We start from the raw sequence: 70787 nt of genomic DNA on the forward strand, positions 1-70787 counted from the left end.
AAAAAAAAAAAGACATTTTGTATGGGTACTGTCTTAAAACAGCACAGAAAATTAATAGAAGCAACTTTAGAGGAACAACAACAAAAAAAATTAGAGTGTTTCTATATGCTGTAAGGCAGTATGCTATATACTGTCTCCAACTGCACAAGAAATCTATAAAATATTGTGTTATACTCACTTTAAGGAAATTGAGCTTAAGAAATGAAGCCAGGGGCCTCCCTGATGGCGCAAGGGTTTAGGAAGCAACCTATGAAGCTGTCCGCAGCCACTGCAGCACGAGTTAGATCCCCGGCCGGCCAGGGAGCTACCCACAAGGCACAGCAGACCTCTCCTGACTTGCCCACTGCTCCCCTCAGTAGTGTACTTCAATCAATCCGCCTGTTCAGTTCCCCACTCTGTCTCTGAAGAATCCTCTCACCCTGCCACACCTCTGGCCTGTACCCCATTTCTTATATGCATAAATAAATAAATCTTAAAAAAAAAAAAAGATACGAAGCCACCTGCCTAAAATAACATAAATGGTGAAAATGCTGGGAGTTGGAATCTGTACAATTCATGCAAGCAACAACACACTTAAGACTTTTTTTAACCTCCATTTACCAAAGGATGCTATATGTTATACACTCAAATTTTACCGCAGTTATTTTATCTACCTTGGGGACAGCAATAAACAATGTTTTGGGTTTTTTTGTTTGTTTTTTTCATTTTTATTTTAGTGGCACAGAGCAGCCCATTAGTGAGTATATTAGAATTCATTTAGTAAATACCCTATTGAACAATTAGTTTGTTCCCACTCTCTTGCTACGAATATGAAGATTGCTGCAAAGAAAATTCTGCCTATTTCAGGTTATTTATGTGTGCACGAATATAGCTCTAATATTAATTTCTAAAAGTGCAATTACTGGATTGAGGGACTCAGATTTGTTTTCATAGAAATTATCTTTTTTTTGAAAGAAACTTTCTTTCTTTAAAATTGTCTTTGAAAAAATTGTTTTACATTTACATCACCAGGAGGGTTAGAAGTCCCTGTTTCTCTACAACCAGGTCTTTGCTAACCTAGCAGATAAAAACCGGTAACTTAGTTTTCATTTGCATCTCTTACATAGTTCCATAATCAAAGAGTAATTAGAATTTGAGATTTAAAAATACTCATCATCAAACTAAAACAAAATAGAATTTGTGCCATTTCAGGAGGAGGCCTTCCTAAAGGAGCAGAGTAACAGAAAAGGACTCTCTTCATGAGGGACTCAAAATTGTAAATGGGGCCGCCCTGTTGGCACAAAGGCTTAATAAGCACAGCACTAAAAAGCTATCTGCAGTCACTAGAGCTCTGAGTTCCATCCCCAGGCAGGGAGGTGACCCACATGGTGCAGCAGACCTCTCCTGACTTGCCTGCTGCTCCCCTCAGCAGTATATTTCAGTCAATGTGCCTGTTCTGTTCCCCATTCTGTCTCTGGTGAATCTTCTCACCACCCCCACACACCTCTGGCCTGTACCCCAGCTCTTGTATGCATAAATAAATAAATTAATCTTAAAAAAAAAATCAAAGCACTGTGTAACATAAGTTGGGTTTTGTTAAGTGAGAGAATCCCAAATGTTCTCATAAGTAATCACTCTTTCTGAGCTAGGCAAAAGCAGTGTGTGTGACTGAGGAAAAAATCAATTTTTCCATGTGGAAATGTTTGTGAAATATAAATTTTCCTGCTTAATATGTTCTTAAAGCACACTGAAAATATTAAAGGTCTGAATATTAAAGAAAAAGAAGGGCCAAGACTTGAGGAAAATAGTAAGGAAAGAAAATTTGTAATTGCTCTCAACTGAAAAGTGATTAATATAACTGATTCTTAAACATAATTATTGATATATTCTCTTACAGCTTACTGAGTACACATCTTCAAACGTAACTTCAAAACGACAGCAATGAAATTTATTATGAAAAACCTATCGTTATAAACCTGACCCACATTGTCAGATTAACTACAGTAAAGGCAAAGTTTAAAAAAAAAAAAACAAAAAACAGAAAACAGGGAACCACAAGTAACTTCTGAAGCCCCCACAGACATACAGCCAACTACTTTTCATTCTTGGTGGCTATCTTAGGAATTCAATCTGTAACCTTGGTGCCCTGCACCAAATCCACTTTCCACTTCCTCTGTAACAGGCCACCCATTAGGATCCCTGGAATTCATTTTGCACAAAGCTCGTTCAATCCGGATTCCAGTTCTCCTTTCGTCTTGCTGAATAAAGAAATTTATATTGTGAAAAGATCAGTCTAGACCTTCACGGCCTATATTCCAGGAGCCATTAATCGTCAAAACTTGGTTAAAACAAAAAAAAATGTTATTCCCATTTCTACCTCCTGTCTGAGATAACGAGTCTAAGATTGCCTCGTTCTTTCTCCACGTGTCAAAGTGTTATAGGGCAGGGAGAGGGGCACGAACCTCCCCCTTTCCTGGGGACCACCCTGTTACAAAAGGACCCGCAATGCACTTAAACTTCGCAAAGCCTTTGCAATAACTAAGACTGCCCCCGGTTCGCAAATGGTGAAACTGAGGTTCTGAGTTGGAAAAAGGCAGCCCAAGTGTTATAGAGCAGCCCCAATACAAAACGGGAAACGGGGTACCTGACTGTGGGTCCTCACCCGCGCGCTTAAAAGGACTTATCAATGCTCTACTGCAGACACACGCGAAAGGTTAATAAAAGGTTTATTTACAAGGGAAGGGGAAATGAGGAAATGTACAGCTCAGAGAGAAAAGTGGGAGACAAAGTTTTAATTGCGCCCTACCCGATCCACCGATCTGGAATCCCAAATGGCACTCTGAGAGCTGGCTGCCAGCCAGGAGCCTAAAGCCAGGAGGTCAGCGACAGCGAGCCACCCCAAGGCCCACGTGTTTGGTTTTTATACCCAACCTGGCTGCTTAACTCCACCCTCAGGTCCCAGCCACCTTCCCTTTGGTGGTGATGGGATTTGTCTTTCCCAGTGTCTTGATGGCTTTAGTCTGGAGTGGGGGTGGAGTCCACAAAGCCGGTATGGGATTAGCTCGGGACATCATTTCCCCCTAACACAAGCACCAAAATACTAATTCACAACTGGGTCTTGGCTCCCAAGACTGTTTCCGTTATGTGCCCTGTTCGCACACGCTCGGCCTCCGCACCTTCCCTCCCGGTGTTGTCTACTCTCTTCAGCGAGAAACGTCGCTCCCGCCCCTGCCCACATTTCCCCCGGGTCCCAAGCGGCCCCAAATTAAAAAAAAAAAAAAGACAATGCCCGAAAGACTTATTTCGAGTCAGACCTCGTTCTGAACCAAAAGACGGAAGCCGTTTTCGCGTCCGAAGCCTTCCTCATCGCGTCCCTACCCCAGAACTCTCGGGCCTCAACTACCACAGAGACCCCGACCAAAGGCTAGGCCCACCCTCCCACATGGCTGCTCTGCGCCGCCCTGGACCCGAGGAAGTCGAAAAGCCATTTCTTTACCCTGTAGCGAGGAGGATGGTGGCGATACCCAACGGATGCTGACTTTCCTCAAGGTCTAAATCACAGCCAACGCCAACTCGCCGGCGCCCGCCATTAGCTCTCAAGGCAGGGACCTTTCAGTTGGCGCGCAGCGGAAAAAGGTCCCCTGCCGGCGCCTGAAGAATGTGTACGTATAATTGTTTAAATGTTTCTGTATTTTGTCCATGCCTCATTGAAATGTAGCCCAACACAGTTTACGACAAGCGTATTTTCCAGGGGTATAGAAAATGAATAAGTTTTTTAAATAGACTTTTGAAAAATATTTATCAGGCACTTCTGTGGACAACCACACTACCCGACACGCCAGCGAGGAGGGGGCCTTAAGGAGCCGGAAGCTCGGATTGGGGACCAAGATGGCGGACTTCGAATCCCCTTCGAAGCTCTTAGGGGTCCTCCCGCAGCCTGATGGGGTGGGAGGAGGTCGCTGCTCGGAGATATCCACTGAGCTCATTCGCTCCCTGACGGAGCTGCAGGAGCTGGAAGCTGTGTACGAACGGCTCTGCGGCGAGGAGGTGGGGGGGCTGAGATTTTTTTTCTTGGAGGATCCGGGCAGTGGGCGTAGGAGCCGTCAATCTTGGGAAATTTGGGGTATGGGACTCTCCTTACCAAGGGAAACAAACAAACAAAATCACCTATTCGGGAAGCACAAGTGTACTTGGAGGTTATATGTAGGGAGGATTGCCGTCTCCGTTTTCTTGGCGAGAATCTCAACGTTGTTTTCCATGTTACCAGAGGATCTGATCTCTAGGTTATTCCGCCAGACTGAAGTTTGAGTATCGGCCAATTTGTTTGGTTCTCAGAAGACCAGTAAAGACTGTCTTGCTTTGGGTTTGCAGCTTTAAAATTACGAGACGATTTCGCTTTTAACTCATTTAAGCAGGATGTAACTGCAAATAAACTTGAAGGATTTTAAGACTTCCCCTTGTGGGGAATGATTTGAGGATTTAAGCTTGAGATTTTACCTCTCAGGCACAAATGTCTAATTTTTGACAAGTCACTTTATCTCTGGTACCCCAGACTTTTTAATCAAACGAGGGGTATATTCGCCTTAATTCCGTTTAGGTCATACCGCTCCTTTCTGCTTCCTTCACATTTCTGCCTAATGCTGTCAGTATATTTTGGAATGTCAGTTGAGTCCTTGCCAGTATAAAGAAAGAGATCTAAGCTCTGATCTAAAAGTTTGGTAGATGTTCTTTAAACCGAACTTTTAAGTAAAGTTGCGCACACAGCAGTTCCAACCTAGGGGAGGATGGATCATTTGATAACTTTGATTTTCAATTATTACCTTGCACCAACTCTAGCAGTTTCTGATACTTTTTTTTCCCCCCCGCAAGATGGGTCTTTAAAAAAAAAAAATTTGGTACTCTAACATACCTGAGTTTGCATTCATTGAGTTTAACTTTTTGGAGGGGAGATAAGGAAATTGTGTGATATTAGACCAGAACAATATTAATCCTGTATTTGTACTTGATGATTATCAAGGAGACGTTTACCTCTAGATCCTATCGGACCACTTTGTTGTCTTGTTGATGACACAGAACATTCTTATGGGATGTGTATTAGCCTGCTTTACAGGTGAAACATAAGAAGGCTACATTAATTGAGGTAATACAGTAAATGACTTGGCTGAGATGGAATGATATTTATCCCCTCTGGGCACTAACTGCACTATAAAGAGACTTTTTGTAACTAACTTAGGACATTTCATTTGTTTAGCCATTATATTTTGAATGCCTTCCTGGGTTAGGCTCTATGCTAATGACATTGCATGAAGGTTTATACACTTTGTGGTATTCATCTGCTAGATGAAATGAAACGAAACATACTTAAAATTATAATCATTATGTAAAGTAAAAAGTACAGAAATAAATTATAGTTTGTTAGAACAATAATTCTAAGAAATAGAATAGAATAATAGAACAATTATTCTAAGGAAGCATGGTAGAAGGAAAGAAAATATTTGAAATGGGACTCACTCTTCAGCTAAGTGATTGGGTTAAATATCTCTTAAGGCCTTCCTCACCATTCTGATGACAGGATGTTTCTCTGTGTTTCAGAAAGTGGTGGAAAGAGAGCTGGATGCTCTTTTGGAACAGCAAAACACCATTGAAAATAAAATGGTCACTCTCCACCGAATGGGGTGAGTCTGTTCCTCTCAACAAGAGCTATTATGAATTCCAACACAGACAACTGGGAAAACTATGTTTCCTAACTATCATAAAATGTCAGGAGAGTTTGAAATGAAGTGAATACCTACAGGTGTAGCAAAATGGTTCTTAAAGTGTCCCTCAAACAGCAGCATCAACATCATTTGAAAACACATTAGAATTGCAAATGCTGGCCCTGAGTCCCAGTGAACCAGAAACTATGGGGGTGGGGCCCAGGAATCTATATTTTAAAGACATACCAAATGGTTCTGGTGCATTCAAGTTTGAGGAAGTTTTTACAGACTTTATGCATTTGCTAGTCATAAAACATATTCTTTGATCTCATCAGCCTTTCGGTTGATTAGTGCATGTTATACTCACTTAGCAATTGGGAAAATCTGGTGACTAATTCTAAGGATATTGAGTTCAGTCCCTAGCTGGAAGCTAACCCACATGCGGCACGGCAGATCTTTCCTGTCTTGCCTGCTGCTCCCGTTAGCAGTGTATTTCAGTAAATACACCTGTTCTATCCCCCAATCTGTCTCTGGTGAATCCTCTCACACACACCCCCCGCCACCACACCTCTGGCCTACACCCCACACACAGTTTTATACACACACACACACACTGATAATTTTTCCATCTTTTATCTTCTACACATTTGGATATATGTGTGTTGACAATGTGTGTCTCCAGTCCCAACCTGCAGTTGATTGAAGGAGATGCAAAGCAGCTAGCTGGAATGATCACCTTTACCTGCAATCTAGCCGAGAATGTGTCTAGCAAAGTCCGTCAGCTTGACCTGGCCAAGGTAAGCCCATTGAACTTGTGAGCTTTTGATGTTTGAATTAATAAAGAGCAGGGCCTCCCCGGTGGCGCAGCGGTTGAGCGCTGGGTTGCGAAACTGCGCACCGGAGGAGGGTCCCACATGGCGCGCAGACCTCTCCTGCCGCCCGCTGCTCCCCTCAGCACTGTACTTTGGTCCTTCTGCCTGCTCTGCTCCCCGCTCTGGCTCTGGTGAATTCTCTCACCCTCCCTACCGCACTTCTGACTGTACCCAGTGCATGTATAAACAAAACAAACAAACAAACCAGCAAACAAATAAATAAAGCATGCCTCTATTAAAAAAAAAAAAAAGAATAACTAAAGAGCATTAAAAAAGCTATCACTTTAGGGCCTCTCCAGTGGCGCAGCGGTTGAGCGCCAGGTTGCAAAGCTGCTGTTCAATCCCCTGCTGCTCCCTTGCCACCGGAGGAGGGTCCCACATGGTGCGCAGACTTCTCCTGCCGCCCGCTGCTCCCCTCAGCAGTGTACTTCGGTCCTTCTGCCTGCTATGCTCCCTGCTCTGGCTCTGGTGAATTCTCTTACCCTCCTGTGCTTCTGACTGTACCCAGTGCTTGTATAAATAAATAAACAAACAAATAAATAATTCTTTAAAAAAAAAAAAGCTACCACTTTAGAGTTTAGAGCAGCACCATCCAATAGAAATCTAATGCAATATACAAAACCAGACAAAGATATCATAAGAAAACTTTAGACCAGTAGGTCTTCTGAATATAGACATAAAAATCCTCAACAAAAGCAGCAAACCAGTATCAGCAACATATAAAAAGGACTGGCAACAAGAAAACAGGATTTATCCAAGGATGACAGGTTTGTGTAACATCTAAAATTCAATTAATGTAATATACCGTATCAATAGAATGAAGGGCGAAACCACACAATCATAGATTAAAAAAAAGCATATGGTGCTCGCTTCAACAGCACATGTACTAAAACTGGAATAATACAGACATTAGCATGGCCCCTACTCAGGATGACATTCGAATTCTTGGAGAAGTCCATAGTTTTAAGAGCACAAAGGACTATGATGATGGCTCATGGGTAAAATGGTGGTGGGAGAGCTATGGGACTACACCTGAGGAGAGAAACCAACTACTGTGCAAAAATAAATGATATAAAAAAATAAATTTTTAAAATTTTCACCCCTGGGGAAAAAAATTATTTGACAAAATTCAATACTTCTTATGATGATTCACTAATCAAACTTGGATTAGAAGTTAACTTTCTCGGCCTCCCTGATGGCTCAAGGAGTTGAGCACCGCTCTGTGAAGCAATCCACACCTCTGCAGTGCAGGTTCGATCCCCGGCCAGCCAGGGAGAAACCACATGGCGCAGCAGACCTCTCCTGTCTCGCCCGCTGCTCCCCTCAGCAGTGTATTTCGGTCAGTCTGCCTGTTCTGTTCCCCACTCTGTCTCTGGTGGGTCCTCTCACCCCCCACATCTCTGACCTGTACCCCAGCTCTTGTATGCATAAATAAATCTTTTTTTTTTAATTTTTTATTTTGTTTATACAAGAACCGGGGTACAGTCAGAAGCGGGGGAGGGTGAGAGAATTCACCAGAGCCAGAGCAGGGAATAGAACAGGCAGACTAATGAAATGCACTGCTGAGGGGAGCAGCGGGCACAGCAGGAGAGGTCTGCTGTGCCATGTGGGACCCTCATCGGCAGCCGGGGATTGAACCAGTGCTGCAGAGGCTGTGGACAGCTTTGCAGCCCAGCGCTCAACCACTGTGCCACCAGGGGAGGCCCATAAATGAATAAATCTTTAAAGAAAAAAAGAAGTTAACTTCCTCAACATGGTAAAAGCCATCTAAGAAAAAACCCACAGCTAACATCCTACTTACTGGTGAAAGGCTGGGTACTTTCCCCCTGAGATCATTATCAGAACAAAGTTCTCAGCTCTTGATCCCTCTCTTCAGCATTATAAGGAAGGTTCTAGCCAAGGCAGTCAGGCAAGAATTTAAAAGCTGTATAAAATGAGGAAAAAGAAATCTAATATGAACCACATAATACTCAATTCTCTAGTAGCCTTTTTTTTAAAAAATAAAACTGAAGGGAAAATACTTTTCATAATGTTTTATTTAGTCCATTATATCCAAAATACATTTAAATATGTAATTACTATACAAAGACATTAATGAAATATTTAACCATTTTTATTTTTGTACTAGCTCTTTGAAACCAAGTATGTATTTTAAGCACACGCATCTTAATTGGGACCAGCCGTTTTTCAAGAGCTCAATAGCCACAAATGGTTGTTGCAACTCTATTGAATAGCACAAGGTTTAGACTCTTGCACAATTCAATCCCAGGCTCCATTTGCCCTGTGAAATAGAATAACCCTTCCTAATCTATTTGTTTAGATTCTGCAAAAATAATTTACCACAGAACATGATAGCCACACATATTAAAGTTTTTTAAAACATTCTTGTTTAGGGCCTCCCCAGTGGCGCAGTGGTTGAGCGCTGGGTTGCGAAGCTGCCCGCAGCCTCTGCGGCACCGGTTCGATCCCCGGCTGCTCCCCGGCCACCGGAGGAGGGTCCCACATGGTGCGCAGACCTCTCCTGCCACCCGCTGCTCCCCTCAGCAGTGTACTTCGGTCCTTCTGCCTGCTCTGCTCCCCGCTCTGGCTCTGGTGAATTCTCTCACCCTCCTGCGCTTCTGACTGTACCCAGTGCATGTACAAACAAACAAACAAATAAATAAATAAATAAAAATACATGCCTCTTTAAAAAATATATATATATTAAAAAAAAACATTCTTGTTTATTCTAAAAGTAAAATATTTTCCGTCTAATTTCTTCTTGTTTTAACAATGTCTTCTAAAATGTCAAGTACATTCTGTGATTCTATAATTATTTTAACAACATATGCCAAAAATAAAGAGCTTATCCCTGTACCTACTTCAATGAAAAGAAATGCTCTGGTCACATAAATAAAACTGTGATATCTATCAGTGGTCTTCATCATCATCAATAACAATTTTGTGCAGTATAGTGGTAGTGTTTTTGAGTTCAGTAGAGAAAATTCAAAGGACCTAGGCTTAAACAGATTCAGCCCTTGAATCTCCCTATCTTCTGGAGAGGTGTTTTTTTTGTTGTTGTTGTTTTTAAAGACTTATTTATTTATTTATGCATACAAGAGCTGGGGTATAGGCCAGAGATGCAGGAGGTGAGAGGATTCACCAGAGACAGTGGGGAGCAGAACAGATGGATCTACTGAAATACACTGCTGAGGAGAACAACAGGCAAGACAGGAAAGATCTGCTTCGCCATGTGGGTTAGCTCGCTGGCCAGGATTCAAACTCGTGCTGGAGTGGCTGTGGATAGCTTCATAGTGCTGAGACTTAACCCCTGTGTCACCAGGAAGGCCCTGGAGATGTGTTTATGAAGAAGACATTGTTTTTAAGCAGTAAGTCTTTGTGTGTGTGTGTGTGCGTGCGTAGGGGTTGTAGGCCAGAGGTATCGGGGCTGGGGAGGATGAGAGGACTCACCAGAGACAGGCAGGGAGCAGAACAGCAGATCTACTGAAATACACTGCTGAGGGAAGCAGCAGGCAAGACAGGAGAGGTCTGCTGCACCACATGTAGGTTCCCTCCCTGGCTGGGGATCAAACTCAGGCCATGACAGTGATAATGCTGAGACTTAACACCTAGGCCACCATGGAGGCCCTAAGCACCAAGTCTTTTTGCAGAACCGCCTATATCAAGCCATTCAGAGAGCTGATGACATCTTAGATCTGAAGTTTTGCATGGATGGAGTTCAGACCGCTCTGAGGAATGAAGATTATGAGCAGGCTGCAGCCCACATTCATCGCTATTTGTGTCTGGACAAGTCAGTCATTGAGCTCAGCCGACAAGGAAAAGAAGGTCAGTATCCCCAACTGTGGTAATTAGTTTAGTTACAAGCCTCTGTAGTTAAGAAATTCCCTAGTGTGGTTCTAGATCTGATCTAGGTCCCACACCATCCCAGGGCACTATTGTTCCTATTTTACAGAAAAGGAAACTGATTCTACATCTATTTTTTCTCTGGCCAGTGGCTGCTTTTTATTTGACCATGTTGTCTGCTCATTACATTTTTTTTTAAAGATTTATTTTTATTTATTTATACAAGCACTGGGTACAGTCAGAAGCACGGGAGGGCGAGAGAATTCACCAGAGCCAGGGCGGGGAGCAGAGCAGGCAGAAGGACCGAAGTACACTGCTGAGGGGAGCAGCGGGCGGCAGGAGAAGTCTGCGCGCCATGTGGGACCCCCCTCGGGTGGCCGGGGAGTAGCCGGCGAATGAACCGGCGTTGCCAAGGCTGTGGGCAGCTTCGCAACCCAGGGCTCAACCGCTGCACCATCGGGGAGGCCCCTGCTCATTATATTTTTTAAAAAATATTTATTTATGCATACAAGAACCGGGGTACAGGCCAGATGGTGCAGGAGGGTGAGAGGATTCACCAGAGACAGAGTGGGAAACAGAACAGGCAGACTGAAACACACTGCTGAGGGGAGCTGACAGGAGAGGTCTGCTGCACCATGTGGCTTGTTCTGCAGCCGGCGGGGATTGAACCGGCACTGCAGAGGCTGCGGACAGCTTCACAGTGCTGCGCTCAACAGCCTGCGCCACCAGGGAGGCCCCTCATTACATTTTTAAAAATAAATTCTTGGCCTGGTATTCTGTGTTCTCAACACACTCTGTATTTCTAGCCTTGTTTCATGCTATTCACTCAGGCATCTATTCACTGTCACATATTTATTGTCCTGTCTGTACACCAGCAACAAATCTTTTCATGTTTCTGCTTTCATTCCTTTCCTTATTTTATTCCCATTGCCCTGGAATGTGTGTTCATATTTAGGTATCAAAATCCTGCCCATCTTTCAGAGATGGACTGTCACCTTCACTACAAAGCTTTTTCTTATTACTACAACCAGAAATCTGACTCGTGGGCACCTTTCTTATGATGCTGTTGATTCCGTGAATTTTATATAGTTATTTGAGCACAATATTTATCTTTCATTTAATTTTAACTTCTGGGGCAGGTTCATGACTGATTCATTTCTAAATCCATATTGCTAGTATATTTTGTACACAATAAATGCCTAATCCATGTATTTTGAACAAATATTGGTGCACAGACTCAGAGACGTAGCCTGAGATAGTACCATTCTTTAATTCTCATTTTCTCCCCATTGCTTAGGGAGTATGATTGATGCCAACCTGAAATTGCTGCAAGAAGCTGAGCAACGTCTCAAAGCCATTGTAACAGAGAAGTTTGCTAGCGCCACTGAGGAAGACAATCTACCCCAGGTCGAGCGCTTCTTCAAGATCTTCCCGCTGCTGGGTTTGCATGAGGAGGGATTAAGCAGGTTCTCAGAATACCTTTGCAAGCAGGTATGGCTCCTCATTGCTTGGCAGGATAATGGTATGAATGGTGTGAGCCTCTGAATACAAATTAGGGCACTGAATGGATCCTGTTTCTGTGGGTAACAGGATCTTGCCTCCAAATTTGACTCTACTTTTCTGCCCTTGATCTAGCCTGGCAGGACTGGATGTATGCATTCATTCAGCAGTTATTTGTTGCCAATCTGCTGTGGGCCTGGCATGGCCTAGACATCTGCTGATGCATATTTATTTCCAAGAAACCAAGTGAAAGTAAGGAAAGTTAAAATGCAAATTCTCTGACAAGCTGTTGGCCAGGGTCTGGCTGCTTTTAAGAGCATTTGGAGCTCTTTGTTAGTGGTTTTAACTGGTTAACCAGGCTTAAGTCTCAAAATAAGCTACCACAGATGAAACAGGTAAAGTCCCTTTAGGTTAAATCCTGAGAAATAATCAGGTCTCTGTTAGTCTCAACCCTTTCCCCCCCATCGGTAGAGATGGAAATGGAGAATAGCAGACCCCATTAGGCATTTGTGCAAAAGGGTGGTGGTTCTTTTTTTTTTTTCCCCAAGATTTATTTATTAATGCATACAATAACTGGGATATAAGCCAGAGGCATGGGGGGCTAGAGAACCCACCAGAGAGAGTAGGGAGCAGAACAGGCAGATCTACTGAAATACACTGCTGAGGGGAGCAGCGGGTGAGACAGGAGAGGTCTGCTGCACCATGTGGGTCAGCTCCCTGGCCGGTTGGGGATTGAACTCATGCAGCAGTGGCTGCCATTAGATTCATAGTGCTGAGACTTTAACCCCTTGCGCCACCAGGGAGGCCCTAAGAGTACACATTTTCAAAGTAAAGGAAATAAAGGAAAGCATTGTTTATACCTCTGAATGGTAAAGAGCCACCACTCCTTTAAGTTCCTTGTGCTTGTTTCATTTCCTTGTCCTTGTTTAAGTTCCTTGTCCTCCCCGAAGCCCAGAGAAGTCCTGCATTCACTTTGAAACATCAACAGAGAATGAGAAAAAGAGAGCCAGTGGAGCTCCCTTTGGAAAACAGACTGGTCTCTGGTCTGGGAAATACATGTGGATTTTCTACTTTTTCAGGTGGCCGGTAAAGCTGAGGAAAATCTGTTGTTGGTTCTAGGGACAGACATGAGTGACCGAAGAGCTGCAGTCATCTTTGCAGATACACTCACTCTCCTGTTTGAAGGCAAGCCTCTTCTCTACTCTGTGGAGCCTTAAGACACTTCTATATAGCACCTGCATCCTAGCTTTTCTTCTCCCATCTAGCTTGATGCCTCCAATTTTATTGTTTACTGTGTCTTGATTCATTGGAGAATTAACTTTCAATTAATTCAGTATCTGATTTACAAAGATTAGTCAGAGTCTCTCAGGTGTTTTGAGATTCCTTAACCCTCAAGACCCATGCTCTGAGTAAATTTAACCCTAAAATAAGTTACTGGGAAGGGGGTGAGGCTGATAGCAAAGATGGTTGCTTTTGTAGAAACAGTACTAATAGAATTTATTTACATTGGTATCTATCAGCTTATCAAGTCACTGCTAATACACCAAGTGCTGTGCATATTTAACAAACAAATTTGCCTGGCAACTTCTGGCACAGATAAGAAACATTTGAATTCATTTCAGAAAGTGAAGCAGCCAGAAAGGGTGGATTGGACCCTGGGTTCATCCTAGGTGGAAGAAAGTAGTTTATTTGGAATGTTTGAATTCCAACCCTCTCTCTGCTTTATAGGGATTGCCCGCATTGTGGAGACCCACCAACCCATAGTAGAGACCTATTATGGGCCAGGAAGACTTTATACCCTGATAAAATACCTGCAAGTGGAATGCGACAGACAGGTGGAAAAGGTGGTGGACAAGTTCATCAAGCAGAGGGACTACCACCAGCAGGTGAGCTTAGGATGCTTGGGTGGTTTATAAGCAGCCAGTGAATTGGGGGGAAGGGAGTGAAAAAAAATTTTAAGATAGTAGAAACAAATGCGAAATGCAGGCTCGCCAGCATCTTGCCCATCACCAGCTTACTTTGGACTTGAGATGTTGTCAAGATGATGGTGACCTCAGTATAACATTGAGAGGAAATAGAAAGGGCTTCCTGAAAGGATCACAAGAAGCTTTAAACCAGTTGTCTATCACGGTACCTTCTGGTGAGATAATGAGAATTTTTTTTCCTAAGGTCCTGGTAAGCATGAAGTATTTTGTCTCAAGTTTTCTATAGTTCCACTAGTGCTGAAGGTAACATTTGCCTTTTCTGAACTATTTTCTGTTGTTTTTTGGATGGCAACAGAAAAAGTACAACTTAAAAATGGGAGTAGCCCCAAGCAGATATATTTATAGGCCTTGAGGCTAGACGAGTCTAGATAGCATTAGCATCACTTTAAGTACAGTACTAGAGGTGAGCATTAGCATTAGCACCTAAATCAAAAACAAATTTGGCTCATCATCCTGAAAGCCACCCTTTGGCTTGCCTGTTAAACAGACTAAACCTAAGCAATCTGTGTATGGGAAGTTTGGCATGACCAGCAAGTGGCAGAGAGAAAGAGGGTAGGGGCGAGCATTCTCATTTCTGTGGTGTCTTGCAGTTCCGGCATGTCCAGAACAACTTGATGAGAAATTCTGCAACAGAAAAAATTGAACCCCGGTGAGATAACCTTTCTCTTTTCTTCACCCCATAGGAGTTTGAATTCGTAGTCATATCGGGCCTCCCCGGTGGCGCAGCGGTTGAGCGCTGGGTTGCGAAACTGCGCACGGCCTCTGCGGCGCCGGTTCGATCCCCGGCTGCTCCCCGGCCACCGGAGGAGGGTCCCACATGGCGCGCAGCCCTCTCCTGCCGCCCGCTGCTCCCCTCAGCAGTGTACTTCGGTCCTTCTGCCTGCTCTGCTCCCCGCTCTGGCTCTGGTGAATTCTCTCACCCTCCCGCGCTTCTGACTGTACCCAGTGCATGTATAAACAAAACAAACAAACCAGCAAACAAATAAATAAAGCATGCCTCTATTAAAAAAAAAAAAGAAAAAAAAAATGAATTCGTAGTCATATCATTCAGAGTCTATTCTGTTAAAATGTGGTCTGTGGTTTTAAAATATTTTATTATGACTTATTTTTTAAAAGAATATCTCATACAAGCAAAAGCATCTCTGTGATTTGTAAAGAATTACCAACATATTTGAAACCCCAGAAGTTACTACTCTCCTAGAATTTTTCAATTTTTACTTCATCTAGTGAAAATTACATAGACTTATTAAAAGAAAACCTAAACATTCATAAAAATGTATTCATTCAGTCAGCCAGTTTTTACTGAGTACTCTTGGCCAGACACTGGTCCTTTGATATGGGGATATGGCATCCACCACAGGGAGTGAAACAATCGCCCTTTCTTCGTAGTGTCTATTTTCTGTGAAGTAGTCAGATATAGTAATAGTACACACACGGGGCTTCTCTTATGGTGCAGGAGTTAAGTCTCAGCACTATCAAGCTATTGCTGGCCACTGCAGTGTGAATTTCATCCCCAGCCAGGGAGGTGACCCGCATGGCACAGCAGACCTCTCGTCTTGCCTACTGCTCCTCTCAGCAGTGTATTTCAGTAGATCTGCCTGTTCTGCTCCCCACTCTCTCTCTGGTAAATCCTGTTACCCCCCTGCACCTTTGGCCTATACCCCAGTTCTTGTATGCATAAATAAATAAAAATAAATCTTAAAAAAAAAAAAAAAAAAGAGGGCCTCCCTGGTGGCGCAGGCAGTTGAGTGTAGCACTGTGAAGGTGTCTGCAGCCTCTGCAGTGCCGGTTCGATCCCTGCCCGCCATGGAGCAACCCACAAGGCAAGGCAGACCTCTACTGTCTCGCCCGCTGCTCCCCTCAGCAGTCTATTTCAGTCTGCCTGCCTGTTCAGTTCCCCACTCTGTCTCTGATGAATCCTCTCCCCCTCCTGCACATCTGGTCTGTAATCTGGTTCTTGTATGAATAAATAAATCTTTGAAAAAAAAAAATGTGGTTGACAGCTGTCTCTATTGTAATGGGGCTGAAGGAGCCAGGGTGACCATCCAGCAGAGCTGACCTTTTCCAGTCAGTGCCCAGTGGGGAGGGGGAGTTAGGGACTGTTACTGCCGTCTAACTCTTGTATCTAAGGGAATCCAGTATTTTCTGGCTCATTCCTTCTGTTCTGTGGATCTCAGGGAACTGGACCCCATCCTGACCGAGGTTACCCTGATGAATGCCCGTAGCGAGCTGTACTTACGCTTCCTCAGGAAGAGGATCAGCTGTGACTTTGAAGTGGGAGACGCCATGGCCTCAGAAGAAGTAAAGCAAGGTAAGAGTCTCTTCCCATAGACCTGAGGGGGCTAGAGTACAATTGACACGGTTTTGTAATAGATAAGCCACAGATCTCTTGCAAAGAAATAACTGAAACTCCTTAGCTTCTAGGGGTCTATGGGGCCCCTGGGAATCCCAGGAGGAAAGAAATCTAGACTTCTCCAGACTTTAGACTTCAACTGGACCTTTGTCCATCTAATCATCCTGCAGACAAGGAAAGCTAATGCCTGGAATGGTTAAATGATTTTCCTCTGCTCTTCTCCCCCACCGTACTTCCTCACAGCTATGGCTTAGGGGTTGGTATTTACGTATGTGATACATGCACCTGGCAGGTAGATAAATAAAACAAAAAGATATCCATAGCTGCATGAGGGAGTTTTTGGGAGTGAGAGGAATACTCTAAAACTAGACTGTGACTATGCTGCAAAACTCTATAAAGTCATGAAAAAAATCATTAAATTGTAGTGATACAATTACACCCAATACATTGGGTGAATTTTATGTTATATACCTCAATATGCTTTTGAGTTATAATATTGAAATATATGGTAGAGTGAAAACAAAGTATACAAAAAGGGTATAGACTAACAAGAAATCCTTTCGCCCCTCCCTCAATTATCCAGTTCCCCAATTACAATTTTTGAAGGTATCAATACTTGGGGGGAAAAAAAGGTGTGCCTAGTCCTCTTTCATTACACATTGCCTATAGGATTTTTTTTTTTTTAAAGATTTATTTATTTATTTATACAAGCACTGGGTACAGTCAGAAGCGCGGGAAGGTGAGAGAATTCACCAGAGCCAGAGCAGGGAACAGAACGGGCAGACTGACGAAATGCACTGCTGAGGGGAGCAGCGGGTGTGGCAGGAGAGGTCTGTCACGCCATGTGGGACCCTCGCTGGTGGGCAGGGATCGAACCAGTGCTGCAGAGGCTGTGGGCAGCTTCGCAACCCAGCGCTCTACCACTGTGCCACCAGGGGAGGCCCGCTTATAGGATTTTAAGAAGACAATTTTGTTCTGCTGGGCAAGTCCATACAGGATTCCCTAAACTGGAAACTTGAAACAGACACTTTGCATGGTTTATGCCCATCATACTGGCATGGAGAGAATTGGAGAGGATTTATGTGAGCCAGGGGTGTTGCCTGGAATTGTGTTTGACAGAGGATGTGTGCTCATTGGGAGTTTGGTGCTAGTTGCTATTAATAATGACCGTCGGTGTTCAGAGCTATGCTGTCCACTACAGAAGCTGTCAGCCACATGTGACTTTAAATTTAATTAAAATTGAAAAAAATATTTCAGCTCCTCAGTTACATTAGTCATGTTGCAAGTGCTCGGTAGTAGCTAACTTATACAACACAGGTATGAAACAGTTCCTTCATCACAGAAGATTCTCTTGGACAGCATTGGTTTGGAAAATGAAATGCTCTGTACCTAACATATTTCAGTCTTTACTCAGGAAACTTAAATCTAGTGATTAATCTACTAATTAATTCTAAGGCAATAATGGAAATGAAGTGGAAAGTTATTGACAAAAAATGTTCACTGTGAAGTCCAATGATCAGGACTTCCAATTTTCTCTAATAATGACAAAACATTTGGAAGTCATCCAGGTGTCCAAATATAGGAGAATAGTTTAAGAAAATACAGGCTATCAGGCCTTCCCGGTGACGCAGTGGTTGAGCACTGGGTTGCGAAGCTGCCCACAGCCTCTGCAGCGCCGGTTCGATGCCTGGTCATCGGCGAGGGTCCTACATGGCGTGCAGACCTCTCCTGCCGCCCGCTGCTCCCCTCAGCAGTGTACTTTGGTCCTTCTGCCTGCTCTGCTCCCCGCTCTGGCTCTGGTGAATTCTCTCACCCTCCCATGCTTCTGACTGTACCCAGTGCTTGTATAAATAAATAAATAAATCTTTTTAAAAAAGAAAAAAAAAAGAAAAACTTGATTTATAAAAAAGAAAAGAGGGCCTCCCCGGTGGCGCAGCGGTTGAGCGCTGGGTTGCGAAGCTGCCCGCAGCCTCTGCGGCGCCGGTTCGATCCCCGGCTGCTCCCCGGCCACCAGAGGAGGGTCCCACATGGTGTGCAGACCTCTCCTGCCGCCCGCTGCTCCCCTCAGCAGTGTACTTTGGTCCTTCTGCCTGCTCTGCTCCCCGCTCTGGCTCTGGTGAATTCTCTCACCCTCCCGCGCTTCTGACTGTACCCAGTGCTTGTCTAAATAAATAAATAAATAAATCTTAAAAAAAAAAAAAATTTAAAAAAAAAAAAACCCTACTTATAAAAAAGAAAAGAAAATACAGGCTATCTACCTGATAAGCTATCACATAAGCATTAAAAATAAGCAAGCTTTTATTTTTAAAAGCTCCCTAGTGGCGCAAGTTGTTCAGCACCACACCATGAAGCAATCCACAGCCTCTGCAGCACGAGTTCGATCCCTGCCCGGCCACAGAGCAACCCCCATGGTGAAGCAGCCCTGTCCTGTCTTGCCCACTGCTCCCCTCAGCAGTGTATTTCAGTCAGTCTGCCTGTTCTGTTCCCTGCTCTGTCTCTGGTGGGTCCTCTCACCCCCCCATATCTCTGACCTGTACCCCAGCTCTTGTATGCATAAATAAGTAAATCTTAAAAATTAAGTAAGCTTTAGAGCCTCCCTGGTGGCCTAGGGGTTAAGTCTCAACATTATCACCACCATGGCCTGAGTTCAATCCCAGGCCAGGGTGCTAACCCACATATGACACAGAAGACCTCTCCTGTCTGCCCACTGTTACCCTCAGCAGTATATTTCAGTCAGTCTGACTGTTCTACTCCCCACTTTGTCTCTTCTCAACACCCCCTCTGTTTTTTTGGCCTACATCCTAGTTCATCTACATACACACACACACACTCAGTAGGCTTTAAAAAAAGGAAAAGTAATGTAGAAATTTAAATTATTTCTGAAATAATTTTTTAAAGCAGAACTGTATCTGTACTACATTGTAACCATGTAAATTATATACAGATTTGAAACAAAGACTAAAAAAGGAACCTGAGAGATTGAAAGGAGTTGCTCTATTTCCCTTGAGGAGGAAAAGTGAGTATCCTTTCTTGGCTGTCCCCTAGAGCACCAGAAGTGTCTAGACAAGCTCCTCAATAACTGCCTGCTGAGCTGCACCATGCAGGAGCTCATTGGCTTCTACATTACCATGGAAGAGTACTTTATGAGAGAGACTGTCAACAAGGTAGGAAGGGGGGCACATCCCTTGGGAGGGGCTTCCCGTCCAAGACACCAGACTGAAGGAAATGGCCTGGGTGCATTGTACCTCTCTGCCCAGCTTGCGTGAGACTGCCTAGCACCACTTTCTGTGGCTCCAGGGCATGTTGGGAATGCTGTTCGTAGAATCGGTGGGCTTACTTGTTCCATGCCTCTCTAGCAGTATGTGGGCAACGAACCCAAAGTTGAAGGGCCCCTTCTGATACCTTACATTCCAGGTAATGGATGTCCCCAAGGCAAAAGTCCCAAATACTTAATTTCCTAACATGATGATCAATAGTGAAATAAGCTGTTACAGTAAGAAGGATCCCCACCAAGGTGTAATCAGAAAAGCCTGGACAAGGCATAGAAAAGGGAGCAGAGCCAGGGCTCATTGCAGAACTATCTAGAATAGAAATATACAAAACCAGGGCCCTCACTGGGTGCTTTGCCTGTTCGGTAGGCTGTGGCTCTGGACACCTGTGAGAAGGGCCAGTTGACCTCAAGCATGGTGGATGATGTCTTCTACATTGTTAAGAAGTGCATTGGGCGGGCTCTGTCCAGCTCCAGCATCGACTGTCTCTGTGCCATGATCAACCTTGCCACCACAGAGTTGGAATCTGACTTCAGGTATATTGCTTCTCTTTCTCTTTTCAAAAAGGCAGATAGGTCCTAGCTGTGACAGATTCCTGAGACCCATTTTCTTCTTGTTTTTTTCCCTTATGATTCTCGTTCAGTTCCATACAAATATACATTTCTATTCACAACATCCTTGGTTGCAGGTAGCTCAAAAGGAGCCAGAAATCTTAGGGACCAAATCTGTGTTCCCTCAACTCTTACACTGAACTATTTTTCAAACTGTGTCACCTCCTCTTGATTTTGTGGGACTCAGTAGTGATAACTGAAAGCCTCAGAGGAAGTAAAGAATTAGCTAGTCTCCTCTTTGTGTTCTTGTCACATCTGTGCCCTTGTGGGGGAGGCTGGGCAGGGGGGGTTGCTCACTCTCTTACCCTAGCTCCTCAGATCTCAAGAAGTGGTATCCCCCAAAACAGCAACTCCTGCTGCTGGATCGGTGTAGTGGGTCCCTGGTCCTGGAGGCCAAGTTGAGTTGCTTTTCTGCCCCCAGGGACGTCCTGTGTAACAAGCTGCGGATGGGCTTCCCAGCCACCACCTTGCAGGATATCCAGCGTGGAGTGACAAGTGCGGTGAACATCATGCACAGCAGCCTCCAGCAGGGCAAATTTGACACGAAAGGCATCGAGAGCACTGATGAGGCCAAGCTGTCCTTCCTGGTAGGTAGCCACAACTACTGGTTGGAAACTGGGTGGGTTTATCTCAATGTTAAACTATGACCTCTAAGCCACGGTATAATCAGCCTTCAACTGGAGGCTTTTCCTCCAGTTTCTATATGGAAGCCGCACTCTGCCTTTAAGGTTGTGAAACTTTCTTACCCAGGGACCTGTCCTGAGCAGCCCAAAGCAGAACATACACTGTTCCCTGCCTGGCAGACTGGGTACCATGAGCAATGCCCAGCTGTTCAGGGACTGCACTGAGTGTCGAGCTTGGCTCTTTGCATCTGTGCCAGGCCTCCAGCTGCTTCTCTGAAGCCAGTCCCCAGCGAGGATCTACCAGGGCCGCTTCTATAGCACACTTAGGCTTTCAGTTTCCTGAGAAAGCTTGCTTATTAAAACCCTTAGCTACATAGAGTAACCATGTAAGCTGAAGCAGTGAGTCTGACCAGATGTGTGACAACTGGGGAAGGAGAAGCATGGAAGAACAAAGAATTTATACAAGGTAACAGCCAGTTTGTAATGAGTCAAAAAGAATAAGTGAGTCCTGAGCTCATGACCAGACCTCTGTGGCACATGCCACCAGAGCGTGAGTGGGAACAGCACTATCATTCTACTCCAGCCCCACCTTGGCCGGACTCAGTAGTCTTGGCTCCTGCGATTCAGAGGCTAAAGTAAAGAAGCATCCAGTAGACGAATTCTTAATCAGTAGTCCACTAATGATGTCTCTGAACACCCTGAGATTGGATCCAAAAATGTGTATGTGGTTTTTTTCTGGAAGCAGGGTCCTTCCCTGTTACCAGATTCATAAAGACCCCAAAGACTTAAGAGCTGCTACTTTCAGAGTCAGGAGTCTAAACATTCTACTCTCTACCCTGTCCCTGCAGGAGAACCCACAAGAAATTATCACCTCTAAATATGGTAGCTTTGAAGATCTTTGCCAAAATGTCTGGCAACCAACTTCACAGGATCGTAGGCGCTGACTTGAGTTTTTCATTTCATTTACAATTCTCTTTCATAAGTTGCCTTCATTCTTTCACTAATCTGCTCAGAAAGCTTCATTGACTCCTTGCTCCCTGCCACTCAAGGAAAGCAAGTGCCTGGTCATCTGTTGATGGCCCCTTGAATCTGCCCCATCCTGCCTGTCTGGTCTGTTTTCCACCACTTGGCTACATGAGTTCCCATTAGGCCGGCCACTGTGCATTCATTCACCCATTCCCTGCTCCCATGCAGACCAAGAAAGGACGCTGAGTGCTTGGTGACAGGTACTTAACGTGTCATCACACCCACTGCAGCTCATGTTTCTTATGTCACCTTGATTTCTTTGGCTGTCAGGAGAATTCCCCAGCCATGCTGACATGTCATTCACCATGAGCTGGGGATAAGCACAGTGAATCCAGGCTTTCAAGAACTGTCAGTACACAGAAACTTTGAAATCAATGCCACTTGAACCCAAATCCATTTTCCCCTCATGACAGATTTCTCTTGGTGCCCTTTAAAGCCTTGGAAATTTGGTCATCTTCTTCGTCGTGACTGCAGTTACTTCTCTGGAAGCTTGTGATGGTAGCAAGCTGTGTGGCAGGTCATCCATCCACAGTGGAAGTGGCCTTGTTCTTTCTGTATTGAATACAGGAAACTTCTGAGGGCAACACTCTTAGGAAGAAAAGAGGAACATCCTAATCTCATTCCCTGGGACTCTTCCTTTACCCTGGTATTCTGATACTCCTGACTCATCTCTTGACTCTCTGGCGCCTGTTTACCTCACCCCTGCTTCCCTGGCCATCCTCTCAACATACCAGTTCAAAGGGAGTGTGATGCTCTTCAGCACTCTTAATTCCGCTACACATATTCTATATTAGCTATTCCCAAACCACCTGCTCGTGTGGAATTCACCTCACTGCCACCCCTTTCTCCAGGGGACGAGAACTGTACTCACCTTCATGACTGTCAGAATTCTCTTCCAGCTTTTGTTTTATTTTGTTTAACGTATAACGAACACAACATGTTCACTTCAGGTGTACCATATAACCATTCATATTTGCATACATGATGAAATCATCTCAAATCTAGTTAACATCCATTGCCATACATAGATACAAATCCTTATGATGAGAACTTTTAAAATCCACTCTCTTAGAAACTTTCAGATATGCAATATGCTATTCTTATTGTCATGTGTTCCAGCCATTTAATCAACCTCAGTTACCAACCCTGCCATACAGCTTTTCTCAAGTGCCTCAGATCAAAACATTTTCTTTCCTCTAAATGGCCATAGCAGTTTGTGCCCTGCCACTTTGGTCACATGCTGCTTTTTTATGATTGGTATTTCTGCAAGGGTTTAAAAGGTAATTGAGTTATGGAAGAAGGAGTGAAGAGATCTGACTTCTAAACCTGGCTCTAGCTCTGTGGCCTGTTTCTAGAATTATTTCCCCCCACTTAATTTTTCTCATGGTTTTTATCACTATCTGACATTATATATCTATTTATTATCTGACTTCCTTTCTGGAATGTAAGCTCTCTGAGAAGTCTGATTTTGATTTCTAATTGCTTCCTCCCCAGTGCCTACAACAATGCCTGGCTCAGTGGATGCTCAGTAAATATTTGCTGAGTTAATGGTTGACTGATATTGGTGAATCAATTCACCTAATGAGGAGTCTTGTTCCCGCCTATTGGCTGACTTGATATTACTTGTTTTGCAGAGTGTATCAGGCAGAGCCAGGGAGATAGTAGATGAGAAAACACCTCAGAGGTGGCAGGCTCTCAGGAATCAATTCCTTTACGTCAGTATCACTAATCTGGATTTGGAGATTTGGATCCTCAGGATTTCCTGTGGCCTAAAACAAACAGCAAAAGACCTGCCAGTCTTGCCTCACTACTCTGTGGTTGGATGATTTTACTGCCTTGGTGTCCAATCAGGAGAAAGGGCAGGTCTGGTTCACCATTCTACCTAATTGGAGGCCTGAGCAACCTGCCTGAGGGCAGTGCTATGGGTGTTCCTTAGCTCTCCTCTGAGCCTCAGAAGTAGCTAACAGCAGCAGCAGCAGGGAGTCACATGTCCTATCCTCATTTCACAGGTGACTCTGAACAATGTGGAAGTCTGCAGTGAAAACATCTCCACTCTGAAGAAGACGCTGGAGGTACAGGGGAAATTGCCTGTCAGCTTTCAGACCATACTTTGAGAGAGAGTCCTGTACACTGATCCTGGCAGGGGGTGGTGGCACTCCCTGGCATTGAGCCAGCTCTTCTTCAGAGCATTTGAGGGATTCACTCATGATTGTCATGGTCACAAAGCATTTCTAAACCAGTGAGAAGAGATCTGAGCCACATGCAGGAAGATCAGAATTCAAATGAGATCCTCCCGCACATTCTTGGCACATGACCTTAGACAATTCCCTTAACTCTCTGAGCTTCACTTCTCTCATCGAGGAAGAAGCCCTCCAGACTGCTCTACTTTAGGCTTCTTGGGTGGCCCAGTAAAAAGAAAGTGTTAAAAGCACTTTATAAAAATGATAATACCCTTGATGACGTTTATTAGTTGAAGTGAGATAGGGGTCACCAAACACTATGAAGCCAGTTCCACATAGAATAGTGGGAATTACCTTATCAGTCAGATATCCCTGAGTTCAAATCTCCACTTGGCCACTGACTAGTGAGGCAAGTTCTCTATAACCTCATGAGCCTCAGTTTCCTCACTTGTAATACAGGGAGAACAATCTATGTCCCAAAGGGTGTTTGTGAGAACTGAACAAGATAGCATAAAGCACTTAGTCGATGGAAGGCAGGCAGTGTTAATCAACTATTGAATCAATAGTTAAAATAATAGCATGGAGCAACCACTTTGTTAACTATTAGGAAATGAAGGACCCTACCCCTAAATTCTGCCTCTGGGAGTGGGGGTAGGGCAGGGTCCTGTCTCTCCTGCAGCCTCTGACTGAGGAGGAGACTTGACTGCAGTGGCACACGGCTCAGTGCCCAGGCTGGTGCCAGTGCTGGCTGCAGGCTGAGCAGGCTGAGGGGGCTGGGGCCAGCACACAGGGAAGAGGACCAAGCGGGTGATGGGTTCCCTGAAGGAGTTCACTGTTAACTGGAATTTACCCCACGAAGGGCTTAAAATGGAATGAGTGATACTCCCAAAGGCAAATAGCATAATGTCCGACATGTCGTGTATATTCAACAAAGTGGCTGGCATCATTGTGTTTAAACCTTGGCACCTTAGATTCTTTTCTTGACTTCATCCTTAACATTAATATGTTGTGTTTTGAATTAAAACTTTGGGAAATGTTAGAAATTCAAAACTGAGCTGCTAGAATTGGCCAAGTGAAAGAAAACAAGGATAGCAAAGAGCTAAAGAGAAATAAACAAAAGCCAAGTCCCATAAATCCCACCCCTCCTTAGATGTACATTTCTCATCTCTTTGTTCACCCCATTTGCAGCCCTTTGAGAGAGGTGGCTTGATGTCTGTTGTACAGCAGAGATGAAAGGCTGCTTAAAGGTAGTAAGTGCTGGAGCAGCCATAGGGCTGAGGGCCTCTGCTGCCAGATCACTGCAGTAGCCAAAGCAGTACAAACTCTAAGGAGGCTGCAAGAAATGTGGGCAGCTCCTGGCAACCCCAACCCTGGTGAGCTTCTATCAGCGACCCTATGGCATTCTCACCACCTGGGCTGTCGTGTGACAAATAGGAACAGCTGCTCTGGAGCCAATTCTCAGCTTGAATCCTAGCTCCACAATGTATTGCTGTGTGACTTTAGCCAAGTCACTAACTTCTCTGTACCTCAATTTCCTGTCTGTACAATAGAGATAATTGTAGTACCTACCTCATAAGATAGGTACTTTAACAAATAAAAAAGGCTTAGAGCAAGGCCTGGCACACAAGTAAGCACTTAAATTCTAGCTAGAATCCAGACAATCTCCCTTAGGCAGCCAGAGCAGAATATTTAAGCAGAAACTATTAACAGCAGTAGCTACATCTCCTTCCTGCCTCCTGTGCACCAGGCCCTGGGCTAAGCACTGTGTGTGTTGTCTCATCCACCTCATAAACGCCATGGGAATTTGGGTTCCCATTTTATACTCAGATTGAAGCTCAGAACCTTTAAGTCACTAGAGAAAGGTCACTCATCTGATACATGGCTGAGCCACGACTTCAACCTAAGAACACCTGTTAAAGAGAAGAAAAAAAAATTTGGTATGTGTTTCTTCTTATTCACATTCCCTGATACCAGTACCCCCATATTACAAAGGTGGGAGTCAAGTCAGGATAGAATGGCTGTCAGGATAGAATGCCGGTTTTCTGAATCCCATCTAGGGCTTCTTGCCTAGGATGAGTCATAGCTGCTCCCAGAGAAATCATTTTCCAGAAGAAAAAAATGACTGGTTGCATATTGTCATCCTCTACTACCCGTCTCCCCCCATATGCTCCCTTGATCCAGGCCTAGAGAAGCCTAAAAGCTTGGTGTTCTTCCTAGAGTGACTGCACCAAGCTATTCAACCAGGGCATTGGAGGGGAGCAGGCCCAAGCCAAGTTTGACAGCTGCCTTTCTGATTTGGCTGCCGTGTCCAGCAAATTCCGAGACCTCTTGCAGGTAAGCTCCAGGTTTAACTGCTGACTGAGGCCTGCCTGTGCCCAAGGAGATGTTTCTGGCTTATTATGGGCACCATGTGCACAAGAAAACAGGAAGAGGGGCAAGGGATAAGCACACATGACCCTAAAGTTATTTGAGTCCTTTGAGACCAGAATCTCAGCCATGTGGCCATTACATAAACAAGCTAGCATTCTGGTCCTCTAGAACCTCCACTTGGCCTGCATGGAGCCAGAGCCCTCAGAAAGGTGCTTTGAGGAAACAGAACCACATGGTGACCCAAACCTGCTGCTTGACCTTAGCCTCAGGTGTGCCTCTGCCAGGCACTCACAAATCTTATGAGTTTACCAGCCAACCTCAGAGCCCTGTCTCTGGTCTGGACCAGAATCAGCACATCTGCAAAGGAACAAGTTGCCTGGCCTTTTTATTAGGGTTGTCCCTGTTATACTTCAGACAGGGCCTGCAGAAAAGCATCAGAGCTGGAAGAATGCCCTGGTGGTCAGGGATGGATGAGCAGGGGGAGGGGGTGCTTGCTGCGTCTGATGCCACTCTGCCTTGTCCTGCAGGAAGGGCTGACAGAGCTGAACAGCACAGCCATCAAGCCACAGGTGCAGCCTTGGATCAACACCTTTCTCTCCGTCTCCCACAACATCGAGGAGGTGAGCTGACCGGAATCACCCCTCCTCCCCAGCTATCAGCTGCAGGGCAGTGGGCTGTCTGAACAAACTAGACCCTGTATGCTTCTCAGGCCCGCTGCCCTTGCCCTCAGAGACTGGGTTCCTCCCAGGAAACAGTTTGCACTACAGAGGGGCCTGAGAGAGATGTGACCTGACACATCCTCTTTCTTTGAGGCTCTCTTTGCCCCCCTTTCATAGGCTTCAAAGCTTTTTTTCCCCTAGCTTGATTTCACTTCTAGAAAACATGAGACACAAGAGGGAGTGAAATGCCAGGAGCTCCACCATATCCTGGCCGTGGCTACAGTGAGGGCCTTTGCTGGTCAGAAATGTGATGTAGCAGGTCCTGCCAGCCTGGGCATCCAGCTGCTATAAGCTGGATGAGTCAGAAGCTTCAGGAGAGGAAATATCTCTTCCCTCCTGTCTTAAAGGAGTGGAAGGGGGCCAGGGGAAATGGTACCACCTGAGGAGGCCCCCGGTGACCCCCTCCTCTCTGACAATAGGAAGAATTCAACGACTATGAGGCCAACGACCCTTGGGTACAGCAGTTCATCCTTAACCTGGAGCAGCAAATGGCAGAGTTCAAGGTAAGCAGGGGCTCTAGGGACCAGCTTGTAGAACTCCTACCTCTACCCAAACCAGCGGCCTGCTACTTCTCAGCACACGCCTGCTGGGAACCCCGAAAACCCTTCCAAGCACTGGGCTATAGAAATAGTCTCAGTGGCCTCGTGTAACTCTCCGTACCCCAAAGACTCCTGTGGAAGCAGAGGGATTAGGTGGGACTTCCGCTGATGTCTGGCCTCTGTGTGCAGGCTGGCCTGTCCCCAGTCATCTACGACAGCCTGACCGGCCTCATGACCAGCCTTGTTGCAGTCGAGCTGGAAAAAGTGGTGTTGAAATCCACCTTCAACCGGGTAAGGTCAAGGGAGCACAGGTCTGAGGAAGACAAATCCTGCACCCCAGGCCCTGCCTGTGTGGGCCCAGTCCTGCCCTGGCTTCTGAGGCTGTGAAGCCTACTGAAGTACACGTGAGGCCCAGTTGGCCTTGCAGCCCAGCACTGAGGGGAAGTGGGGCTGTTTCTGCTTGGCCAAAGGCTAGGCATTGAACTCCGGGCTTGTTTTGCCATGCAGCTGGGCGGTCTGCAGTTTGACAAGGAGCTGAGGTCACTTATCGCCTACCTTACTACGGTTACCACCTGGACCATCCGAGACAAGTTTGCCCGGCTCTCCCAGATGGCCACAATCCTTAATCTGGAGCGGGTACGTGGGGTTCCCTGGCAAAATTTGGATTCCTTCACTCCCTCAAAATCATGTTTCCAGGGCCTCCTGGTGGCCTGGTGGCTTAAGGGGTAAGTGTCAGCGCTATCACCACTACAGCCTGAGTTCAATCCCAGGTCAGGGAGCTAACCCACATATGGTGCAGCAGACCTCTCCTGTCTCACCCACTGCTCCCCTTATCAGTGTTTTAGCAGTTCTGTTCTGCTCCCCATCCTGTCTCTAGTGAATCCTCTTACCCCCTGCACCTCTGGCCTACACCCCAGATCTTCTATGCAAAAAAAAGAAAAAAGAAAAGAAAAAAGTCATGTTTCCACCAAAAGCTCAGCGCAGCCCTGCATGGTACCCTCTCCTTCCTGGGCAACCCTCTCTGCCTCTGGTAGAGCCCCAGGCTTTCTCTCAGGAGAGTCCTCTCCTTGATGACTTGTCTGTGTTCTTCCCCCACAGGTGACTGAAATCCTAGACTACTGGGGTGCCAACTCTGGCCCATTGACATGGCGCCTCACCCCTGCTGAAGTACGCCAGGTGCTGGCTTTGCGCATGGACTTCCGCAGCGAGGACATCAAGAGGCTGCGCCTGTAGCTGCCACCATCCTCTCACACTTTGGGGCCCCTCACATGGCCTCAGCAGAGAAACTGAGCAAGGCTGACTGGTACTGGAGAGCTCAGACAGCCCAGACTGCTCCACTGCTGGACTCACTCTACTCTCTGCCCTCAGACCTAGCTAGATTGTGCTTTGGGGGCAGCTTTGCCTCAGCCAGCATGCCCCTGGGCTCTTGATCAGGTGGAAAATTAAGGCAGGCCCTGTGTGGGTATCATTCTCGTGCTTGGACACTGCAGCAAACAGGCAGCTCCCTGCCAGCCTAGAAAAACAGGTGCATCTGGGAACTAGGGAGTTAAGTTTAACTCCAAAGAGAGGATGTGGTATTTGTCATCCCCCTAAATAAAGACACTCCTTAGAGACAAGCCAGCATGACATTCCCAGGGAAGGCTGGGTGCTCCAGGGCTAGACAGGGACCAGTTGCACCAAAATGTGACGGCAGAAGCCACAGCCTGCGCCGTCTCCCACACCAGGGAGGCACAGGCTACCGCCCACATGAGAGTCAGTACCTCATCCAGTCCTGCACCCTCACCCCTCTTCTTGGACCCTCAGCACCAGAAGCTGGCTCATCCCAGAGGCAGTTTCCTACAATGCCAGGGTAAATGGGAAGTGCTCTTGGCAAAAACAAAAAAAGAGCTTTATATAATATACAGACAAACTTAAAGAGCAGAGTGGTTTATTCAAAGAAGGCTACAGTCCTGAGAAGCCACTGTCCTCAGGTACTGGGTCACTGGGCACAGTCTGTCGTGTTGCTGGTTAAGACCGGGTTGGCAGCAAGCTGCTGCAGGAACTTACTGGCTCACTGCCTCCGACGTGGATATGAACCCCCCCCCCCCATGCTGCTCCTCTCCCCCAAGTCAGCCTGGGAGGGAGTGTAGAGCATGAAGTCTCCACACTGACCTCAAAGGAAGGCCATAGGAAATGCCTCGGGACTCTTCAGGGTCAGCCTTACGAAGGGACCCCTGCCATCTGCTAAAGCTGGTTGGCACTCCTTTTATCCAGGGCCTCATGGAGTGTAAGAGGCCAAGGAGCAAGCTGGGCCATGGGCTGCATGGGACACAGCCTGAGACTTCCTGTGTCCAGATGAAGCAGAGGCCAAGCCTAGACCACTGTCAACCAGGAGGTCATGCTTCTATTTCCAAGCACTGTCTCTGTGTCGCCGAGCTCCAGAAAGCTCTGGGCCCAAACTCAGGTCATCTTCCTTGGGGAGCATATTCACAGAAGTGGGCAGGGAGTAGGAGGCTGAAAGTTCCCATGGGGAAAAGAAAAGGTGCAACTGTCACTCTGGGTTTTCTCCTCTTGCAGCAAAGAGACATGCCTCTTAAACGGGCATCAGGTTGAGGTCTCACTCCCCAGCAGCTGCAGGCTCAGTCCCTGAGTGTCCACTTCCACCAGATGGATGCTGTAGTTCCCAAGGCCCTAGGACCGAAGGACAGAAGGTATGGAGAGGGGGCACTGGGCTGCAGGGCCAGGGGATTTGCAGCTAGAGCCCCTGGTCAGCTGTGGGCCACAGTGAAGGCTCCTGCCTCCCCACACCTATTACCAGACCCCATCACTTTCAGGTACCTGAGTCTTGGCCAGCACAGCCTGCAGAGCCTCCTTTTGCCGTGGCTCCTTGGTCAACAGATAGAGAAAGCCCCCGCCGCCTGCCCCTGCCAGGCTCTGGCCGTGCACGTGAGGGGCCAGGGCATCCATGATACGCCGCACAGCCAAGGGCTCAGAGCCTGGGGCCATGAGTTTCTTCTGTTCCCAGTACAAGGTCAGGCACTGGCCCAGTAGAGGTAGGTTTCCTGGGGTAAGCAAAGAGGGAAGGGATGTCCCTGAGCCAGGATATTCACTCGCTGCCCACTTACAGGCTGACATAGTGCCAGGGGCACAACTTGAGTCATGTAAACCTGGGTGTGATGCTGGCTGGAAAGCGGGTGGTAGTGCCCACCTCATGGGGTTGTTTGAGGTTGTATACTGATGTACATAGCATAGCTGGCACAGTTCCCAGCTCTGTTCAATGAAGTGTGGCCACAGCTCTGACTCCCCAACGCCTAGCTATGTGGCCAAGGCTCCTCTCCCATCTGCTTCCTGTAGGTCAGGCAAGAGGATGCATGTGTTGTCCTGAGAGATGGCTCCCACCTGAGTGGGACACCCTGGGGAGGACAGACACTAGGCTTCACTCAGGTGCCCTGACCTCTATGGGACAAGCACCTCACCTTGGCGAAAGGCCTCAGCACATTCATCTGTGTGCCGCACCAGGCTGTGGGCATTCTGCACAACAGCAGGCAGTCGGGCATACCAGTTCCTCAGCACATCCTGCAAGAGGGATGCAATGAGATGGGTCCAGCTGAGCCATCTACCTTCCTTCCTGCCCCTCCTGGGCAGAGCCCACCTGCAGCAGATTCCGTGCCAGGCGGGTCTTGCCAGTGTACACCAGGAGCAGGTGGTCATTGAGCGTCTGGAGGAAGCCCTCAGGCACAGCGATGTCTTCTACCTCCACCTTCAGTGGCAGCTGAGCCCGGGAGTGCCCCACCTTGATGCCAGGCCTCAGGCCACCCACTTGATCCTGCCAGCCACCTCCTGCAAACCCACAGCCCTGTTACTGTTGGAGCCTATACAGCCCAACCTCTCTCCCAGCCCAGACTCAGTACTCCAAAGACAGTTGTCAAGACACTCAAAAGGAGAGACGTTCCCCTTGTCTGCCCCCTTTACTAATGACTACCTATCATGGGATGTGACTCCATACTCAGGAAGGTGCAGGCTACGGAGTGACCAGGAAGATGCCATAGTCAGGCACTTGCCTTCCCAGAGTCTTGCTGCAGATGAGGCCTGGCATCCCAAAGTGGGCAGGGCACCCTGGGATCTGGGGCCAAACATCAGGCTGCCCACATGCCTGGGATCCTGGAGAGGACAGCTCCAACAGTGTCATAGTCACATGTGCTGGGCCCTCACTGCCCCCGCATGCGGCCGTGAGGGTGGGGGGAACAAATGACCAAGGAAAGGGCCAGGTGGCCAGAAGAGCCAAGGTTCCCTGCTCCTGTCCCCTTCTCCAAACTAGCTCTGCCCCGCCCAACCCTGAGGGACACCCTGGGTGGGGGTCAGTCCTGAGGAACAGCACCTGGTTAACTAGGTAGCTCACACAAAAGAAGGGGGCAGCACTTAGTAGTTGCTTTCTAAACATCAGCTCCTTTGAAACAGAAACATGTCAAGCCAAAACCCATGGGAGGGAGGAGTAGAGTGACAAGGATTCTGTAAGCATTTGGAGGAGCAGCACGGGAGCCCCTTGAGTAAGTGCCCTCCCTCCCACTCCAGGGCAGTCCCCTACCTGTGGTGAGCACCTGCTCCAGGTGCAGCACAGCATGGATCAGGGCCTCCGTGCCCACTACCCGGCCCGCAGCCCGCTGCAGGGCTGCCAGGGCAGCTCCTGCCAGGATGCTGCTGGTGCCTGCAGGGTGTGGAAGAGGGCACCAGGGCATGAAACAGCTCTGCCAGATTCAGTCCTGCCCCACCCACTCCTTGTGGGCAGAGCCCCAGGGAGGAGATCCGAAGTGACTAGAGGGTTGGGATGGATCTGGTGGGCAGCAAGGGGACAGGACCAACTCACCGAGGCCAGAGCCATGGGGCAGCTCAGACCAGGTGTGCAGCTCGAAGCCACCCCTGAAAGTGCGCATCAGCTGCTCACTCAGGGAGAGCTTGGAGTCGACACTCACGATCCCCGCACAGATGAAGGCTGCCTTCAGCAGGGCCCCTGCAGAGGGACCACAAGGAATTTGGTCTCCAAGAGCTGAAGCAGACACCCCTCCACCCCCGACCTCCACTTTTGCCCAGCCCAGTGTTGGACTCATTTGGTGGACAAAAGTCCAGCAGCCATGCAGGCCCCATCCCCAAGCCATTCCTGGGCCCTCAACACAGGAAAATGGCTGTCTCTACCTCCTACACCCCAAGCAGGGTGACTTTAGGGCTCTTCCACCAGACTGGTCCTCAGGCCAGCCCCGGTGGTCTGCAGGGCCTCCAGGGTTCAGCCCCACCCCCAGCTGGCTATGTATGCCATCTCCCCACAGATGTCAACACCCTGACCTGGAGCATGGGGCTGACAGTAATCCCGCAGGTCATCCAGGCTCCGGCACGTGATTTTCAAGGCCATCTTGTCCTGCCCAGGTCCCACCGCCAGCCACAGCTCGGGTTCTGGTATGCGGCGCGCCCTAGCTCCGATGGGTCTGCGGCCATCCACCTGCACGGCCAGGCCCAACACTGCCCCACCAAGCTCATAGGCCAGGGGTGGTGTGTCGCTCCAGCCCCCTGCAACAGTTAGACGGAATCAAGCTGGTCACAGGGCTGCCAGCCAGGTCTAGAGTGGCTATCCTTCCCCTCCCACCCCTCACAAGGGACTCACCAGAGAAGTCCACACGGGCTGGGCACTCAGCCACCACCCACTGCCCCAGTGCTGGCAGCTCTACAGGCTCCGTGGAGACAAAGCACTGGGCTGACATCACAGCTTGACGGATCAGGATCTGCACAGCCCCCTCGTAGTGGCGGGCAGCTCGAACCAGCAAAGCTGGCCTGAAAGGAGGAGAGTGACAGATGGTAGCATGGAGCCCCAAAGTAGGGGTAGATGGCCTAGGTTTGAGAACCTGACTGCCTGGGTGACCCGAGGGCACCCCGCCTCTCCCTGGGCCTCTCCGGGCTTCTGAATTCCAGTAGCACCCACCTGCTCAGCCACTTGTCTCTCTCCCGTGCCAGCGCCTTCACGCCAGCCGCCAGGTCCCCAAACTCCAGGTAGGAGAAGGGCTGTAGCCACCCAGGGTTGGCAGCCGGCCCGCTCCGTAAGCCTCCACGGCCCTCTGCCATGCAGCCCAGTACATCTGCCACACAGGCCAGTGCCCGAGCTGCCACATCAGGGTTTTCAGCTGCAACTGAGGCCCAAGTGTCAGGTGGGTGGGGAGCGGGCCCTACCCTCAACCACCTTTGTCCCCAGAGACTGTCCCCTAACACTCCAGATCCCTCATATCTCTTTTCTTTCACCCAGTATGTATCCCTGCCTATGAATGCACACCCATTCTCCCCAGCAAAGTTCTCCCCCTGCCAGCCCAACAGAGGTGCACTTCATCACCCCATCAGGACACCCAGAGTGGTCAAATCAGGCTCAGGAGTCAGACCACTTGGGTTCAAGTTCCAGTCCCACCATCAAAGCCACACCATCAGGGGTATGGCTTACATGGGGGTCATTTCCCACAGTCACTGGCACTGTTAATAGGGTGCTGCCTATGAAGTGAAGATTGAGCCCCCATCCACTCTCCCAGGCCCTCAGGCAGAGCCGCCACATCCCTCTGGGCTCTGCTGGAGCTCTCCACCCACATCCTGGCCCCCACTTCAGAAAATGTGGGTTTTTCTGATGCTCATAGGACACAAAGGTTCAGCCCCAGACCTCAGCCTTGCCCCTGACAGGATGAAACTTCCCAGAAACCTGAAAGTAAACTGCTCTCTCTCTCCCCTGCTTCACAGTCTCGCGGCTCCTAGTATGCTCAGGTTGATGAAGTGGGAGGCAGAGGACACAGTGGCACTGGTCTGGCGGCCTAGACCCCGGCCCAGCACACTCACCCTGGTCCAGCGTGGCCAGCAGGGGCCCAGGATAGCCCTCTCGGACAGCGGCCCTGATCAGTGGGCGCAGGCTGAGGTCCTGCCGGGTCTCCAGCACTTGCTGAGCCTTATGCAGGGCCTGACGAAAGAAGAGGTCCTGGCGGGAGGCCAGGGTGGCAGCCCGGTCCAGGAAGGGCTGTAGCTGCTCCCAAGACAGTCGCCAGGAGGCTCGCCAGGCCCGCAGGGCCTCACCCCGATCCTCCTGGGGGTCCAGCATCCACAGCATGTCCCGGGGCCCAAGGGCCCTCAAGGGGTGAAGCACGGGAAAGAGGTGGGCATTGAGAAGGCAGCGCTCTGCGGGAGGCGTGTCTGGGTCCCACAGGTCCCAGTCTCTGATGTGGGGAGAAGGCACATGAGGGAGGGAAACATGCCCAGTCACCACATCTGGCTGCTTGTCAACTGGCTAATAAAGGGGGACCGGGACAAACTCCTCTGGGGACAGTACGGGCAGGCAATTCAGGGAGGGAGGCCCCACTTTGTTTCCCTGCCCACTATGGAGGTGCTGGGGAGGGTCAGTCGGGCTCCCCAAAACTACCCCAGGTCCTGGGGTCTGGAGGTGGCAGGGCAGGTATTGCTCTGGGGCAGAGGCAGAATGAATCTAGAAGTGGCCACACAGACCCAGTTGTCTAGGCCCACAGACGCCCATCAGGGCCATCAGCCTTACCGAATGCCTGTCTTCTGGAAAAATTCACTCCAGGACATGTTGAGATACGTGCCTTCTCCCTGTCTCTAGGGGAAAAGGAGAAGCATTCAGGGCTGGAGGGGGGATCGGAAGGGGGACACTAAGCCAGAGGGCCAGGACGTGCACGAGAGAAGATAGGGCACATACTCGAGCACGTTCTGAGACACTCTGTCAAGGCCTGGAGTCTTCAAAGCCCCTTTCCAGGTGCCTAGAACTTGGGGCAGAATCATGTTTTAGTCCCGATTCAACATAACTGGCTCTACAGCCCAAGGCAGGTCACCTCCCTCTCTGAACCTCAGTCACTGGCCTGTGAAATGAGGATGAAAATCCCCACCCATGGCCTCCCCAGTGGCGCAGCAGTTGAGCGCTGGGTTGTGAAACTGCCAGCAGCTTCTGCAGCGCCAGTGCGATCCCCAGCTGCTCCCTGGCTGCTCCCGGTCACCAGAGGAGGGTCCCACATGGCGCGCAGACCTCTCCTGCCGCCCACTGCTCCCCTCAGCAGTGTACTTCGGTCCTTCTGCCTGCTCTGCTCCCCGCTCTGGCTCTGGTGAATTCTCTCACCCTCCCGCGCTTCTGACTGTACCCAGTGCTTGTATAAATAAATAAAAATAAATCTTTAAAAAAAAAAAAAATCCCCACCCAGTTACATCTCAGCACTATCCCCACTATGGCTTGAGTTTGATCCCTGGCCAGGCAAGGTGCTACCCACATGGCCCAGGAGACCTCTCCTGTCTCGCCCGCTGCTCCCCTCAGCAGTGCTTTCGGTCCATCTCTCTGTTCTGCTCTCCACTCTGTTGCTGGTGAATCCTCTCACCCTCCCGCACCTCTGGCCTGCACCCCAGCTCTTCTACACAAAATTAAAAAAAGAAAGAAAGAAAGAAAATCCCCACCCAGCGGGCTTCACAGCAGATGAAAGGGAGGTAAGGGCCTCATAACCTATCCTTCAAGGGAGGTGGGCTGGGAGCCCTGAAAATAGGGGTGAGGGAGATAGGAGGGCACCTACTTCCCAGCTATCCAGACGGCCAACGAGGGTAAAGACACAGCTGAGGGTGTCATGCAACCGCACATGGTGTCCCTGAAGGATGAGGTCCTGCAGCTCCAAGCCACGCAGCACCTCCGACTGGGCCTTGTCTAGGCCACTCACCAGGCAGCCAGCACCGATGTGAATGGGGCCCTGGTGGTGGAGAGGGCAGCCATCCTGAGTGGGCAGCAGAGGCCCAGGCATCCCACAACACTCTCAGGTCTTCCCCTACAGCCCCTGCCCTCCCTGTGCCCAGGCCTTGGGCCTCACCCTCAGGTGGCAGTGCTGCAGGACGCTCCCAGGACCCAGGTGGACAGGACCCTCCAGCAGACAGCTGACCACAGAGCTCCCAGCCCCCAAGAGCTGCAGCCTCTGTGAAGCCAGAGAGAGAAAGCGTTTTGAGGGTCAAGGCCAGGGGCTGCCCCTATCTTCCAGCACAGCCAAGGCCCCAACTAGCATTCCTGCCACTCCCTCCCAAATCCCGATCTGCTCCCATCCTGGCCCCAGCCTCAGGCCAACTCCATGCTGCTTGTTCATGCTGCTCCCCTGGGGCACGCACTCCCTGCATTCTCCTCCAGAGCAAATCTCAACGCAATAGTGGCACTCCCACCAGAGGACAGCTACCCCCAAAAATCCTTTCCTACCTGTCCAGCCCCTTCCTTCCTTCACCCTGATGGTCACCTCTGAATTCTATCTGCCTCCTTCCTCCACACCATGGCACCAAGCCACGCCCATCATCTCAAATGTGCCCATCTCCCCAGCGGACCCCAAAGGGTGGGGGGAGTCTTCTCTAGCTTCTCATTCAGGCAGACCTGGATGTAGAAGCTTGATGTGACCACTATTAGCTCTGTGACCTTAGGCAAGTTACTCGACCTCTCTGGGCTTCCAGGGAGCATGTGTGTGAGAGAGATAACCCCGACACTCACTAGGAATCTGTCCCAAGTATGGCCAGTTCCTTCCCTTCTCTAGTTCCCTCATTCCACCTGTCCTCAGGCACCCGGCAGGTCTTACCTCCACCTGAGAGTGCACCACCTGGGCCTTGGGAGCCTCCGGGAATGTAAGGTTGCGCAGAAACTCACTAGCCGAGTTGGTCATGTAGCTGTAGCTGCCACCGGGGACATATGCTGAAAGATACAAGTATTGACTTCCAACTTCGTGCCTGCTGCCACTCAGACACCAGGTACAATCACCTGTCAGCAGACGAGTGTCCTCAGCAGGTCCTGGGAGGACAGGCCTGGTAAAGAGCTCACTGTGCCAAAAGAGAAGCTGAGATCCAGAGAGACTCAGGAACCTGCCTAAAGCCACACAGCTAGAAAGTGAAAAGGCAGGAACAGGTGGCCAGATGGATACAAAGGAAGACGGGACGAGAGATACCTTAGTGCTGGGGGCCCTGGATTGGGAGAGGGTGATAGACTAGTCCTGCACTAGGCTGATTGTCCAGGAGTCCTGTTCCAGGCTCACCCTGGGGGTCCTCATCTCATGTTCTCCCCAACCCAGAGAGTAGGAGAGCCCAGAGGCAGTACCCACCCATGGTGAGGGGCTGATCACGAAGCTCCCTCCACAGCTCAGCCCGGGCTCTCTGCAGATACCCCTCCATGTCCGCATCCCTTTGCTCCATCTCAGGGGGCCTCCCCACCAGGAAGTCCTGCCTGCTCACATTCCGAGCCATGCAGAGCAGGATGTCGAAAAACAGAGATACCTGGCAGGGGTAGAAAGCACAGCTACTTGGGGATTCCTAGGCAGAAATGGGGCATTCCCATCCATCTCCAGAGATGCTGACCCAGAGAAAGAAAGAGATTGGCCTGAGGTCACACAGCCCAGGTCAGCCTCCCCCATTAATCCCCCAGACCCAGTCACCTGGACAGGTCGGGCTCCGGAATCCAAGCCCATGTAAGTGCAGGCGTCCAGGGGTGGGCTCACGTGGGTGGCCAGGAGGTGCTCAGCTGTCTCCACAGAGAAAAAAGCAACCCCAGAGACCTGGAGGGGGCCACACAAGGGTCAGGTGGGGAGCCAGTCTTGAATATGAGTTAGGGAAGGGACGTGTAAGTGAGTCCAACAAGGCCAGCTGCCATGCCAGGCAGGGTCCTTCATTTTTCTGGCCACTCCAGCACCAGACCTGGGGCAGCTGCCAGCAAAAGGAACCCCTCAGCAGGCACCTTCTGGGCCTCCTCTCAAACCCAGTTCTCCATCTTTCCCATGGTGTAGTTTCAGACTCTTGCCTGCCATATCAAATCGTGTCCTTCATTCTAGAAGGATCCCCAGTGTCAGGTTCCAAACTGAACTCCCAAACTCAGTCCAGTTCTGGCCTTTCTATTTCGGGATGAGACACTGAACTCCAAGACTTTCTCAGATTCTAGCTACACCTGTTTCCCTGAATGCCAGTTCCAGATCTTCCTCAGATTCCACCAGATTCTGGTGCTAGTCTGTCCTAGAATCTTCTAGAAGGAACAGGTCTCTGCCCCTGAGTGGGAAGGCAAGCCCTCCCTCCCACCCCAGTAGGCTCCCAAAATCCCCCAATCTGGGACTGGCAGCCATACCAGTGGCACCTGCCCATCAGGCTGAGTGCACCGTTGTATCTCTGCTTCAGTGGCCTGGTAGTAAATGTCCAAAACGAAGCCCTGTGGGGGAGCAGAAAACAGGGTCAGGGAAGGGAGCACGAAGACCAGGAAGGAGGACGGAACAGGGTGCTCTCCCACTGGCTGACAGGGAGTAGCGTCCAGCACAAGAGTCCCACCCCTTGCCAGCAGAGGGCAGACGTTGCATGTCTTCACAGCCCACGCACAGAACCTGGCACAGAGGCAGGTTGCATTCATGTTTGACAAAAGACCAAATGAACACAAGAGCTGTTGCCGCAGGGGAAACTCCTCAGATCCAGACCATGCCAGGAAATTCAGGGTAAGAGGCCACCCAGAGCACCAGGACTAGGAGCCAATCCAGCCCAGCCCCAGGGGCACTACCTGGGAGTCAGTGAGATAGACACCATGGTTCCGGGCATAGGCTGTGCTCCCTGGAAGGGCAATCACTCTGGCTCCCCGGAAGCCATCCCAGCTGATTCCTGTGGGTGGGGCAGTTAGTTCCTTTCCCTGGGGCCCCAACCTGGCCAGGAGGAGGCAAGAGGTCAGGCAGGGCTGGGGCATCCAGACACTTCTAGAAGGTCCTGGGAGGTTTCCAAAGCTAAAGGGACATTCCCTTGGGAGAATAACTCCCCTTCCAAAGTTCTTCCACAGAGCCTTGAAGGACAGAAAGCAGGCACAGGCCTGGGTCTCCCCATTCTGTAGATAGGCAGACTGAGGGCCAGCAGGGGACACCCTGCCTCTGGGTCTGGGCTTCATTCTCCATACTCTACAGCTTCTCTTCTGAATGGGGCAGCATGCGAGGCCCAGAGACGAGGTGGGCAAGCAAAGGGAGTGGCTGTCTCTGGATGTGACTAGGAAAGGCGGTCTCAGTCTCACCTGGGTTTGGAGGGACAGACAGCAGCATGTCGGTGCTACAGACCCACACACCTGGTGGGGAGCCTGGGCCCAGCTGCAGGGGAGAGAGAATGCAGCTGCTGGCCCAGGCTTTCCTCTGCTGCCACGCAGCCCTGTCTCGGCTTGTTTCGTGTGCTCTAGCAGCCATCTTGTTTCAGCAGACTCCCCAGACCCAGGCCCCCACGCCAACCCTCTCCACCACATCCTGGGGCCACACCTCCCCCAAGACCAACTTCTTAAAGCTCTAACTATCCCTAGGTACCCTTCAAGTCATTAATCCGGTGTCTCCGCCTAGGCCAGCACAGACTAGAGCAGGTGGTCTGTGGGAAAGCTGTTGTTCTTGCTGGCACAAGGCTCTAAAGCTGCTGCCCACCTTACCCGATGGCTCATGATGTCCAGCAAGCAGTCCAGGTTACAGACCACAGCCTCCACTGGGGCCTGGGGGTTCTCCACAGGGAGGCAGGCAAAGGCCCGGCCACAGTCATCGAAGGGAAAGTCTCGGCCCTAGGGCAGGAGGGGAGGCAGTGGAAGGAGCTCTTGAGGTAGGGAGCCTGGGGACACCCCATCTGCTGTGCAAGGGCAGAAGGCCATAGGAGAAAGGTTGTTTAAAAAATATTTTCTCGGGCCTCCCTGGTGGCACAAGGGGTTAACTCTCAGGACTGTGAAGTCATCACCAGCTGCTGCAGCATAAGTTCAATCCCCAGCCAGGGAGGTGGCCCACATGGCACAGCAGACCTCCCCTGTTTTGCCTCGCTGCTCCCCTCAGCAGTGTATTTCAATAGATCCGCCTGTTTTGCTCCCCACTCTTTCAGGTGGGTCCTCTCACCTCCCACATCTCTGGCCTACATCCCAATTCTTGTATGCATAAATAAATAAATCTTCAAAAAAATCAGAAGATATGGATATGCAAAAGAAAAATAACCCCTCAAGCATATTAATCTTTGCCTTCATTTTGAGGTATATCCTTTCAGACTTTTATTTATAAATCCTTTCCAAAAAAAAATTTTTTACAAAAAACAAAATGTTGAGGGCCTCCCCTGGTGGCGCAGCAGTTGAGCGCTGGGTTGCAAAGCTGCCCACATCCTCTGCAGCGCCATTTGATCCCTGGCCACCGGCAAGGGTCCCACCAAAAAAAAAAAAAAAAAAAAAAAAGTTGAAAAGGTGGAGACAACAGATTTCACACATGAGTGTAAGTAAAAGTGGGAGCTAAGTCTGGGAACAAGATCAGTGTCAACACCCTAGCTGAGATTATACTACAGTTTTGCAAAATACAACCACTGAGGGACTCTTGGTAAAGTTTACAAAGGCTTCTCTCTATATTATTTGTGAACACCCTCATTGCCTATGGTCTACAATTATCTTTTTTTTAAAAATTCTTTTTTTTTTGGGCCTCCCCGGTGGCGCAGCGGTTGAGCGCTGGGTTGCGAAGCTGCCCGTGGCCTCTGCATCGCTGGTTCGATCCCCAGCAGCTCCCAGGCCACCGGAGGAGGGTCCCACATGGCGCGCAGACCTCTCCTGCCGCCCGCTACTCCCCTCAGCAGTGTACTTCGGTCCTTCTGCCTGCTCTGCTCCCCGCTCTGGCGCTGGTGAATTCTCTCACCCTCCCGCGCTTCTGACTGTACCCAGTGCTTGTATAACCAACCAACCAACCAAACAAACAAACAAACAAACAAATAAATAAAAGCATGCCTCTATTTAAAAAAAATTAAAAAATAGGGCCTCCCCGATGGCGCAGCGGTTGAGCGCTGGGTTGCGAAGCTGCCCGCGGCCTCTGCGGCGCCGGTTTGATCCCCGGCTGCTCCCCGGCCACCGGAGGAGGGTCCCACATGGCGCGCAGACCTCTCCTGCCGCCCGCTGCTCCCCTCACCAGTGCACTTTGGTCCTTCTGCCTGCTCTGCTCCCCGCTCTGGCTCTGGTGAATTCTCTCACCCTCCCGCGCTTCTGACTGTACCCAGTGCTTGTATAAACAAAAACAAACAAATAAAGAAAGAAAGAAAGAAAACATGCCTCTATATAAAAAAATAATAATAATAAATAAAATAAATAAAGTAAAAAAATAAAAATAAAAATTCATTTTTATTTATGCATGCAAGAACTGGGGCGTAGGCCACTGATGTGGGGGATGAGAAGTTCACCAGAGTGGAACAGGCAGATCTACTGAGATACATGCTGAGGGGCGCAGCAGGCAAGACAGGAGAGGTCTGCTGCGCCATATGGGTTAGTTCCCTGGCTGAGGATTGAACTCATGCCTCAGTAGCTGGTGATAGTTTGATAGTGCTGAAACTTTAACCCCTGCACCATCAGGGAGACCCCTACAATTATCTTGATCAAAATTCCAATTAAAAAACTGAGGTCAGGGCCTCCCCGGTGGCACAGCTGTTTGAGCACTGGGTTGCGAGGCTGCCTGCAGCCTCTGCAGCACCGGTTTGATCCCCGGCCCCCGGGTGGAGGTCCCACATGGCGTGCAGACCTCTCCTGCTGCCCGCTGCTCGCCTCAGCAGTGTACTTTGTCAGTCTGCCTGTTCTGCTCTCCGCTCTGGCTCTGGTGAATTCTCTCACCCTCCCACACCTCTGTCTGTACCCAGTGCTTGTATAAATAGATCTTTAAAAAAAATAATAAAAATAGGGGCCTCCCCGGTGGCGCAGTGGTTGAGCGCTGGGTTGCGAAGCTGCCCATGGCCTCTGTGGCGCCAGTTCGATCCCCGGCTGCTCCCCGGCCACCGGAGGAGGGACCCACATGGCACGCAGACCTCTCCTGCCGCCCGCTGCTCCCCTCAGCAGTGTACTTCGGTCCTTCTGCCTGCTCTGCTCCCCGCTCTGGCTCTGGTGAATTCTCTCACCCTCCCGTGCTTCTGACTGTACCCAGTGCGTGTATAAACAAAACAAACAAACAAATAAATAAATAAAGCATGTCTCTATTAAAAAAAAAAATTTTTTTTAAAATAATAAAAATAAAAAATAAATAAAAAACTGAGGTCATTCGATACAATTGTATGTCTGGCTTTGTTCACTAAACAATACAAATACAATCAATGGCTGTTCAAGTCAGGCAGGCAGTTTTAAGAACCCATAGGGATCATCTCAGCACATCTGCCCCAAGTGAGAACTGTTGCATCCTCATTTTACAGATGAGGAAACGGAGGCCTAGAAAGGGTCCAATGACTTGCCCAAGGCCACTCTCCAGGTCGATGCAGAGTTAGATGAGCTTTTTTTTTTTTTTTTAAAGATTTATTTATTTATTTATACAGGCACTGGGTACAGTCAGAAGCGCGGGAGGGTGAGAGAATTCACCAGAGCCAGAGCGGGGAGCAGAGCAGGCAGAAGGACCAAAGTACACTGCTGAGGGGAGCAGCGGGTGGCAGGAGAGGTCTGCGCGCCATGCGGGACCCTCCTCCGGTGGCAGGGGAGCAGCCGGGGATCGAACCGGCGCCGCGGAGGCTTCAGGCAGCTTTGCAACCCAGTGCTCAACCGCTGCGCCACCGGGGAGGCCCTAGATGAGCTTTTGAATCATTGTCTAATATTCCACCAGGAGGATATGCTGTGTATATTTAGCCAGTTCTCCATTTTTGGACATTTGGCTCAATTCCCATTTGACTGTTACGTATTTGCACAATGAACACCTTGCACATACACAAAGGCAGGAGACCCCTGATGTCTGCTCCCACCCGAGGATCGATGGTTCCAGCCTTCTATATGACACATGCTCCACATTCCACATTCTACTTACCATGTGCAGGATGAGAATCCAGGCCGAATGCAGGACATCAGATGTGACCACCTGTCAAGAGTAGGAGACCCTGTTAACAGAGACCTGGGCAGATGGCACCCAAGGAGCTACCTTCCTGTCCCTGGGGTAAGGAGGGTGCCCAACACAAATCCACTCAGGTAACCAAAGAGAAAGACATAAAGTCAAAACCAATGGCTATAGGCAGGCAGGAGTCAGCCCTGGCCTTTCTTCCATAACAGAGCCCAGCGGCCCTTCACCTGAGCCTCCCTGCTAGCCTCTGGTTTTAGGGGAGGATGTAGGCAAGAATAAGGAGTTGACTGGCTCCCCTGGTAAGTCATCTCCATGGCAGCCACACTGTGGTCCTTCTCTGCCAGTGCCACCTCCATCATCAGAGAGCTTCCATGCTTGTGAACACCCTCACTGCCTACTCAGGCATAGGTCTGTTGGAGACACCGACTCCCATGCCCTGCCCCAAGTCACATCTCAGCTCCAACAAACAGTTGCCGCATGGGAGAAAGAGTAAGGGTAGCAAGATCTTGGCATTTTTCAAGAGAAGCCAGAAAGCCTAATTCTGAAATACTGACTCCAACTTTCCAAAACTGCTACAAAGGCTGGTCCTGCCTTCTGCCCTCATTGGATGAGTCTGCACAATCTACAGATATAGAAACTGAGGCCAAGTGATGCACTGGTCAAGGCAGTGGAACCAGAAGAGCTGGGGGTCTATGACTGACACTGCCGTTATAATCCCGGCCTTGACAGGATGAGGATATGCGCCCGCCGAGGGTGGCCCTTCCCAAGCACTCACTGTGAAGCCTGCCCGTGCACTCAGGTGTTCTGCAGCTACCAGCAGGGCATTGAGAGTAGCTCCTCCGCTGCCCACACGTGTCTCAGGGTCCTCCACGGCCAGCAGCACTGTCCCGGCAGGGATCTGCTCCCGCTTCTGCCTCAATTCCAGCTCTATGGTCAGAACACAGGCTGGGACCTGTCTCCCTGCCTCCCCACCCTGGTCCAAAGCACCTGGAGCAAACCTACTGTCAATATTTTATCTTCTTTTTTTTTTAATGATTTTTTAAAGACTAATTTATTTATGCATACAAGAACTGTGGTACAGGCCAGAGGTGTGGGAGGTAAGGGGATTCACCAGAGACAGAGTAGGGAACAGAACAAGCAGATAGACCAAAGTACACTGCTGAGGGGAGCAGCGGGCAAGACAGGAGAGGTCTGCTGCGCCATGGGTCAGCTCCTTGGCCAGGGATCAAATTCACACTGCAGAGGCTGCAAACAGCTTCACAGCACTGCGCTCAACCCCTTGTGCCACCAGAGAGGCCCAATATTTTATCTTCTTTGACTGAGCAGTTTCTCAAGTAGGAACTCAGAAGATCTTCACCCAACCTTATGAGGTAAGTACAGTTACTACCATTTTACAGATGAGAAAACTGAGTCTCAGAGAAGTCACATGATGTGGCTGAGGTCACATGACTAGGATGTGGCAAAAACTGGATTTGAGCCCAGGTAACCCTGGCCCCTAGGGCTATGTGGGGTAGCGAGGGAGAAGGTGGGATTCCTATGTCATGGGCAGAGAGGAAGGGAACAGCACCTACCTCTCTGGAAGACCTGGACGCAGTCCTTGTACTGGCATGTTAGGATGATAACTGTCCATTGAACCCCTTTTGGCTGCTCCATTCTGCCCAAAGCTGAGGGGCTTCCTGAGGCTGAGATGTGTGTATGTAAGAACCTTTTTAAAATATTATCATACCTTAAAAATGCTTCTGTTTGGTGTTCTGTGAATTTTAACACATGTATGAATTCTTACGGGCCCCATCACTACCTGCATCCAAAACGACTCCCTAATATAATTCCTTACGGTTCCCCCCTCCTCTGTCCCTCACTCCTGAAAAGCACTGATTGGTTTCCACAGTGAGAGCTGGGGTGTAACTTTCTGAGCTGCCTCCTCTCCCTGCCCAATAGTGCCTCCCAGATGCATCCAAGTTGGCTGCATCCTTCAGCATTGCATGGGGCTCCACCCACCCACTGGAGGACATTTATGCTGTTTCCAGGTTTTGGCAACTGTGCATAGAACTGCTATAAACATCTGTGTGCAGGTTTGGTGTGAACATGAAACTTCATTTCTCCAGGTGGATACCCAGGGGTGGGATGGTTGGGTCTTGTGATAAGCGCATCTTTGACTTTCTCCATCTGGGCCATGTGATTTCCTCAGGAGGGGAAGTGAAAAGCATAGGGTGGGGCGAACAAAAGGTCCCACCTTAAAGCAAGAGGCTGCCCATACCTCATCATCTAGCTACTGGTAGTAAGCTGGGGCGAGGGAGAGAGGGAGGTTGGTTCCAACCTCCCAGGCTCCTGAGGCTGAGGGTAATTCCATGGAGAATGAGGCAGCTGTGGGAGGGCCCTACCAGCCTATTCAAGGGGATCTGGGCAGGGCTCCAACAGCACCCACTACAGGGACATCGGAGAGGATCTCTCCCAGAGACTGCAACCCCACCTGTCAGCCATCTTCTTCCAGGACACCCTGAGCAAGTGAGAGGGAGGGGAGGCCAAACCTATGGTGTTAACCCCCTCCTGTTCTCTCCAACACAGCTCTCCTACCAGATGGAAAACAGATCTGACCTGAGTCCCTGGCCTAACCAAGACCAACTACAAACGGGTCCCCAGGAGTTCCCCGACATCTGCCTCTGGCAGGGCTCCAGCTGCTGTCCCAACAGCAGCTCCCCTCCCCTACTTCTTTCTAATACCCAAAGTTATGGATGGGGAGGCATGGTAGAAGTCAGCTGCATGCTGTTTTAGAGGTGTATGTCCAGCAGGTAGCACACTCCCTAGCCAGAGCAGGAAATCTGAACCTCAGCAAGAGTTCCTTCTTATGCCAGATTCTGCTGCCACCAAGCCCATGGTTAAAAATGACAGACAGCTCCACTTAGCAATGCTCACACTCCCATGAGGCTTCCAGGAAAAGCTCCACCGCTAACAGAAATTGCTCTATTCCCTGCTCAGTCCAGGAGGGAAATCCAGAGGGGAAATTTGAGCTGGCAATTTTGGTCAGGCACCTGAGGGCAAAGGCATTCTCCAGGCTGCCCAGATAACCTTCTCAGGAAAGGGGGTGGCGAAGGATTCCTGGCTCGCCACAAACTCATTGTGTGATCTGCACCACTCTACACTCTCTTAAGCCCCGTGCAGCAGGGAGTGTAACTGACAGATGCCCCAGCTTGTTCACATGGAGGTCAAACGTCCAGCCCACTGCTCCCAACCAATGAGTCAGCGCAACAGGGACAAGAAGAGAGGCCATTCCTGCAATAGGAGAATGCTCTGAAAAGGCAGCCTTGGCTCCAGGTTTCCCCAGAGACCTGACAGAAACAGTCTAAGAAGTGCACTGCAGGCACCTGCGCAGTGCACCCCAGCAAGTGGGGGAGCGAGCAGTTCCTGAACCCTGCTGGAAGACTGGAGGCCGTCCTCCTTCACACTTGCTCTTCCAAAGGACTCTACACAGCCCCCAGGACTTCTTCCTGGGTGTTCAAAATTTTATTGTCTCTAAATAAACTCTACTTTTTGCTTCTACTAAAAAATAAAAGTGCACTGCAGCTTGAGACCCTGCCTACCCATCCTTCCTTACTTCCACCCAGTGTTCCTTAACAGGGAGCAGACCTGGAGGGCAAACTGACACCCCTGCCTCCTTCAGCTCTCTCTTTATCTCTCCCAATAAATGTCTTGTAAATATAATCCCATCACAGTATCTGCTTCTCCAAGGATCTGAACCAACATGGGGAGTATAATATCATTCCCCTCTTGACACCTTCAAGGGAAAAATCATTGTGAGAACATCCTAGTTAATGTTTGTGAAGTACTATTTCTTTTTTTTTTTTTAATAATTTTTTAAAGATTTATTTATTTATGCATACAAGAACTGGGGTGTAGGCCAGAGGTACGGGGGGTAAGAGAATTCACCAGAGACAGAGCGGGGAACAGAACAGGCAAATGTATTGAAATACACTGCTGAGGGGAGCAGTGGGGGAGATAGGAGAGGTCTGCTGCACCATGTAGGTAGCTCCTTGGCCAGCCAGGGACTGAATCAAATTCATGCTGTAGTGACTAGAAGTAGCTTGATAGCTCTGTTTTACCCCTGCGCCACCAGGGAGGCCTGGAAGTACTATTTCTATCTTGAAAGAAAAAGACACAGAGAGATGAAGTAACTTGCCCAAGGTCACCCAGCTGTCAAGTGGCAGAGTCAAATTTAACCCCAGACACTTTTCCAGAGTCCATTCTCTATACCACTACACTGAACCTACTTTGCAGGATTGGAGAGAGAACAAAAGGAGTAAACATGTAAAGTGCTCAGTATATATTAGCTATTATAATTCTTAAAAGCCTGAACATATACAAATGACAACAAAATGAGGATGTTAGTGATCACAAGACCTGAGCTCACCCACTTTAGTCCATAGTTAAGACACTATGATTTTTCATCCTTTCCATACCCTTGTAGGGTAAGTGTTATTATCTCCACTTTACAGAGACTAGCAGATCTGCAACCATGCCAGGAAGCCAGTCTGGTCTCCCTGATTCTTTTTTTTTTTTTTTTAAAGATTTATTTATTTTCATACAAGAACTGGGGTACAGGCCAGAGTGTGGGAGGGTGAGAAGATTTACCAGAGACAGAGCGGGCAACAGAACAGGAAGACGGACGAAATACACTGCTGAGGGGAGCAGCGGGTGAGACAGGAGAGGTCTGCTGTGCCATGTGGGATTTTCGCCCGCCAGGATCGAACCCACACTGCAGAGGCTGCAGACAATTTCACAGTGCGGTGCTCATCCGCCTGCGCCACCAGTGGTCTCCCTGATTCTTATTCAAGTGATGATGAAAATGAGGTTTGGTCCCAGGCAAAGGTGCTAAAAGGGACCAAGGAAGAAATACCCCAAGTAGAATTCAACATCTAGGAGATCTGAGCCCAGTCTTGATCTCAGCATAGTGGCTGGGAGAATTGGGCATGGCCAGAGGGAAATGGGCAGCCCTGCCTGGATGTGCCCTACTAGAGACTGGAGCAGAACAGTCAGGACTGCAGCCACTGCAGCATGAGTTTGATCCCTGGCCAGGGAGGTGACCCACATGGCGCAGCAAACGTCTCCTGTCTTGCCCGCTGCTCCCCTCAGCAGTGTACTTCAGTAGATCTGCCTGTTTTGCTCCCCACTCTGTCTCTGGTGAATCCAGAGACCTCTGGATTCAGGCACCTCTGGCCCATACCCCAGCTCTTATATGTGTAAATAAATGAATCCTTAAAAAAAAAAGTTGGGGGGGGCGGGGGGTCCTGTAGCAGATGGGAGTATAGACTGTTCTATCTTCTGGGTCAAAGATACCTCTGCAGAAAAAATCAGGGAAAGCTTGGGGGAAATCAAGCAAGGCTGAGGAGCAGGCCTTGCCAGATCAGTCCAAGGTATTTTGAGAAGACAAAAGGTGGAATGATAGTGGTAGTTAACACTTAGGAAGTGCTTTTTTCAGGCACCAAGCCAAAGGCCTTGCAGGATCAGCTCATATGACTCACTCCACAGCCCTATGAGTTGGATCTTATCACACCCATGCAGGTAAGGAAACAGTAACTTAAAGACGTGAAATAGCCTGACCAAAGTCATACACAGATAGTACAGACAGGCCAGGTGTGTCCCACTCCAAAGTTCATGTTCTTAACCACCCTGCAGAAGTCCTCATCTCTGCCATACTCGACATTTGTTTAGAAATCTTAGAAAAGAATACATATTTCCAGTGGCACTTCATCTACTGAGGCCAAGTAAAAACACTCCTAATGTCCTCAGTCATATCCTGCCCAAGGCGGGAGAGGACAGGTGCCCGGCGTCCTCCCAGTGCCCGGCGTCCCCAGGTCCCCGCAGCACCTGCCAGGTCCCAGAGCTCGGGATGCGAGACCCGGCACAGCTCCCGGAGACCCTTCCCCATCGGGAACCAGGCGAGAGGCCTGGCCCCCTTCTTCCAGTCTCCGAGGGTGGGCGGGAAAGATTAGCTGCGGAACCAGGTGTGCGTTGCGGGGACTCGCGCGCACCCACGTACCTGCCTCCGCCCGGCGCCGGTCGCAGCGGGCTCTTTAACCAGGTAGCGCGTGCCCTCACAGTGCACCCTGGGAAATGTAGTTTTACCCCTGCGCCCGCCTCAGAGGCGTCCCCTCAAAAGAGTGGGTCCGGGCTATATCCCCTTCAAGCGGATGTACACAGAACGGCGCTTTTCTAAGGAGGAAGGAACCTTTAGATTACCAAGGGAGGTGACGCGCGAAGGCGGCTCCGCTGGAGAAACTACAGCTGCTACTCGAACTACAACTCCCAGAATTAACACGTCTTAAAGACACCGCCTTGTTTTCTAGGACTCGGGGTTCCAGGTCTTGGGTTATGTGTGTGTGTGTGGGGGGTTTGTTTGTTTTTAACCCCCTGACCCGGGGTTGTGGTTGCTGCTGTTCTCGGAGAAAATACATCCATACGAAGGAAGGGGAAAATTACAAATATTTTCCGAACTTAAGTGGCTACCTTGGGTTTAGCATTTGGCAGTGCTTCCCGCTGGTTTCATCACGTGGGTCCTTCTGAAAGAAACTTTCCTGTTCTGCATTGGGAGGAGGATCTGCAGAGCCTTAGGGAAAGTTGTGAATGGAAGCACTGTTTATAATACCGGGAAATTGGAAATATATTGTGTCTCTAGGGTACTGGGAAAATTAACTAATGCGGTGGAATATTATGCGGGATAGATCTGCATGTACAATAGGCAGAAATGTTCATGCCATTTTGTTAGGGGGAAAAGGCAAGTTCTAGAACACTATGGGAAACCACAGTGTCAAAATGATGCTTGTGGGCAAGACCAGAACTGGAAGGGAGCACACCATGGGGCAGAGACCACCTGGGATGGGGCTAGACAAGGAAAAATTGTATTTTATCTGCATTGTTTGATTTTTTCTTGTAAGAATGTACCCAAATCTACTTCGTTAATAGGGAGCCTGAAAGGCCTAGTCATCAGGTTCAAAGGAGATGGTGAACCCTGTTGCAACTCTGTGTAATCACCTGGCTACTATGTCTCTTGTCTCCATATGTGCAATATGTTAATAGTATTAAATGACTGCTGTCATGAGGTTAAAATAAATGCTTGACTCCATCTCAAAAATATTAACCTTCATTATGATTATTTTTGTTTAGTGTTGCCCTATGAAGCCAGGATCTTTGATTTGTTGACAGCTGTATCCGCACTGTCACTAGACTAGTGGTTAAAATAATTTATGGAAAAGGGGCCCCCGGTGGTAGTTAAGACGCAACCTTAGAAGCTGTCCGCAGCCTCTGTAGCACGAGTTCAATCCCTGGTCAGCCAGAGAGCTACCCATATGGCGCAGCAGACCTTTCCTAACTAGCCCATTACGCCCTTCAGCAGTGTACTTCATTAGATCTGCCTGTTCTGTTCCCTACTCTGTCTCTGATGAATTCTCTCAACCCCCACCACCTCTGGCCGTATGTACCCCAGTTCTTGTATGCATAAATAAATCTTTAAAAAATAATAATTTATTGAATGATTGATGAAATGTTCCTTGCTCAGCTCCCATTATCCTGCCGCCACCCCAAAATCTCTCTCCTTCCCTCCATCTTCTCCCACTGGAGTCATTCCCCACCTCTTCCCTTAGCTCAGGTCTCATCCTCCTACCCCCATTTCTGTGAACCCAGGAGGCCTTCCAGATGAGCTGCCTCCCACTGTTGCTGTTCTCAGCCATGCAGATCCCCACTTTGCAGTGGAGTGAGAGACAGGAATGCCTGCTGCTGCAGCTTTGGCAAGGCTCAAGGGCAGTGTTGCTCAAGGGCAGAGCCCAAGGACTCAAAGGAAAGGGCTTCCCCCACCTTCTAGAGCAGACATATTCTAGCAAGTTTTTTAAATTAATTTATTTTTCCTTTATTTTTCATTTAGGAAAGTTTTTTTGTTTGTTATTTAAAATAAAGTGAAGCCCTTGGTGCAATCTGTCAGCAACAGAAACAGAAATGCATAGGTCTGTGCTGTGTACATGGCCCAGTGTCCTAGATAGACAGAACCAAGAAGAAAAAAAAAAGTTCTGATGTTATAATATAGAGTAGTCTAGTAGTTAAATACAAGGGCTTGAAAACAGACAAATCCTCCCCAGTTCCTTTACTGTGTACATAAGCCACTTGACCCCTTGGAGCCTGTTTCTTCATCTCCAAGAATATAATAGTATTTACCTAATCAGGCTGACAGGAGGATTCAATAGCTAATGTACATAAATGGTTTAGCATTGTATCTGGCACGGAGTAGCTAGCCAACTTCCTTATTAAACAAACAAACATTGCCAGAATGTGAGATCCCAGTTCTGGAAGATTTCTTAGAGGCAGTGCAACCTTCAGGACTCTGCATGAAATGTGTGGCTGCTTCCCATAGCCAGAAATCCCTCTGGGAGCCAAGACCACCCACTTAGGCTGGGCTCCATAGATGTAGAGTCTGAGACAGGGATTCTTGGGCAAATGACTTATTAGGGTGGTGAGTGAAGCAGGGCAGGGGAAGCAGCCAAGCTTGTGGATTCAGCTAAGTCTGATCCTGCAGGGAGCTCTGGAGGATAAGATGTAATAACAAGGTTATCCCTCTCAGAAGAGAACTGGGTTTTGTACCCACATTAGTCATCTGTGGGCTCAGGGCCATGGGGAGGAAAAAGCAGAACTTCTGGGCCTCCCTAGTAGTGCAAGGGTTAAGACACAGCACTGTGAAGCTATCTGAAGCCTCTGCAGCACCAGTTTCATCCCTGCCAGGGAGCTACCCACTGGCGCAGCAGACCTCTCCTGACTCACCCACTGCTCCCCTCAGCAGTGTATTTTAGTACATCTGTCTGTTCTGCTCCCTACTCTATCTTTGGTGAACCCTCTCACCCCTCACATCTCTGGCCTGCAACCCAGCTCTTGTATGCATAAATAAATATATCTTAAAGAAAAAAAAAAAGCAGAATTTCCAAGCATCTCTGGGTAAAGCAGCTCACATGGACTAAGGACAGTTTTCTGGAGAAGGGTGAAAATGTGAGCCATTAGCAGCCACTATTTACATCAGCTGGAGAATAAGGGTGCCATCCCCATAATGGGGTCCCCCTCAGAGGCATAACCATGTTTCCTACAGGAGGACTTTTGAAGAGATGGAAACTAGGTGAAGAAAATAAGAAAGATGTTAACATCACCTTGGAGAGGAGCTAATGCAGTACCTGAAATATTGGTGGGAAGTGGGTCCCTAGAAATGAGAGACCCTGGGGGGATAGGGCACAGTTGGGAGGATTTAATCTGCTGTAATCAGCACCTTTCTTCTGCCCTTTTGTATGGTTTTTGAGAAGCTGCTTCTTTGACCTGGGCCTCAGTTTATCTACCAAAACAATGGTCCCCATGGAGAGCATTGAAAGCATCATTTAAAAAGCTTGATTTTTAAAAAATATCTATGCAAACAAGAACTGGGGTATAAGCCAGAGGTATGGAGGTGGGAGGTGGGGAGAGAGGATTGACCAGAGAGAGTGGAGAACAGAACAGGCAAATCCACTGAAATACACTGCTGAGGGGAGCAGCAGGCAAGACAGGAGAGGTCTGCTGGGCCACGTGGGTCATCTCCCAAGCCAGGGATCAAACTCATGCTGCAGTGACAGGTGCTAGCTTGATAGCGCGGAGACATAACCCCTTGCACCACCAGGGAGGCCCCTAACTCATTTTTAATCTTTGCTTTACAGTGCGGTAACAAGTATCCATCTCTATATGTAACTTTTGAATTTGTGCAAATAGGATACTTTTTTTTTTTTAAGATTTTTTTGTTTATACAAGAACCAAGGTAACACTGCTGAGGGGAGCAGCAAGTAAGACAGGAGAGGTCTGCCCCACCATGTGGGTATCTCCACAGCCGGTGGGGATTGAACCAGCACTGCAGAGGCTGCAGACAGCTTCACAGACTGAGCTCAACCATCTGCACCACTAAGGAGGCCCCGAAATAAAGTATCCTTGTAAGGATACTTTCTTACAAGTAAAATTGTGGACCTCCCTGGTGACCTAGGAGTTAACTCTAGGTGCTGTCGCCTCCATGGGCCTGCACATGGTGCAGCAGACCTCTCCTGTCTCACCTGCTGCTCCCCTCAGCAGTGTATTTCCGTAGATCTGCCTGTTCTGCTCCCCGCTCTGTCTCTGGTGCATCCTCTTACCTCCCCATACTGTTGGTCTGCACCCCAGTTCTTCTACACAAAAATTAATAAAATCTAGGGCCTCCCCTGGTGGCGCAGGCAGTTGAGCGCAGCTCTGTGAAGCTGGCCACAGCCTGTGCAGCGCAGGTTCGATTCCCGGCCGGCCAGGGAGATGCCCAAATGGCACAGCAGACCTCTCCTGCCTCGCCCGCTGCTCCCCTCAGCAGTGTATTTCAGTCAATCTGCCTGTTCTGTTCCTTACTCTGTGTCTGGTGAATCTTCTCACTCCCCACAACTCTGGCATATACCCCAGCTCTTGTATGCATAAATAAATAAATCTTTAAAAATAAATACAAATTAAAACAAAATTGAGATATCATTTTTCTTTCTATTTTTTAAAGATTTATTTATTTATGCATACAAGAGCTGGGGAATAGGCCAGAGGTGTGGGGGGTGAGAGGATTCACCAGAGACAGAGTGGGGAACAGAACAGGCAGACTGACCAAAGTACACTGATGAGGGGAGCAGTGGGCAAGTCAGGAGAGGTCTGCTGCGCCATGTGGGTTTCTCCCTGGCCAGCCGGGGGGATCAAACTCATGCTGCAGAGGCTGCGGACAGCTTCATAGGTTGTGTCTTAACCCCTTGCACCATCAGGGAGACCCTTAATTTGTATTTCTTTTATGAAGAGTGAAGCTGTGAGAAAAGAAGTGTTGGAGAAGGTGTGGAGAAATTGGAACCTTTGTGCCCTATTTGGTGGGAATGAAAAGGGGCCTCCCTGTTGGCTCAAGGGTTAAAGACATAGTGCTATCAATCTATCCCTAGCTTGAGTTCAATCTGGATCCCCAGCCCCTGCTGGAGGCCAGGGAGCTAACCCCATGGCACAGCAGACCTCTCCTATCTTGCCCGCTGCTCCCCTCAGTAGTGTATTTCAGTACATCTGCCTGTCCTGCTCCCCGCTCTGTCTCTGGTGAATCCTCTCACACACACCCCCACCCCGCACCTCTGGCCTATACCCCAGTTCTTGTATGCATAAATAAATCTTTAAAAAAAAAAAAAAAGGAAAAATGGTACAGCTGCTACAGGAAACAGGAGGGTTGGTCCTCAAAAAATTAAAACTAGAGTTCCCATATGACCCAGCAATTCCATTTCTGGGCTTATACCTGAAAGTATAGAAAGTGGTGACATATTTGTTGTACACCCATGTTTATAGCACCATTACTCACAATAGCCAAAGGAGGGAAGCAAGCCAAGAGTTCATGGGCTAATGAATGGATGCAGCAGGGTATGTGCACACAATGGAATATTATTCCGCCTAACAAAGGAAGGAAATCCTGACACATGCTACCACATAGATGGACACAAGGACATTATGCTAAGTGAAATAAGCCGGAGGCAAAAAGGGCAAATACTGTCCTCATATTTATATGGTTTAGTAACAGAGTCTATAAAGGCAGAAAGCACAGTGGAGGTTGCTGGGCCAGGTTGGGGTTCCTAAGAATGGGGAGTTAGTGTTTAACATGGACAGAATTTCAGTTTTGCAAGATAAGAAAAGTTCTGTGGAGGTGTAGTGGTGATGGTAGCCCCACAATGTGAATAGACTTAATGTTGCTGCCCTGCACACTTAAAAATGGTCAAGATGGACCTCCCTGTGGCACAAGGGGGAAAGAGAGCACCATGATGCTATCAGCGGCCACTGCAGCACGATTGCCAGCCCCAGCCAGGGAGCAAACCACATGGGGCAGCAGACCTCTCCTGTCTCGCCTGCTGCTCCCTTCAGCAGGGTATTTTAGTCAGTCTGCCTGTTCTGTTCCCCGCTCTATCTCTAGTGAATCCTCTCACTGCCCCCCCACATCACCTCTGGCCTGTACCCCAGTTCTTGTATGCATAAATAAATAAATCTTTAAAAAATAAACTTTAGGGCCTCCCTGGCGCAGGTGGTTGAGCACCACATTGTGAAGCTGTCCACAGCCTCTGCTGTGGACATGAGTTCAATCCCGGCTGGCTGGGGAGGGACCCACACGGCGAAGCAGACCTCTCATGTCTCACCTGCTGCTCCCCTCAGCAGTGTGTTTCATCAGTCTGCCTGTTCTGTTCCCAACTCTGTCTCTGGTGAATCCTCTCACCCTCCCGTGCGTCTGGCCTATACCCTGGTTCTTGTATAAATAAATAAATCTTTAAAAATAAAAAAATTTAAAGAATAAACTTTAAATATATGCAAGAGTAGAAAAATGTCAGCATGAACCTCAAGTAACCATCACCCTCACTTTCCTCACTGGCAAGTATAGCTAGCATTTTTGTGTTTCTTCCATCTCAAACTTGGATTCATTTGCAGCAAACCCCAGACATCTTATCATTTCCACAAATACAATTTTAGTATAATGACTTAAAACCTAACCACAACATCCTTGGCACACAATACCAATAATAATTACTTAATATACAATAGTCAGTGTTAAAATGCCCCTATTCTCATACAATTTTGCCTTCAGTTTGTCTGAATAGGGTTCCATTGAAATTCACTCATGGTAGTTGGTATGGCTGATACAGTTTACAGAGTCTCCTGCATGTCTTTCAGACACATGTCTTTGCAATGCATTCATTGAAACTGGGTCATCTGTCCTTTAGACGTTCTCCCTGAATTTTGCTGGATGCATCCCCATGGTTTTGAATAACACAATCCTCTGATCCCTGTATTTTCTATATATCAGTAGTGGTCAGATGGGGTGATATTCTTTCCAACACTCCTGTTAGAGTATCATACTTTGATGAAGTATCAATTACCTGTTTATCTTCATATGAAACTAGCTCTCTTCATTTTTGTGATACTGATTACCAAGTTGACGTAGTTTTTTAGCAGATGGTTCTCCAATGGTCTCTGCACCATTTATAGGATAATTCATCTTCCCCACCCCCCCACCACACACACACACACACACACACACTTATTTATATTCACCATACGCCAACTTTCCAGGTGTATTTATTTCTAAGTTTTCAGGCATATTCTAGTAACTTATCTCACTGTTTTAATGTATCTTTTTTTTTAAAGATTTTTTTTTAAAGATTTATTTATGCATACAAGAGCTGAGGTATGGGCCAGAGATGTGGGGGGTGAGAGGATTCACCAGAGACAGAGTGGAGAACAGAACAGGCAGATTGACTGAAGGACACTGCTGAGGGGAGCAGTGGACGAGACAGGAGAGGTCTGCTGTGCCATGTGGGTTTCTCCCTGGCCAGCCGGGGATCGAACTTGTGCTGCAGAGGCTGTGGATTGCTTCATAGTGTGGTGCTTAACCCCTTGCACCACCAGGGAGGCCCTCAAAAAAAGATTTTATTTATTTTTGCATAGAACTGGGTATAAGCCAGAGGTGTAGGGGGTAAGAAGATTCACCAGAGACAGAGTGGGGAGCAGAATAGGTGGATCAACTGAAATACCCTGCTGAGGGGAACAGCGTGGGAGAGAGGAGAGGTCTGTTGAGCAATGTGGGTAGCCCCCTGGCCTGGGATGGAACTCAAGCCTTCCTGGTGGGCCTTCACAGTGGAAGTGCTAAGACTTAATCCCTAGGCCACCAGGTAGGCCCTCAATGTAGCTATATAACATTTAATATCTGAGAGGGCTAACGCCCTTTACTACTGTTAGTTTTGCAAATATTTCCTGACTAGCCTTGCTAGTTATTTTTTCCAAATCACTGTTTTAAATGATTTTCACTACTCCTCTCTCCCTCTCCAAAAAAACCTGCTGGTATATATACGGGGCTCACATTACATTTATACATTAACATGATTTCTTTTTAATAGTTTTCCTATCCAAGATCACAGTGATTTTTTTCCATTTAATCTTCATAACAACTCTATAAGGAAAGGCTTATATTATTTTATAGATGAAAGAGTTATGTAATTTGCTCCGGGTCACCAAACCATTAAGTGTGGGAGTGCCAGACTGCTCTGAATTTAAGTTTCTGTCCCCAAAAATGGGAAGGAGGGAGGGGTCCCTCCTCTTTGCACCTTGCTACTTAGGAGCTGTCTGCCTCCAAAGCTTTGTGCTTCCAGTTGCCATCAGTCATATCCAACTGCCTATTTCACTGCCACTCTTGCCCTGGATAGTTCATCAGCAAAGTCAGGCTTTTATTTATTTTATTTTATTCTGTTGGAGTACCTTCAACTGAACCCCCAGACATAAACACAAATATAATCAGAGTTGGTGAGGAACACTTCAAGAAGGTTGAATAGTGTTCTCTCCACAAAGTTTCTTTAAAGCTATAACCAGGGCCTCCATGGTGGCGCAGAGGTTTAAAGACAGTGCTATCAAGCTATTACCAGCCACTGCAGCATGAGTTCTATCCCCAAGCTGGCCAGGGAGCAACCCACATGGCACAGCAGACCTCTCCTGCCTGGCCCACTGCTCCCCTCATCAGTGTATTTCAGTAGATCTGCTTGTTCTGCTCCCTACCCTCTCTGGTGAATCCTCTCAACTCCCACACCTCTGGCTACACCCCAGTTCTTGTACACATAAATAAATAAATCTTTAAAAAAAAATAAATAAAGCCATAACCACCTCCACCCACACTAGAGTCCGAAGAAATATCCTCAACTCTTTTTTTTTTTTTTTTATCCTCAACTCTTTGTATCACACTTGTCATATAAGGAAGGTCCTTTAGAACAACAAACATCCCCTAACTAGTTCAGCTCTCTTGCAGATAAATGGGCCTTTTTCATCTTGCTAACCCAAAATGCAGTGTTCAGTAACAGTGTGTGCCTGCCTTGGTTGACTGAGTAACTGCCAAAGCCAGGCTTTTAAACGAACAATGCAAATACAAGTGTCCCACAAGGGGTGAGGTTCATATGTGGTGGGGTAGTTGGGAGAACCTGAAGGAGGAAATCTCAAGGTAGGTTTTGAACACTCAGGTAGAATTTTGATGGGTCAAAAGAACCACAAAACAAAACCAGCAAGTGGAAGTAAGAAACCCAGTCGAGCCATCTACTAGGCTGCTAGTGATAGTGATGATGGGGGTTCCTGTAGGAGCTGAGAGAGAGACTAATTCTTCGTCCTGCCCACGAAAGGCATCTTAATTCCTCTCCCTGATCAATCTGCTACCAGATCTATGAAATGGATGTACACTCAAAAAGGCTCTTTTACCTCCTTCCTGTGAGGGATGTTTCCTTTCCCTGGGACTCAAGGGCTGGCTAGAACAAATAGCAAATTCTTTAGGCAGCCTTGAGCTTTCTCATGCAGGTATCTCAAAGGGGTTTAGGGTCATGCTAGGGATGTAGCCTTGAGCTGTTAGAAACTGTGTAACTGTGTTTAACACTTTTTTATGTGAGAGGAAGAGGCAGATGAATTTGCATTGAAATTGTAGCTCTGACAGGCCAAGATCGAGGCCTACGGGAGAAGGGGTTCAGAGGTGTCTGGCTAGAGTCTGGTCAAGCACAAAATCTTGTTACCTTATAACTGGAAAAGGCACAACCTGAGGGTGATGGTCATCAAGTTTCTCCTCAGAACAGCAGGACAGTTCCCCCTGGGTAAGTATGAGAGTCACTCAGTTACCTGACAAATCAGGAACCCACCTCTTCACTTCTCACTGCCCCTGTCTGTTTTAGTTCATAGACTATCCAGGGACAGGCAGCAGTTTCTAGGGAGATGACCCTGTCCTTGGGGATTTAGATCCAAACCCTGGTTTACATCTGTGTGCCTAGGAGGTAGCACCCAGTACACCTTTGCAAGCTGCCCAACCATCCTTCCTCCCCCTACCTCCCCCACCTCACCCCCCAGGCCTTGGCAACAGAAAACCTTCCGACTTTAGAAGGAACATCAAGGAATAAGATCTGAATACTTTTCAGTCAGATGGCCCATGTGTTATTTTCCCTTTACTGAATGAACTGATGTGTTTGTTACAATTAAACAGCCTTCCTGTGCTAAAGTAGGCTGGGATCCTGCCTTCTACAGTCTGGCTCTTCAGAGGCTGTTATTATTCCACAGCCAGCCTATTCCTGAAGGACAATGACAGAAACCTAGCTGACAAACACTAACAATCATGGTTCTCAAAGTGATTCCCCAGATCAGCAGCATTTGTATCACCTGGGAACTTACAAGAAATGCAGTCTCAGTCCCAATCAAAAAATAGGAGGACAGGAGCCAGTCATCTGCATTTAGATAAGCTCTCCAGGAGACTACAATTACAAACCCAAGTTGGAGAATCACTCACCTACAGGGTTCCCCTCTACCAGAGGGGATGAAGGGTGGAGGGTGAGCTAGTGGTCAATCTGGAGCTTAATAAAGAATTTGAACTAGGTTTGGGGAAAGTTGGGGAAAGATGCTAAGAAAAGTCAAGAAAAGATAGTCCCCATGTGTGGAATTCACCCTAAACTATAAGGTGCTAAGGAATCTAACAGAAAAAGTAAGATTGGAATGAGAAGGTGCCCTAGTGGGTGAGCACCCTAGGAAACCCACTGTTGACAGAAAGGTAAGTCTCAATGATAGTTAGACAAAGAGTTTATTAGATAATCACAGTGAGGATTTGAATCCCCAGCCAGGGAGCTGACCCACATGGCTCAGCAGACCTCTCCTGTCTCACAGGCAGTGTATTTCAGTCAATCTGCCTGTTCTGTTCCCCACTCTGTCTCTGGTGAATCCTCTCAACCCCTGCACCTTTGGCCGTACCCCAGTTCTTGTATGTATAAATAAAGAAATCTTTTTTAAAAAGAGACTTAAATATTTTGATTTCCTAAATTATTTCATCCTAAATGAACACTGATGTGTAGAGGAGGGCAAAGGCTGGTGCTTAATCATTTCTTTAGATTTCTAAAGAATGCACCACCGTGGAGTTGCAAATGCTAGGTGCCAGTGCTAAACTCTTCACCTGGCTCCTGGGTTGTTAGTATGGACACAAAGGTTGGTTTACGTACAGACAACAGATTCCTGCATAGGCTACAGGGTGGAGCTTGTTCTGACTTCAAGTCTGAACAGAAGGCTTTACTCTCCAGCCTGCTGGACCAGGTAAGGGGCGGGGGTGCCCAGAATATTTTACTGCATGGTCACACCACAGACACGAAGCCCGCCCCCCTCCCCCCCACTTTTCCAGGTGGGGAAAACCTCACGCTCACACACCTCCTGGTGCTCTTTCTCCTCCAGGCCAGGGCGCAGCTGCCCCACCGCAGCTCCAGTTTGCTCGCAGAGCCCGGGCATGATGCCAAGCTGACCTCAGGACATGGTTCTGTGCAAGCGTGGAGCAGGAATGGTACCCAGGGCGCGGTTCGCGGGCTGGAGATTCCCTCCAGCCAGGCTCTGCTGCAGCTGGCTACCTCCCCGTCTGAGAGGCAGCCTGAGCTGGTTTGCAGCTCCCTGGGGCTCTAGGTATTCAACTTGGGTCCGCGGAGCCCACAGCCACTGTCCAAGCTACCAGGAGCCCGGCCCTCTGGGAATGGAGATTTCCCATCCTCCCAAACCCCCGCCTGTGCGGTGGACCCCCTGAACCCTAGCTGAACTACAATACCCACAACCCCTCCGGCGCGAGCGCGCTGCCTTCTGGGAGAAGTGGTCCTAAAGACGGGGCACCCCTAGCGGCGCAGGGCCAGCTGGACTTCAAGTCCCAGCATGCCTTGCGCACGGAGAGGCGGGGGGAGGGGACCGCCGCGAGGATGTGAATGGGGAGGGGGCAGCCGCCCCCTTCCCCCACCCTTCGCGTCTCGCCGGGCCGGGGTGGGGGGAGGGGCCGGCTGAGGCGGCAGCCGCGGCGCTCGGGGAGGCAGGGCCGGCGAGGGCGGGACTGGCCCGCTGCGGGCCGACCAGTGTGCGGCGGAGCTAACGGGACCGGACGCTGGCGGCGGCTTCGCACGGGCGGAGGCGGCCACAGGAGCGGCGAGCATGGCCCGCGCGGCGCCCGGCGCTGACTGAGGTGCGCGGGCGGGAGGAAGGCGGGCGGGAGGTGGGGTGCCCCCGGCCCCTCGGTGGCCCGAGACCCCGCTGAGCGCGGCCCAGCGGCCCAGACCGGCCCGGTCCTCCCCGGCAACTTCCCCGGGGTCGGGGCGCCGGGCTCCCCCCTGAGGGGCGGCGGTCCTCTCGCTGTGGCCTCAGTCTCCATGCCCGCCTTCTGCCTTTGCACAAGCAGCCGCTCCCAGCCCCCCAGGCGCGACTGTGCCAGTCCCTGCTGGCAGCCCCCAGCCCCTGCCCTGGACGGGCTGCCTCCCGCGGGCCTGACTTGCAGTCCACTACCTCGTGGGTACCCCAGCTCGGGCCGGCCCCGGCTCCTGCTCCACCTGGAGACCCCTGCCCCGCGCCTCTTGGCCAAGGTGGCTTTGCACCAACAGCATCTCTCTCCTCTGTTCCGTGCCTGGCACTGCCCGCGATGGCCCATTTGTCTCCCAACAACTTGACCTCCTTCCTTTCAACTTGGGAGAAACTGAGGCACCGCATTGCAATGGCAGGAACTTGGCCCAGGCCATGCCCCAGTGCTGTGGGGCCTGTCTGAGCCCATGTCTTGGAATGGAGGGGTCCTTTCTTCTCTCCAGTCATTCCCTGGTGACCCAGTCAAACTTCCCAACCCCCTGGCTTCAGTGCCGGGCTGAGTTCTCCTTAGTCTCCCCTTCAGCTTCTACTACTTCTATTTCCCCCTCCTCCTTCCTGGCCTTCTCTGCTGTAGAGACGCACTCATCTCATCATTCACTCATGCTTGTTTGCTTAAGTTAGCCTTTGGAGTTCTCTCTCTTGCCAGCTGCATCCATCTCCCATGTCGCCTCTTACTTTACAGCTGCAGAAAGCACCAAAGAACAGTCAAAGGAAGTGAGTGGGGAAAGAGGAGAGAGAGGTGAGGTGCTGGTGGTCTAAGGCCCCCAAAGCCTCTTCTACCATAGTTGCTTAGGGTGGGGTTCAGGGTGCTCTGGACCTTTGGGAAGCAGTCAGCCTAAGCCAGTAAGTAATTCACACTCCCATCTTGCCTTTGGGACAGTGGCCTAGAAGCTTGTCGGTCATCTCTTCCTCTTTTTATGCCTGGTGGACTCCAGAGTCCCTCTGAGATGGAGGGACCCTTCTATTTTGATGGAGAAGGTGGCCTAAGAGGTGTCTGAGAGACCACACCCTCATCTTGCTTCTGGAGAGGGTTGTCTCTTCAGGGAGGGATGCCTGGGAGTTGCCCTGAGCTCTTTGTGGAGGAAGGTCGTGTAGGCGGAAGCTCAAGTTTAGTTGTGGTGTTCAGGTTTGAAAGGAAGGGGGAACCAGGGCTCAGAGAGGTGGCACGGACTTGCCTGTGTAATTAAATCAGTATTTCGTTTTCTTGTCTTCCTTCAGCAGTTTTTTCTCTGGGTTGTCCCTTTTCAGCCCAGTTCCCAGTTACCCGGTGGGAAGTGAGGGGAGGGAGGGAAACCCATGAGCCAGGAAACTCTGGGAGTATGTTGGGGTCCCGAATGAGTAATCTTGATCTGAACCAGATGGTTCTGTGCTTCAGCACCTCCTCTCTCAGGCCTCCCCCTTGGCTGTGAAAAGGACGCCTTTAACCTTGTAACTTGAGAGTGGAGGAGGGGTGGCCAGGGGGCCAACTGTCTGTGTGCATGTGTTTATGTCTGCCTCTGCACACTCCTGTGCAAGCTTGCCAGGGGCCTGTGGGAGTGACCCTGCCCGGGAGTGCATTGTTGTGATGTGCTGTGGCATGCTCAGACCATGGAACTTTTGGAGCACAGACCCCAGATAGGGCCAATTTCCAAGCCCCAGAGAATCACTGGGTGTGGCTTCATGGCAGCGTTTCTCCCACAAGCTAAGCCTCTGGACCACCCTCTGCTTGAGGTTCCTATCTGCTATTGAGAAGTCCGAAATGGCAGGATTGGAGGAGGATGTCCCAGAACGGGTGTGCTCTTGTCCCCCCAGTCATGACAAAAGAAGATCTGAGGAGCAGAGATCCAGGAAACTGATTACTCTGCCTTGTTCTTTACTACACCTGCCTTGTGTACTTGATTTTGGCCCCTATCAGACAGGAAGTTCTTCAACTGTGTTGGTATTTTGAAGTCCTACTTACTACCTGGCTCACTCCTGACAAGCAATTTGTGTTAAGTGGAAAGGCTCCTGGTTAAAGGTTTAGGGTGGGAATCTTCACACTTGATCATGCCTGGGAAATTCTTGGATTGCTGCTTAAGGCACAGATTGCTGGGCTCTACTCCCAGGTTTTCTGGTTCAGTTCATCTGGGTGGGACTTTGAATTTGCATTTTTGCCTCGCTCCTTGGGGATATAATATTTGAAAAGTATTGGTTTAGGACCATCACATTTGCTTGGGAAAGTAACCCAGACAGATGTAAATTCTTAAGAGAAACAGATTTCATTGCACCTTGCAGCCCCACCCAGGCTTGTTCTGGCAACTGCACTGATTTGACCTTTTCCCTGTCCTGCTGCCCGGAGTTGGCGAGATTAATGGTAGGGTTGACATGTGGTACCTGAGTTCCCAGTCCTACTGTAATCACATGGCAGATACTGCTACCTGGTTATTTATTTATTTATTTATTTATTTTAAATATTTATTTCTGCATATTTATTTCTGGGGTACAGGTCAGAGCTGTCGGGGTGAGAGGATTCACCAGAGACAGAATGGGGAGCAGAACAGGCAGACTGACTGAAATACACTGCTGAGGGGAGCAGTGGGCGAGACATGAGAGGTCTGCTGCACCATGTGTTTAGCTCCCTGGCTGGGGATCGAACTTGTGCTGCAGTAGCTGCAGATAACTTCAGAGGTTGTGTCTTAACCCCTTGCACCCCAGGGGACCCCTGCTACCACGTTATTTAAAGGAAGGCCAACAACCTCCCCGGTGGCGTAGCGGTTGAGCGCTGGGTTGCGAAGCTGCCCGCGGCCTCTGCAGCGCCGGTTCGATCCCCGGCTGCTCCCCTGCCACCGGAGGAGGGTCCCACATGGCACGCAGACCTCTCCTGCCGCCCGCTGCTCCCCTCAGCAGTGTACTTCGGTCCTTCTGCCTGCTCTGCTCTGCTCCCCGCTCTGGCTCTGGTGAATTCTCTCACCCTCCCGCGCTTCTGACTGTACCCAGTGCTTGTATAAATAAATAAATCTTAAAAAAAAAAAATTATAAAAAAATAAATAAATAAATAAAGGAAGGCCAACAAAAGCAGTACATTCAGGAACCACACATCCCCATGTGTGGACATGGGGACGCAGGTACTGAGCCAGGCCCCTGACTGTTCTGTACCTGTCTCCTAGACCAAACAGGTTGGGGGCCTGCAAGGTGAATTCCTGCCATAGCTTCATGCTGGACAGGATGCCCGGGCATCTCTGCAATCTAGAAAAGCTGGAGCAACCACTTACATTGTGCTTTTACTTTGCAAAGCATTTTCCACCTGTTGTTTTTCAGTCCAGTGGCAGGTGTACAAGACAGAGAGAGACCCAGTTGGTGTTACTGAGGAAAAGAGAGATGTACTGTGAGTCATACAGCAGGAGTCCTGATTCCAACCCTTCAATGGTACATCTGCTAAACTGACAGCTACTAATAGCTGGAGAAATGGCTGCTGTTCGCTGAGTGAGGTTGCAAGCTAGGCATGGGGCTAGATGCTCTCGCTGCTCCCTTGCTGACTCCTCACATCATTGTTGCAAGGTTGGCATCATTGTTGCTATCTCATAAATGAAGAACTGAGCTTTATAGAACTGATAAGACTTGTCCCAACTCAGACGCTGGTGAGTGGAGGGTCTAGGATCGGAGCTCAGTTCTTTCTGATGACACACCCTATGTTCTTTGTCACTCACAATCTTATCTTGCCCAGCAAACCTGTAATTGTCATTTGTGGTTGTCTGCTCCCGTTCTCTGGAACTATGAAGGGTTTCGTGGAGGAGACAATGATGATCAAGTCTCTGTCCTCTGGGAGAACTTAAAGGAGGAGGAAGTCATTCCAGAGCCTCTCATCCCAGGACTACCAGCCTGTGTCTATGCAGGCGTCTCTTTTTACAATCCTGTTCCTTTCAGAAACAGATCTACTGTCTACTTGTGATTATGCAGGTGCCTTTTTTTCTCCTTTTCCTAATAAATCTGTCCTTTTGAAATGTAAACAGCGCCTCCCTGGTGGTGCAGGCAGTTGAGCACTGCACTGTGAAGCTGTCCGCAGCCTCTATATTGTGGGTTCGATCCTGGCCGGCGGGCGAGGGTCCTACATGGTGCGGCAGACCTCTCCTGCCTCACCTGCTGCTCCCCTCAGCAGTGTATTTCGTCAGTCTGCCTGTTCTGTTCCCCTCCTCTGTCTCTGGTAAATCCTCTCGCCCTCCCGCGCATCTGGCCTGTACCCCAGTTCTTGTATAAAAATAAATAAATCTTTAAAAAAAATAAAATGTAAACAAAAAAATGTCACCCCCGGGCCTCCCCGGTGGCGCAGCGGTTGAGCGCTGGGTTGCAAAGCTGCCCGCGGCCTCTGCGGCGCCGGTTCGATCCCCGGCTCCTCCCCGGCCACCAGAGGAGGGTCCCACATGGCTTGCAGACCACTCCTGCCGCCCGCTGCTCCCCTCAGCAGTGTACTTCTGTCCTTCTGCCTGCTCTGCTCCTCGCTCTGGCTCTGGTGAATTCTCTCACCCTCCCGCGCTTCTGACTGCACCCAGTGCATGTATAAAAAAAAAAAAAAAAAAAAAAAAAAAAAAAAAAATGTCACCCCCATAGAGAGGTCAGAGGGGGCCTTTGGGATGGGGTCTGAAGGGACAGGTGGAGTTCTGGCTGTACCTGTGGATGGGAAAGTGTGCAGGCCTACCAGTGCAGAGAGAGGCCATCGTGGCACATTTAAGGAGTTTTCCCTTTTGGCTGGAGCCTGGGAGATGTATTTCAGAAAATTATGAGATTCTCTTTGGTTCAAAACAACAACTAGGCCCACTTTGGCAGGAAAGGACTTCCTTGGAAGACTATAAAAATTCCCACAGTCAGAGAGATGACTCAGGACTCATCTCCCCTCCAGGGTCTTGGTGTGAGTGTGGCAGGCCTCTTCAGGGTACCACTGTTACCAGGATAAGTCTGCTCTAACTGAGCTCGGCAATTTTGTCACCACAACTTGGGATACACATCCCAGGGGGAGATGTCTGGTTGGCCCAGCCTGGAACCTTCTCCCTCCTTTGGCCAGGAAAAGACTCAGGGTGCAGGAGGCAGTTCCATGAGACTGTCTGAGGGCTAAAGTCTCCAGAAGAAGTGGACACTAAGAGATCTGACTAGAAAGGTGCTGAACGTGGACTTGAACTGTCAGGTGGCAAGGGGAGTTTCCAAGCGCACACACACTGGCAGAAGAGTCTGGCTGGAGCTTAAGGGGACAGGAAAGGAGGCAGATCACAGAAAGCTAGATAGGGTCCAGGTGCGACATAATGAAGGCTGGGACTTGGCAGTAGAGATGGAAAGGAAGGTACCGATTCTAGCGAGATTGTGAAAGTTGATTTCATCTTCTGGAACATACACTTGATTGGAGTTTGACATTTCAGTGTCTGGGTGATGGAGGAGGAGGGAGTGCTTGCAGGAGGTGATGTGTTCCTGTGCACTTGAAGCTGACAGCGTGCCTGGAATCCTGATGAGCTCGTTACGCCTGACTCCATACTGCCTGACGTTTGGGGCCTCAGACCTGTGGGGATGGGGCTATAAAAGCCCAGGGGCCCTGCACACCCTGAAGGCAGCTGTGGCTTTATGGTCTCTGCCCACAGACCTGCATCTCTGCTGTCTACACTTCAGCCTGGGAGGACTTCTTCCTTCCCCTTCTCGGTTTCTGTGCCCCAATTTCCCCAAAGCCATGTTCTCTCTGTACCTGAGCTCTTACAACTAAAGGGCCTGGCCCAGTTTCTGGAGTCCTAGGTGTTCCACCCTTTCTGCTCAAAATGCCTGTTGGCAATAAGTCCCTGCTGACAATCAGGGCAATCATCTCCCGGTGACATTTTGCAGGGAGAGGGTCTGACCTTTGCCCACTATCTGGCGAACAGACTTTTCCTCCAGTTATGCTGTTGGTCACCAGGGATGCCTGTGTGTGTCCCTGACCAGTCATTCTAGAGTACTTCTCAGTGCCTGTTTATAAATCATTATTGTAATTACAACATATTGTCAATTGAGCTTTCGTGTTGCCATTGCAGGCACCCGGGCACAGGCTGGGGTTTGGGCTGCCCCAGCTTTCTACCCGAGAATTGGAGTTTCCTCCATAGAAATGGGAGGGAAGGAACAGGGCCCCCGGGGGGAGGAGGGCTGGGCAGGAGGACCTGTGCTGAAGGGTACTTTACCCTCACAGATTTTCAGGGAGATTATCACCTCCCTGGTGTGAAGAGGATAATTCCCTTCAGTTCCAGCTGTTGGCATTCAAATACATGTGCTATTTTCCCATGTCTGGATGCGGGGCATTCCACCATGTACAGTAAAGTGAACCAGGGACAAGGGGAATCAAGGAGAAAAACGTAATTTTTCTGTATTTTGATATCAATGCTAGATTTGTATTTGTATAATAGTTATATTAAAATGAAACAAATAGTTCTGGTATTGGATGTTGAAATATGCCCTTAACCCAGCTGTGACCCTCAGGGGGCTGTAATGCCCTTGCAAATGAGGAAGCCCAGAGAGGGCAAGCTATTTACTGATATCACTGTGGTTTCTGAGGTGGTAGGGGATCCAGCAGCATGTGGTCTCCATCTCTTCCTGGATAATGACCTTTGCCTTTGCGCATCCTTTCCCCAGTTTGCTCCTTTTCTTCCTCTGGAGGATCAGGGGGAAACCTACCTGAGGGACACAGAAAGGAACCCCACTTCTGTATGGTCAGGGCCTAAGACCATCCTAGTAAAGGGATCCCTCTTGTTCCCAAAGGGCAGCATTGCATGACTCAAGAGAGCACAGGGGACCTTGATGGGTTGAGACCTAACCCAGAAATGCCAAAGAACAGTCCTCATCCTGCCCTGCCCTTTCCCTCCAGAATCCTTCAGCTGTCAAGTCCCAGCCCTGTGGGCAGGCACCAGCCTCCCTGCCAGAGCAAGTCTACAGCCTGCTGAGGAAGAAAGTCAGCAACAAGTGCAAACAGCTAATTGGCCTAGAGGGAGCTGCTCTGGTGAGGAAAAATCAACAAGTTACTTATTTGTGTGGCTACAGGGAATTTGGAGGTTTGAGGTGGGTAGTGAGGAGGGGCAGAGGAGAGGTAGAGTATAGGAAGAGACACAGAGGTGGGAGTTGCAGGGCTGGGGTGGGGAATTCCTCCCCTTCCTGTCACCCTACTTCCTCCTCCATGCCCACTTCCCCTTTCTTTCTTGTAGGGTTTCTTTGGGCTTGAAAAGGACATTAAGTAAAACTATGAATCACCTCTGCCCCCAAGGTGGAGCTCCCCTAACCCTCACTCCTACCCAAGGTCAGTTAAACACAAGGTACTGGGCATTTAATACGATGGTGAACTGGCATCAGGAGGAAATGAAAGTCTCTGTGCCTGTGCTGAGTCCTCTGCTTGTGCAAGGGCAACAGATGGGATGGGGCTGGGGGACAGACCAGGGTGGGGAGAGGTTTCTGGGCTCCCTAGGGAGCTTTCAGAGTCCCAGATTGCAGGGCCATCAGGGAGTTCCCAGGCATCAGCCTTCTCTGTTCCGTCCTGTGCCATAGGGCTTGGTATTTCCCTAAACCATGTCTGTCTGATGTCTGGTTGTTCCAGCATAGCTCAGGAAGGACCTCCCAAGCCAGGGAGAGAGGGGCTGGGAGACCCATTCAGCTCTTCCAATAGAGGAGTGCCAGCATTGTTCCCCATTAAATAGGAAGATGCTATGAAAAGGGGAGCAGGGTACGTGGTTTATGTCATGGAGGTTCAGCCCACTGCCAAGGTGGCAGCTGTTTGATGAAGGAATTTCCTCAGTGCCTGAGAAGCAGTGTACACTTGATCTTTAAATAGCAATGGACAATCTTCTAGGGTGAATGTGAATTCAGATGTCAAGTGATGTTTCCTGTGGTCAACACAGAAGATGCTTTACCCCTTTCAATCTGGATGAGAGGTTTTGAGAGTTTCATCTTTTTTTTCAAAGATTTATTCATGTATGCATGCAAGAGCTGGGGTAAAGGCCAGAGATGCAGGGGGTGAGAGGATTCACCAGAGACAGAATGGGAAACAGAACAGGCAGACTGACTGAAATACACTGCTGAGGGGAGCAGCAGGCAAGTCAGGAGAGGTCTGCTGCACCATGTGGGTAGCTCCCTGGCTAGCTGGGGATTGAACTCATGCTGCAGAGGCTGCAGACAGCATCACAGTGCTATGCTTAACCCCTTGTGCCACCAGAGAGGCCCAAGGGTTTTGTCTTGACCTTTCTCCTAACCTGCTTGGATGCACTCCAAGGAGCTAGTGTGCTCTGCCAGGTCTCTGGAGAACTTGGGTTCCTGCAGCCCATGGAGCTCTTGCCAGGCCTCTCCTTGTCTTCATCCCACTTCCCAATGCTTGCTCTGGCCCTCTTCTGGCTTCAGGCAGAAACATCCATCTGGTCTTTATTCCCTTGCTACTCTGGTCACCAGTTAGGCCCTGGGATGAATGTTTATAAGGTTTCCGTTTCTTTGTTTTCAATCCCCCAGCCTCCATTTGTCCTGGGTTCTGTTCTAGCCAGATTTCTCCCCAAAACCAGGGTGGGAGTAGGGCTCACAGGCTGATCGTGGAAGGATCAGGCCGGCAGCACAGACTTGGGGCCCGCCTGCTGGGGGTTGAGAACGTGTCTGGCAGGGGGCAGGCGGGGGTTCATAGTAGAGACGCAGGAAGTGGTGTACGGGAGAGGCCTATACTGAGAGGGCAGGGGCCATCTGGGGATCTGAAGAGGCCAGTTTGGGCAGAACATAAGGTTTCTTGGATCATTGCCCAAGAAGGAGGGGCAGGATGGAGGGTCTGGCGACAGACGGCCCAGAAACCACCCTAACAGAGAGGAAGGCGCAGGCTTCCTGGTGCTGGGGTCTGGGCTGCTCACCCAGGACTGTGCTTGCAGGAAGTGTGGGAGGGCTTGTTAAAGACTGTTTGTTCTCCACAGCCTGCAGGGCTGCCAAGGGTCAGTCTGATAAGAGGGAAGAGATAGACTCCTTGAGTTCTATACTCCAGACAGCTGCCTTCTCTCAGCCGGCCCCACAGATACTGGCAGTCTATTATGGTACTGCTCTTGCTCTATCTTCTCTCCTTCCTAAAATACACAGTCCCTGGCGTCAGCCCAGCTGGGTTTCCCCTGCCTGGTCACCAGCTTCCTTTCCTTTTGTGATCAGATGAGGTCTGCTCTAGTGGGGAGGGGGTTGGTGCTGGCAAGACTGAGCCGGTTCTGGGCCTGACATTGTGGTGGGAAACCACCCCTGGG

At 49.2% G+C, this 70787-nt stretch overlaps 2 protein-coding genes across 3 annotated transcripts; one reads left to right on the forward strand and one right to left on the reverse strand.

Annotated features, from left to right (window-relative positions):
- Positions 1-3864: 3864 nt before the first annotated feature.
- On the forward strand, positions 3865-28858 carry COG4 (component of oligomeric golgi complex 4; the record flags this gene model as incomplete). Of its 2 annotated transcripts, XM_084257651.1 has the most annotated exons (19): positions 3865-4026; positions 5572-5654; positions 6358-6472; positions 10198-10376; positions 11692-11881; positions 12970-13075; positions 13619-13776; positions 14466-14524; positions 16053-16186; positions 19274-19392; positions 19867-20033; positions 20530-20695; positions 23767-23829; positions 26155-26271; positions 26835-26927; positions 27446-27529; positions 27755-27856; positions 28073-28201; positions 28664-28858. In XM_084257651.1, the coding sequence occupies 19 exons, from the start codon at positions 3868-3870 to the stop codon at positions 28796-28798; spliced, it is 2358 nt and encodes a 785-aa protein (XP_084113777.1). In that variant the 3' UTR covers positions 28799-28858. The 2 variants fall into 2 exon arrangements, with proteins under 2 accessions (XP_084113777.1, XP_084113776.1); XM_084257650.1 differs by lacking the exon at positions 23767-23829 and having other exon boundaries at positions 3868-4026.
- A 1290-nt stretch (positions 28859-30148) lies between these two features.
- FCSK (fucose kinase) lies at positions 30149-45042 on the reverse strand (the record flags this gene model as incomplete). The annotated part of the gene is made up of 23 exons (XM_084256584.1): positions 44943-45042; positions 44147-44298; positions 43342-43392; positions 39993-40118; positions 39597-39669; positions 39102-39199; positions 38682-38762; positions 38002-38121; positions 37672-37843; positions 37156-37268; positions 36415-36516; positions 36127-36297; positions 35106-35170; positions 34397-34773; positions 33513-33717; positions 33198-33364; positions 32882-33103; positions 32409-32552; positions 32130-32249; positions 31197-31384; positions 31021-31120; positions 30383-30606; positions 30149-30235 (listed from the first exon to the last, which is right to left on the reverse strand). Exons 1-23 carry the CDS (start codon positions 45022-45024, stop codon positions 30149-30151), a joined length of 3240 nt encoding a protein of 1079 aa, XP_084112710.1. The 5' UTR covers positions 45025-45042.
- Positions 45043-70787: the final 25745 nt, after the last annotated feature.

The sequence above is a fragment of the Talpa europaea genome (genome assembly GCF_964194135.1).
Source record: "Talpa europaea genome assembly, chromosome: 16".
In the NCBI taxonomy this organism is placed as follows: domain Eukaryota; kingdom Metazoa; phylum Chordata; class Mammalia; order Eulipotyphla; family Talpidae; genus Talpa; species Talpa europaea.